The sequence below is a fragment of the Achroia grisella genome, unplaced genomic scaffold (genome assembly GCF_030625045.1).
Source record: "Achroia grisella isolate CSIRO2021 unplaced genomic scaffold, CSIRO_AGI_Agris_v1 utg1971, whole genome shotgun sequence".
Lineage (NCBI taxonomy): Eukaryota > Metazoa > Arthropoda > Insecta > Lepidoptera > Pyralidae > Achroia > Achroia grisella.
In genome coordinates, this window is record NW_026712700.1 from 5,973 (window position 1) to 78,061 (window position 72,089).

General features: G+C 32.7%; 7 protein-coding genes across 9 annotated transcripts; 2 read left to right on the top strand and 5 right to left on the bottom strand.

The window, feature by feature from the left end:
* Window positions 1-6,697: 6,697 nt before the first annotated feature.
* On the bottom strand, window positions 6,698-19,242 carry LOC131841864 (uncharacterized). Its single transcript, XM_059190226.1, has 3 exons — window positions 19,165-19,242; window positions 6,779-7,021; window positions 6,698-6,733 (listed from the first exon to the last, which is right to left on the bottom strand). Exons 2-3 carry the CDS (start codon window positions 7,004-7,006, stop codon window positions 6,698-6,700), a joined length of 264 nt encoding a protein of 87 aa, XP_059046209.1. The 5' UTR covers window positions 7,007-7,021; window positions 19,165-19,242.
* A 3,344-nt stretch (window positions 19,243-22,586) lies between these two features.
* LOC131841855 (general transcription factor 3C polypeptide 5-like) lies at window positions 22,587-33,463 on the bottom strand. The gene is given in 10 exon segments (XM_059190211.1): window positions 22,587-22,704; window positions 22,910-23,092; window positions 23,705-23,886; window positions 24,656-24,866; window positions 25,299-25,584; window positions 25,836-25,947; window positions 26,234-26,380; window positions 26,383-26,440; window positions 33,002-33,186; window positions 33,325-33,463. Coding segments are annotated over 9 exon segments (1,362 nt in total). The 5' UTR covers window positions 33,107-33,186; window positions 33,325-33,463; the 3' UTR covers window positions 22,587-22,626.
* A 478-nt stretch (window positions 33,464-33,941) lies between these two features.
* On the bottom strand, window positions 33,942-37,025 carry LOC131841846 (myb/SANT-like DNA-binding domain-containing protein 4). The gene is made up of 6 exons (XM_059190198.1): window positions 36,690-37,025; window positions 36,326-36,520; window positions 35,500-35,562; window positions 35,256-35,412; window positions 34,803-34,956; window positions 33,942-34,715 (listed from the first exon to the last, which is right to left on the bottom strand). Exons 1-6 carry the CDS (start codon window positions 36,891-36,893, stop codon window positions 34,679-34,681), a joined length of 810 nt encoding a protein of 269 aa, XP_059046181.1. The 5' UTR covers window positions 36,894-37,025; the 3' UTR covers window positions 33,942-34,678.
* Window positions 37,026-37,134: 109 nt separating this feature from the next.
* On the top strand, window positions 37,135-40,858 carry LOC131841845 (uncharacterized). Of its 2 annotated transcripts, XM_059190197.1 has the most exons (7): window positions 37,135-37,286; window positions 37,926-37,997; window positions 39,144-39,294; window positions 39,618-39,713; window positions 39,798-39,843; window positions 39,922-40,189; window positions 40,609-40,858. In XM_059190197.1, the coding sequence occupies exons 2-7, from the start codon at window positions 37,974-37,976 to the stop codon at window positions 40,759-40,761; spliced, it is 738 nt and encodes a 245-aa protein (XP_059046180.1). In that variant the 5' UTR covers window positions 37,135-37,286; window positions 37,926-37,973; the 3' UTR covers window positions 40,762-40,858. The 2 variants fall into 2 exon arrangements, with proteins under 2 accessions (XP_059046180.1, XP_059046179.1); XM_059190196.1 differs by lacking the exon at window positions 37,135-37,286 and having other exon boundaries at window positions 37,553-37,997.
* Window positions 40,771-42,382, bottom strand: LOC131841847 (proteasome subunit alpha type-7-1). The gene is made up of 3 exons (XM_059190199.1): window positions 42,163-42,382; window positions 41,619-42,089; window positions 40,771-41,049 (listed from the first exon to the last, which is right to left on the bottom strand). The coding sequence occupies exons 1-3, from the start codon at window positions 42,262-42,264 to the stop codon at window positions 40,873-40,875; spliced, it is 750 nt and encodes a 249-aa protein (XP_059046182.1). The 5' UTR covers window positions 42,265-42,382; the 3' UTR covers window positions 40,771-40,872.
* Window positions 42,383-42,580: 198 nt separating this feature from the next.
* On the top strand, window positions 42,581-45,612 carry LOC131841850 (coiled-coil domain-containing protein 43). The gene is made up of 5 exons (XM_059190205.1): window positions 42,581-42,770; window positions 42,844-43,011; window positions 43,091-43,144; window positions 44,558-44,703; window positions 45,306-45,612. The coding sequence occupies exons 1-5, from the start codon at window positions 42,609-42,611 to the stop codon at window positions 45,376-45,378; spliced, it is 603 nt and encodes a 200-aa protein (XP_059046188.1). The 5' UTR covers window positions 42,581-42,608; the 3' UTR covers window positions 45,379-45,612.
* Window positions 45,613-45,622: 10 nt separating this feature from the next.
* Window positions 45,623-53,683, bottom strand: LOC131841849 (secretion-regulating guanine nucleotide exchange factor). Of its 2 annotated transcripts, none has more exons than XM_059190203.1 (4): window positions 51,836-53,683; window positions 50,872-51,727; window positions 50,099-50,588; window positions 45,623-47,592 (listed from the first exon to the last, which is right to left on the bottom strand). In XM_059190203.1, exons 1-3 carry the CDS (start codon window positions 51,845-51,847, stop codon window positions 50,314-50,316), a joined length of 1,143 nt encoding a protein of 380 aa, XP_059046186.1. In that variant the 5' UTR covers window positions 51,848-53,683; the 3' UTR covers window positions 45,623-47,592; window positions 50,099-50,313. The 2 variants fall into 2 exon arrangements, with proteins under 2 accessions (XP_059046186.1, XP_059046187.1); XM_059190204.1 differs by having other exon boundaries at window positions 45,623-46,221; window positions 50,400-50,588; window positions 51,836-53,682.
* Window positions 53,684-72,089: the final 18,406 nt, after the last annotated feature.

Here is a 72,089-nt window from a genome sequence, read left to right on the forward strand (position 1 = left end):
TAACGACATCCGTTAATTGTTTTATACTTGTATGTGTAATAATTGTTTTCGAAACCGACAGATAGTATTTAGATAAAATACACTTGATCTTTGTTTTGAAATATTCGTTTTATTTAGCAAAATACACTAACACCCTAAAAATCATAATATTTATATTCAAATATTAAAATCTGGGTTTTAAATTTATCGGCTTTCATGCAAATAATTAAATATATTTATTATTATTAGCAGAAAAATGAACGTCAAGGACTTTCACTATCATCTTTTTATGTATGACACATCTCTTTGATCGTCTTACTATTTATAATTTAAAAATAGAAGTTATTAATTAATTAGGGATATTATTTTTAGTAATGTACTACCAATTTTATACTAAAATACTATATATTATTAGTATTATATTTTATTTTTTGTGAATAGTAACGAATCTAAATTTGTTTACCTGTATGTTTGACTATCCTATAATGTTATTCAATATGTTATTTGAAAAACTGCGTAGGGGGTTTCCATTTAATTATGATTAAAGATTTGTCACTAGATCCCGTTTTTCTATTATAGGTATATTGAATTTAAAATTATATGATTAAAGATAAATGTTATTTATATATTTTTATAATATTTATAATTAATTAAATTTAAACATAGAAGATTGTTATCATGTGCTTAATTATTCGTCAATATAAGGAGGAAGTGAATAGTAATAATAATCTAAATACATGTATATTTACCTGTACCAATAATTCTGTTAATCATTCCTATATAAAAGTAGTATAAAAATGAAGTCACTTTGTTTTTATTTTTTATAAAAAATATTATCATTATGTACCTATATTTAATTGTCTAACAATTTTGTATACGCGCACCCGATCATACTACGACATAATTTGTACTTGCTTAAAAACAATAATTGACAGTGACTTTGTAATATGTAGGCAGGTATATAGAACACCACAGTGTTTCCATAATAAACTACCTGTTTCCGCGACTTCGTCCGCGCAGAATTTAACTTTATTTTTCTAAAACAAAACATTTTTTATAAAATCAAAGTAGCCTCCTTATTACATAAGATACCTGCCAATAAAAGTTTCGTCAAAATCGGTCAGCCATTTCAGAGATTAGCCGGAACAAACAGACAGACAAAAATTGTAAAATTGTTGTGTGTACCGTATTTATATTGATATGCATGTAGTAAAAACGGTTATTTCAATATTACAAACAGACACTCCAATTTTATTTAGAAGTATTACTGTACCTGCGTCTTTGTCCGCGTGAAATTCTTTATTTTTCTAAAATAAAAGCAGCCTAAGTTACTTTTTATTACATCAGCTACCTGCCAAAAAAAGTCCCGTCAAAGTCGATCCATTTCAAAGACTAGCCGGAACAAAACCAGACACACGGACAGACAAAAAATTTTAATTATTAAAGTAAAAAATGTTATTTTAGTATATATACAGTATTTATATTCATATGCATGTAGTAAAAAACTGTTATTTCGATATTACATACAGACACTCGAATTTTATTTATAGATAATGCAAAAATATTATTATTTTTATTCATGTATTTATATTTATACACTCACAAATATCTAAGATTAGCATTTTCATTTTATTGAAACACATGTTGAGTAGATACCTTATCATTATCTGGTTAATGCCGTAATAAGATTCGTCATAGTATATTACAGTCGATACCATTTTTTAAGATAAAACATATTAATTTATAATAAGATAACATGTATAATTATTAATTAAATAATATACGGCGACAGTTAGTAACACTTACTGTTCAATTATTTCGTATCACCGCTCATCAATTCCACCGTTATCACAGTTTCTTTAGTAGGTTTATAGATATGCCACTTTTTTATATATTTTTTATTCAATTTTAGTAAGCATATTTAAATTCTATTTTTTTTTTATTTCTATCGGAAAATAACTTGAATACGACTTGCACACGACCTACATACATACAACAGTATAAAAAGTACGTACACTGTGTAAGAAATAAAAGGAACATATATGATATTATATTTCATAGCCTAGTAGTAACAGACTTTGTTCAAACTATTTAATTTAAACGATATCAATCTTCATTCCAAATTATTACCTACAAGACTAATAAATAACTCAAGAATACATAATATCTAATATCACCGCCTAAGGGGTGAATTGACTCGTTAACATTCAATAATAGACCCGTAAAATCGAGAAAGGATTATTAATAATGAAGAATATTGCCAGATATTCTCATGAATCTCTGTATAGTTCATGCATGCACCAAATAGACGAACATCAGGTAGACCTCTATGCGGTAACCTACCCCACCCACTCCTTCCCCTTCCTACTTTAAATATTTATAATATCATATATTGACATAACATTACATGTAATAGTGAATTCAATCCGTTAACACTACCAGCTAGGAGTTAAATTATATTATTGACTACAGAAATAAACGGTTGCATTGATTTCTAGTGTTGACGACAGCAAACTTTATATTTCAATTTTTACTTCTGTCTCTACAGTAGTGGAAAAAAAACGATAACAAACAAAAATACCTACATATTATTATGACCAATTATAATTATTACTTGCGTTGAATGATGTGAAGCTGAAAGTGCCACAGTACACGTTTAAAAGCAACAGAGCTGATAATTCTTATCTATATATTTCACGATAAAATGTGAACTTTGACATCGTGCACCATCTCTCTTATATCTATGGCTGGTATCTAAGCGTTCCTGTGATATTTAAAACAGTAGAAATGTTTAATGTCATTAGTAATAAACAAACAACTGATACCTCGACTTTATAATCGGATTTCAATCTAGTTTTATTCCATTAATTTAATAATATTATTATTTATTTACTATGAACCAACCCCGGCTTTTCACGGACCCAATATCTATCTATAAAAAAGGTTATAGTGAGTTAACCTTAAAAGTTAGACATATGTTGCCGCGCATTTTTTTAGAATTTTTAATGAAACATATGTTCATATTTTTTGAGTAACTTTAACCTAAACAAAGCAAAAGCAGCGAAAGCTCTGAAAATTAATATTTTGACATATAATGTTTTGCCACATTTTTCATTGCTGCTCCACTCCTACTAGCCGTAGCGTGATGTTATGTCTATAACACTCGGGGATAATATACCTTTATAAAAGAGAAAGATTTTAAAAATGGGATCACTAGAACTGGCGATTACCACGAACAAACATACAAACTATACCTCGTTATAATTTTATTATAGATAGGTATAGATATCTCCCCAGAAACATACACTTAATTTTTACACGACGAAGACTAAGGTGTTAGCCGCCTTACACTGTACTTTCATTTTCATTATTCAAAAGTAACTATTATATATACTACTAAAGATACGTCGTTTTGTTAACTACAAATAACATACCGAATATTGAATAGATTGGCTATGTAACAATTAGGTATGCGCATGGGCATGTAAGAGATATACGCTTAATAGAAACAATTTAATCATTTTTGAGTCATCTTATGTCAATATTCTATAATGAAAGCAAATACTCATAAGTTACCAATATAGATACTAGCCTAGTATGTATACTAATATAATATAATTAAATATGCTAAACTACATTGTGGTACATATTATTTTATCTGTTAGTCTGAGAACTCATAGGCTCAGGGCATGTAGATAAAAGGACAAAGTCTAACGGATATACCTAGGATAAGAATAATTTTATTGCACCACTTTATGATACAATAAATAGATTAAATTGTTATGTAACAATGCCATCTATCTAGCCAGTGTATGTACACTGGCTAGATCTGGACATATGGATGAAATGGAGATATATATAAAATATGTAATTAAAGCTAACTTGTATAAACGTAGGTAATATTTTTGTTATATTAATAAAAAAATATTTTTAACAAACTCATTATTAACCCTATAATTTTATATAACCCTATAAAAATATATAACAGCTATATTTCATTTCCATTGATAAGAAGGAAAATATGTGTTTTTATAGATCTACACTTTTTTTCTTAATAAATAGTGATTTACATTATATATTATCTTTATGGCACACCATTGAATCGGGTGTCGCGGTTTAAATACCTGGGTCACATTGTATCGGGGGACTTGAATGATGACTATGACATAGAGAGGGAACGAAGAGCGTTGTCGGTCCGATGTAATATGCTGGCCCGTAGGTTTGCACGGTGTAATAACGACGTGAAGACAACATTGTTTAAAGCGTATTGTCAGTCGTTTTACACGTGCGGCCTATGGTTTGGGTATACGCAGAGGGCATACAACGCTCTTCGTATACAGTATAATAATGGGTTTAGGATGTTGTTGGAGCTCTCTCGGTTCTGTAGCGCATCAGAGATGTTTGCAGCAGCGCGGGTAGATGGATTTGAAGCCATAATGCGTAAAAGAGCTGCATCACTGATGTCTAGAATTCGGGGGAGCTCAAACAGCATCCTAAAAACTGTTGCGAATATACCTGATTGTCCGCTCCAGAGGCACTGGATAACGTTGCATTGTGGACCCAGTGCTTCTGGACGTGGACACAGATATATGAATTAAATATATCTACGTATATGTATATTATAAGTTACGAACATAGTTTTATAAGTTTTTACTAACACAATATGGATGTAATCCGAATTAAAATCAAATAAATAAATAAAATAAATTATATGCAGTAAGAATAAGTAGGGATCGTTGTGTCAAAATTAATGGTTCTGAAACTCGAGTTCAATGAACACATAAGCCTGACAAAACTTCAAGCCCATTTGCGCCCTTGAAATAAACGACTAAGGGTCTAGGTCATTATACCAAATATGAATGAAATTCCTAATAACTACACCCTATTAATTCTTATTTGGAGTGTTGCAGAGACGGCGTATAGTTTCGTTACACTATAAAAAGTTGCGCAAATCTAGAACAGTATGCACAGTCACAATAGGAGGTCATTATAGATACGAGGCCGAGTAGCTATTATCGAGAACCCTACACCATTTCTGATACAATTAAACTGATACTGAAGATTTTACAATAATCGACGAAATTGTACTAGTTTTGGAATCCATTAAACTAAATGCACATACATGTAGCTCTATATAGCAAATTATGAACTTAATTATCACAGATGTACATTACAACTTTGCTTTTCCTCTTGTTTCCGGTAACTTCTAACAAATTAGTGGTTCGGTTATTTTTCTTAAACAATTACTTTATACCGTCATGGCCTAAATTAGATCCTTTAGCAGAACAGGTAGAATGGACCACAAAGTGCATTGTTTTGTAGAATGAGTAGAGCTATCTCTATAACTTAATAAAGAAATTGTCAAATTTTAAAAGTATAAAGATATTTTCAGCGTCATTACTTTTATTATACCACGTAGGTGGCAATCAAGATGTGTCATCATTATCAATCCAAACATTTTCAGTAGCAAAAGCAGTAGTATAGTAGAAATTTATATTGACCCTGCCATATAACCCTGGAACACATGCAATGAAAGAAATGCAATTCCAGACAAATTTTCTATGTGATTAATATAATCCTAAGTCAACGAACAGAAACAGAATAATGGAAATCAGTTGTCTTATTGTACATATCGTGAAACATTATAATACTTTCATATCTCAAAATTTTAGTGGTCTTTTTATTCATTTGGAGAATGAATTCAATACATTTACTTTTGTTTGTTAAATTTCTATATTTAATCAAATTTGTCAAAATCTTTGTCAAGATTTATCATAAACTAGTATAAAAGTAATATTATAACTGAACTGCAGAAATATTGATAAACTAAGCACTTACCGTACCGTAACGAAGTGGTTACAAAATACATTCAAGCATTTTAATATATAAACAACGGAATTCATTGACAATGAAGTATACTCGTATATTTCTTTGATACATTTCACTATAATATGTGTAAGAAACATATTCCAGTGAACTATTCAAGTCTTGTATGAAACCGTTTACGAAATCTTTTCGTGATCATGTCAATGGCAGTTATGTCATTGTTCTACGAGTTTCTTTATCTATGTGCTCGCTGTGACCCCATGTATCCCAATTATGAAATTATTTCCAAACAAAACACCGAACACTATCTAACAAGTAATTCTATTCTAGATTTATCAACGTACTTTACCTACCTTATAATAAGTAGGTATAGTTTAGCGTAAATATTTAAATTTTGCTACTTTAATGGTATCGATAGGAAGCTAAAGATTTCGCTTACCTAAATGTTATTGTGACAATTATACATTATGATCATAAATAGTATTTGATTATTAATACAGAGATCTCAGAAATAAGACATTAATTATATAGGACGTTTTAGAAATAACATAAAAATAATAAAAATTTTATGATTTCATCCTATTCACGCCTACATTTTAATGACAATCATGCTGTCTAATTCATGGTTGAAAACTATTAATTAACAAATAACACGTATATATTTTTAAGTTTTTTATATAAGCAATAATAAATGCGTGTCTTTATTATTGCTGCTTACACTTACGCCTAAATTAGACCCTAGTTAAGGTAGTAAAAATCAGCCGCCTCTCCACAGACGTCCCTGCGAAGCTAAAAAAATATAGGCGTGTCGCTGCCACTCAACTGTTGCAACTGCTACGAATATGCGAAGCTTGACCTCACCTCATCTAACCTCCTGAATGGAGGCTGTTTGTTACATATAGTGCGAACTACGATACCCAAATATCTCCTGTTAAAATTTTTATTTTCAGTAAATAATATATAAATTACTCACCAATGCTAATGCACTTTCGGGATACCATTTGCAAGGCCGCAGGAAAATAGTCAACATCTCGTCGTCATCGCTATAGTACAAGTCATCATTCTCCTTAAGAAGTTCTCGAAGGCGCTCTATGGCTTCTCTTACTCTCTCGGGTGTCTCTCTTAACTCCTCTTCAGCGATTTTCTTAGTTTCAGGCGACAACTCAACGTTGCGCTCTATCCTAAATTCGCTTGAACTCATCTTCGGCGGTCTGTTCTGAAAATAACAAAACATTGTTGATTATGTTATTTACTTTACTTATGTGCCTACTTTACTGAAATTATATTGTTTTATATGATAGAAAATAGTAACCAACGTCTATAAAGTATCATCAAAACATCCCGGCTCATCAACTGGAAAGCCAATGAAAGATAACTCAAGTCATAGGACCAGTGTAACTGGAGATATACACAAATATAAAATTATTATTAAAAAAAGAACAAACAGATCCTTATCATGAATTATAATGTTGTTTATTATCTTTGCTATGTATGAGAACAGTCTATATTTTTGCCACAAACAGCATATGTCGAATAGGTTTGCCTAAAGAGACATTTGGCATAATGTTGTATCTTTATACGGTGGAAAATGTTGACATAATTATTAATTATTTGCTGAATATAATGTAATTTACACAAATGATAATGTTATGTCCGTTGCATTATCCAATACATACAATACCCTATGAACTTCAAAGAGAATCAACAAAATTTGTTCAGAATTGTGATTAATTAACATATAATCTACTCGTACGTATAAGAAAATAACAGCACGGTCGAATATATTCTTCTTATTATATATATATATATATATATATATATATATATATAAATATCCCCTTGGGCACTTTGTGGCTCAGACGTGCCGTATAGGTAGTTTTTTGTTGATCCATTTTCACTTGTTGATCCGGAGGCCTTTTGTTGATCTAATGCCAGCTGACCATATATAAATGTTGATCCGTTTTGAGCCACAACTGTCACGACGAGTAATAATAATAATTAAGCGATTTATACACGATTTTATACAAATCCACCTTTTTGGCATACGAGCAGTTCTTGATCCAATTCAAACGGGCCAATCAGGGTGCAGCATTTGCCAAGGGCTTCCTCATTGGCACGTTTGGGCTACTACATTATGACTACAGTAACTTAATAATGTCTAGCTAGTATTTCAAGAATAATAGTCTATCTAATCTAAATATTTATAGAAATCAGTCTGGAGTAACGTGACTCCAGATCAAACCTCAATACTTGTTATTTTTTGGACGGGAATTTTTCCTTTTGTAACAACGTTACTGAGCGAATGAAGAAAAGACGTAACGGCGGATCCAGGGGGGAGCGTCATGGAGGTCTTGGGAGTCATGGGGGGTCATGACTCTCCCCCCCCCTTAGCCCAGGACTTAGGTAGACCACTAATTGAACTAAAAAATAATGAAACAGCTAAATTTCTTGCACGATCGGAGTGTTGGTGCAGTGGTATTAATTATAATTAAACATTGTTACTTAAAATATAACACTTAAAGTACTATAACACTAAAAGCAAAATAAGTATTTTCAAAATACTTTTTCAAAATAAATTACCCTTTGAGTTTTTGTCCAAACCTCAGATATTTTATTTATTTTAGGTATATCAATCATTACATAGTATAGCATAGTATAGTCTGTCTGTCTGTCTGTTTGTTCCGGCTAATCTCTGAAATAGCTGGACCGATTTTGACGGGACTTTTTTTGGCAAGTAGCTGATGTAATAAGGAGTAACTTACGCTACTGTTATTTTAGAAAAATAAAATAAAATTTTCACGCGGACGAAGTCGCTGGGGCCAGCAAGTCTATAGATATACCGAGATTTAATATTTAAGTTGCTATTATGTTGTTGACAAAATTTTACTGTAATGTTACTATTACGTTATCCTACACAATTTGTATTATTTTGGATGAATAAATAAATAAATAAATAATAATCTATACATATAAATAAAATTGGAGTGTCTGTTTGTAATATTGAAATAACCGTTTTTTACTACATGCATATGAAGATATATAAGGTACATATACCAAAATAACTATTTTTATAATTTTAGTCTGTCTGTCTGTCTGTCTGTTTGTTCCGGCTAATCTCTGAAATGGCTGGACCGATTTTGACGGTACTTTTTTTTGGCAGGTAGCTGATTTATAAGGAGTAACTTAGGTTACTTTTATTTTAGAAAAATAAAGTTAAATTCCACGCGGACGAAGTCGCGGGAACAGCTTGTTTTTAATAAAAACGGTTTATTTGATAGAAAAAACATCTTTTTTGTGGTACTTGAGAATGTTGAAGCCTGTTGTTTGTAATATTGAAATAACCGTTTTTTACTACTTGCAGATGAATATAAATACGGTACATACACCAAAATAACATATTTTACAATTTTTGTCCGTCTGTCTGTTTGTTCCGGCTAATCTCTGAAATGGCTGGACTGATTTTGACGGGACTTTTTTTGGCAGGTATCTGATGTAATAAGGAGTAACTTAGGCTACTTTTATTTTAGAAAAATAAAGTTAAAAACCACGTGGACGAAGTCGCGGGAACAGCTAGTGTATAATATATTAGAGATACCTATGTGTTTTTTATTGATGACTAGCTGTACACGCGATTTCGTCCGTGTTGAATTTAATATTATTTTTCTAAAATATAAGAAGTTAAATTCCACGCGGACGAAGTCGCGTGTACAGCTAGTTGTCGGTAGTCTAGCGATTTAGCTAGCACACTGCTTTGATTCCTGCTTGGTGGTCGAGGGTTCGATTCCTCGCACGCTGCAAACATTTGTATTCATGAGTATGATTGTTTGTAACGGTCTGGGTGTTTTCTATGTATAGATAATATATATGTATTTACGAAAAAAAATCTTTGTATTTATATCAGTACCCATAACATAATCTTCAGCTAGCTTAACTTGGGTCTAGATGAAGCTGTGTGAATTGTCCTGAGATTACTATTATTTCTATAATAAATCTTTTCAAATCAGCCGATGTTTATTTTTGCCATAATACGTGCTGTTACCATGTGATAACATTACGTACGTACTTATTACTGTTTTAAATGTGTCATTATTTATATTTCCTTTGAATTAAAGACAAATGTATATATATATATATATACACTTGCTCACTTAGTTGATCCAGCCACGATCCGTAGATATTGCTGATTCCACTATCTCTCTCTTTCTACCACTATAACGGTAGCGTGGCGGAACGGCAACATGTTGCCGTTCCGCGTTCTACCACTATCTTTGTATTCTAATATGCGATGTTGCCGTTCCGACCGAGACCATGCATTGTTGCCAAATGTATTCGTCGATAGTAGTAGATACCTATACTCGATATATATATTTTTTCAACAATTTACTGCAATAGTGAATCCGTATCGGCAAAATTTTTTAAATGCACAAAGATTTTTTGGCTCTGAATATATTTAAAAATCATTTACTTGTGTGTTGATGAATTTATATACTAGTACATGAAGTACCTAATACTTGTTTTGATTTGAATAGGTAGCGATATTATGAATTTATTATACGTAATCTAAAGATTTTGACGAAATAAAAGTAATTAGTTATCTGTTAACCTTGACTTCATGCTGGCACCAGTATTATCAGATGATGAACATACTCTTCGAAAACTTACAGCAGAAATATCGTGTTTGGACTCATTAGATAGGTCTCGATGAATAGAGTTTAAAAAACTTAAAATAAATGGTAAATTAGAAATAATGTATAAATACTCCTTACGTAAAATTCAACCACTTTAAACTTAATAATAATAATAATTAGGAAAAGAGAAAAGCTATACATGCACTGAAAGTAATTGATGCCTTCCACACAATATTTTCAGTATTAAACAACTCTGTTTGTTCAGTAAAAGTGTAAATACACTGGTAACCTTTAATCATATTTTATATGCAAACATTACATATGCAAACCCTAAAGTTTTATTTCAGAATAGCCAGTAGTTTTCAAGAAATAAGTCTTTGAAATTGTACGTGTAACTTATATATATACTAGTTTTTTCACCATAACAAACAACACCAATATGGCCTAGTTAGTAGTTTACCTGTGTACCAATTAATAATAATAGTAATCTCAGGACAATTCACACAGCTTCATCTAGACCCAAGTTAAGCTAGCTGAAGATTATGTTATGGGTACTAGACAACTGATATAAATACAAAGATTTTTTTCGTAAATACATATATATTATCTATACATAGAAAACACCCAGACCGTTACAAACAATTTAATAATAAGTTAATAGTTTAATAAGTACGTACGTAATATTATCACATGGTAACAGCACGTATTATGGCAAAAATAAACATCGGCTGATTTGAAAAGATTTATTATAGTAATAATAGTAATCTCAGGACAATTCACACAGCTTCATCTAGACCCAAGTTAAGCTAGCTGAAGATTATGTTATGGGTACTGATATAAATACAAAGATTTTTTTTCGTAAATACATATATATTATCTATACATAGAAAACACCCAGACCGTTACAAACAATCATACTCATGAATACAAATGTTTGCAGCGTGCGAGGAATCGAACCCTCGACCACCAAGCAGGAATCAAAGCAGTGTGCTAGCTAAATCGCTAGACTACCGACAACTAGCTGTACACGCGACTTCGTCCGCGTGGAATTTAACTTCTTATATTTTAGAAAAATAAAGTTAAATTCAACACGGACGAAATCGCGTGTACAGCTAGTCATCAATAAAAAAACACGTAGGTATCTCTAATATATTATACACTAGCTGTTCCCGCGACTTCGTCCACGTGGTTTTTAACTTTATTTTTCTAAAATAAAAGTAGCCTAAGTTACTCCTTATTACATCAGATACCAAAAAAAGTCCCGTCAAAATCAGTCCAGCCATTTCAGAGATTAGCCGGAACAAACAGACAGACGGACAAAAATTGTAAAATATGTTATTTTGGTGTATGTACCGTATTTATATTCATCTGCAAGTAGTAAAAAACGGTTATTTCAATATTACAAACAACAGGCTTCAACATTCTCAAGTACCACAAAAAAGATGTTTTTTCTATCAAATAAACCGTTTTTATTAAAAACAAGCTGTTCCCGCGACTTCGTCCGCGTGGAATTTAACTTTATTTTTCTAAAATAAAAGTAACCTAAGTTACTCCTTATAAATCAGCTACCTGCCAAAAAAAGTACCGTCAAAATCGGTCCAGCCATTTCAGAGATTAGCCGGAACAAACAGACCGACAGACAGACAGACAAAAATTATTTATTTATTCATCCAAAATAATACAAATTGTGTAGGATAACGTAATAGTAACATTACAGTAAAATTTTGTCAACAACATAATAGCAACTTAAATATTAAATCTCGGTATATCTATAGACTAGCTGGCCCCAGCGACTTCGTCCGCGTGAAATTTTATTTTATTTTTCTAAAATAACAATAGCGTAAGTTACTCCTTATTACATCAGCTACTTGCCAAAAAAAGTCCCGTCAAAATCGGTCCAGCTATTTCAGAGATTAGCCGGAACAAACAGACAGACAGACAAAACTTGTAAAATATGTTATTTTGGTGTATGTACCGTATTTATATTCATATGCAAGTAGTAAAAAACGGTTATTTCAATATTACAAACAGACACTCCAATTTTATTTACATGTATAGATGTATAGATTAAAAAAAAAGTAACAGTCACAAGGCTAGTCGTATGCCTAATATATATAATAATGTAATAAATTCATTTAAACAGAAATTGCGGGAACATTATTTAAATTTCTAACTTTTTTACTGTCCTTCTCCTTTTTTCACATCTTTCTGTTATATCCCTATAGTTCTCTCTATATTTTCTGTTTTTCTTACTTTCAATTTGAGACTGTACTTATAATTTGATTATCGGATCATTATGTATTTATTTATACATTTATGGGTTATATTTACATATATATTTATGTATGTATATTGTTATTTTTTTATAGAAATGTATATTTTGCTTATCTTTATTATCTTTATAAATCTTTTTTTGACATTTCTTATTTATATTAGTGCACCGCCAATAATCTTTCGCTGCACCACTCATGGTTGCCTGGTAAATAACGCGGCAAAATATTAAGTCCGCCACATGTACAAATTTTTTTGTGCATTAAAGTTAAAGAAATAAAAAAAATACAATACTGTTTAATGAAAATGCGTATTGTCTAGTGCTTTGAGATGTATCAAAATAAGGTCAACAAAAAAGTCCGTGATGGTATATGTCTATCTCTTAAGGATAACCAACAATAACCATTTTTTATCTTTTACATTTTACGGGAATTTTTTTTATCGTATGTTTCCCTTAAAATCATGTAAACTATGTTATTATGTCATAATCTAAAGAAATAATAATATTTTATAGTGAAATATCCACTATAAAATACCAAAAAGTAGCAATGTAATTCGTTACGCGCGAATCAGGTGTTATAAGGTCAAAGGTCGGTGCACCCCGCGTATTTGATAAATAGTGCTTCTCTGGATGTCTTTAAGAGAAAATGGCAGTATGTACGTGTATATGTCACACACAAGTCCTTAAGTGTTAAGTTTTTCAAATGTACAATAAAGAATAAATATTTTTAAGTACAGTACTTACGTACATTAATATAATACCTACTTTTTACTTGTATCTATTGTTATCAAAATTAAATTATAAGTTCTTAACTTGACCACGACTATGTGACCCTCTCTTGGCGCCAAAACGAGTGAAAAAATGAACAGCATACGACGACGACGCAGTACCTATAGAGTGGAGCAACTGCTTATTCAGTTTTATTCAACTATTTAGTCCCTCCACCGTTACAATGAATGGAGGCGGATATTACAATGTACGTAGCATTGCGAATATAAAATATCTAGATTAGGTATAATAAATTCATAATTGATAGGCCGTTACGGTATCAGAGCCAAAGTCTTCTTTCTTTGTTTATGTACTATTAGATGCGACAGCGACTTTGTTTTTATATTACTATGTAATGATTGATATACCTAAAATAAATAAAATATCTGAGGTTTGGACAAAAATTCAAAAGGTACTTTATTTTGAAAAAGTATTTTGAAAATACCTATTTTGCATTTAGTATTTGAAATACAAAACACAAAACTATTTTTGTTTTTAGAGTGACATTTCTATGAATTCACTGTCGATAGCGAGCGGTGCGATGGAAAAAGATAACCGTTTATAAAAATATAATAAATAGCCCTGGACAATTAACACAGACTGATACTGAACTGATATAAATAGATATTTTTATTTTGTAAATACATATATAATATACATAGAAAACACCCAGACCGATGAAAACAATCGATGACCGATGAGTACAATTGTTTGCACCGTGCGAGAAATCGAACCCGCGACCATCGGATGTAAAGCGGTGTGACCACCGAGGCAGTCGAAATATATAAATAATCTTATGAATTTAATTTATTCTAATTTGTTTGTGTGCGCGGGGTGAGGTGTACGGTGCTCCCCTGCCTCCACCGTTGCTGGAGCTTGCATGTATGGAGCATTGCGAATATAAAATATCTAGATTAGTAAATTCATAATTGATAGACCGTTACGGTATCTATATATATTCGGATTAAAATAAGTATCGCAGTAAGGACCAGTATATAAAGTGATCAACACAATTAATTGATTTTTGAAATATATATACAGAGCCAAAAAGTCTTTGTGTATTCAAAAAATATCTAATTTGTTTGTGTGCGCGGGGTGCGGTGTACGGTGCAGGGGGGACCCTGCCTCCACCGTTGCTGGAGCTTGCATGTATGGAGCATTGCGAATATAAAATATCTACATTAGTAAATTAATAAATTCATAATTGATAGACCGTTACGGTATCTATATATATTCGGATGAAAATAAGTATCGCAGTAAGGACGAGTATATAAAGTGATCAACATAATTAATTGATTTTTGGAATATATTCAGAGCCAAAAAGTCTTTGTGTATACCAAAAATTTAGCCGTTCGGAGCCATTCAGTCACGAATTATTAGTAAAAAAAGTGTCGAGTATATCGTACTATCGACGAATATATATGGCCGCATCGCAAAATAGAATGCGACGTTGCCATACCGCCTGAGATATACGCGATAGGAGTCAAGTTATTCAGTGCAAAAGGTGGAATCAGCAAGTGTTTAGGTTGTGGCGTGATCAACAAAGTGCCCAAAGAGGTGTTTATATATATATAATAAGAAGAACATAGAAATACATGCTATTTTCTCTTAGCGACTTATTTCAAAACGAAGATTAACGTTAGCAATAATTATAGTGTAGACTGTAGATGAATAGAGTGGTGGATAAATAATCCGAAGCATTTTCTTTTTTGTAATCTTTGTTATCATTTTCTCTGTTATCAATCCTCTAAAATAAGATGAAACTGATGAAATTATTCTTATCATACTTCTAGGATTAACCTCAATATTAATGAGTGTCGGTATCTTATCTGCTTATTAAATGAGATATTTACTCAAGATGTTAAGAATAATAATACATTAATTAATTAAATGAAGTGCTAAACCGACGCGGCGACGTATCGAAACCCTGTCCTAAGTCTTAATGCTTTATATGTCTGTGTATGAAAATTAGTTCAATAGTTATTTAAAATTATATGTAGTTACAAATATCTCACAATAGTAGGCAGTGTTGGGGTGTAACAGCTAATGATTCTATAAGTATTTAGGTACAATTTGATAACTCTTCTTATCAATGTCAATAGACAAATGTACGGACCTATACATTGTAATTAAAATATATACATTGTAACAGTTTAATACATATGTAATTCTAAATAAAGGGGAAGATCATCAAATTTCATATCAATCAATTGATTAGCACGTACTTTGATAAAATAATTAGCCAAGTCATTATCAAAACCTGGAATCTATATTAACCAACACTAAGACTATCCAGGTTAATCCTACTACCTAGTTGGTTTCACTTACAAGTTACCTAGCTTGTCAAGTAAAAACTTATGTAATTATATAATAATAATTAATAAAACCATTTGATCTTTAGGACGCTAAATAAACAAGCGAAAAGAAAGTCTAGGCAGATTAATATATTATAATTAGTAACAGTCTATTAGAGGCCAATAAATAGAGACGTTTTTCTATCGGTTATCTAATAGCGACATATATATTGAAATCTTTAAATTTCAATTAAAAATTATTTAGAGTAAATTATTAGATAACTTATCTACGTACAAAATATTGTGAATTCAGTTTCGACTATCTAGGTACTAAGTATATAAAAGTACATATACATATATATGTCATTTACACATAAATGCTTATTTATTGAGTGTTTATTGTCATGTATGACGAATGTCGTAGTTAAATAATTACTTACTTACGCATATTTTATACACGCAAAATAACTTAATGTCAATAACAATATTATATCATTATATCACTTTTTTTTTAATCTGAAGGTTTACTTTCACTGCGGATGGACTCAGTTTTTATTTATTGTTATAGATAAATTCTCATGGCACTGGCCACAAGGCAAGAGCTTATTGTGAATTCCACCCACATCACAGCACGTGCCTTTGACTTAATTGTTTAAAAACACATTTTTCTTGGTTACAGATCACTCAAGTTTATGAAAAACAAACTGTTCTTCTTTTTTATCAAAAAAAAGGACCAAGTAGAAGCAGAAAAAAAGCTTTACATGTATATAAAATACATACCCAGTTTAGTAAAATTTATATATTATTATTTATAGAATATTATTTATCTATGGCACTATATTTTGATGTCTCAAAATATATTTATAGCTAGTTGTTCCCGCGACTTCGTCCGCGTGGAATTTAACTTTATTTTACTAAAATAAAAGATATTTTCTAAATTAAAATTAGCCTAAGTTTCTCCTTATTACATCACCTACCTCCCAAAAAAGTCCCGTCTAAGTCGGTCCAGCCATTTCTGAGATTAGCCGGGACAAACAGACCGACCGACAGACAGACAAAAATTGTAAAAAATGTTATTTTATATTCATATGCTTGTAATAAAAAACGGTTATTTCAATATTACAAACAAACACTCCAATTTTATTTATATGTAGATATAGAAGTAGGTATATATATATATATATATATATATAAAATTTAATACCTAAATCTTTAACATGGATATTCAATTTTGATATTATAAAAATCCTTTTATTTTTATACAATAGTATGTTAAGGAACTGAACATTCATTGTTTTGTAGGTACTTTTGATAGGGTCAATGTTAAGGACGCATTTGACTACTTAACATTCAAGCTGACGATCTATCTCATGGAAAGTATTACCCGTCACGTTACTTATAGAACTACCACTACTGTTACAGAATACACTGAGCTTGTAGCTGATAGAATGAGTGGACTGTATGTGTGATGTAAATTAAACAATGGATAGAAAATGGTAAATACTTATAATGAAGATAGGTACGTGTACAAACGATTGTAGACAAAAAGTGATAATAAAAATATATGACAATTCTAAAAGAAAATACATTTAAAATTGGTAGAAAAAGAGTGCAAAGAGTTTGCAACAGAGCTGTATACCTAGACTACACATATTTGCTATTCTTATGAACGAGAACGAAGTACGAGTAGATGACCTACACAAAGTAAAAGTTTTACTCCTTATTCAAATTTTTCCTGTTATATACTAATACAACTGTTTATGATTGCAGAGTATTGAAATTCAAAATATATTTCATAACGCTTATATTTTTGCTTAATTATTACCAGTTATATTGCGTTATTGCTCAAGCTTACACTATACCTGCCTATAATATAATTAAACTATACTAAGATTGTAGTGTCATAAGATGCCTCTGATATTAAACCATTATACCGGAACCGTAAGAATAATAAATGACCCCGGAACGACTATGCTACTTGGCAATAAAATGACGCTCTCGGTCGGTCACAGTTTAGTACATTACCTTACTTTCCAATGGTCACAGGTTTGATTCCCGAACTACATAAACTTCTACTTGTGCATCTGTTTGAATAGGTCAAGGCATTTTCTACGTATTAAAAAAACTAAGCGTGACTATTACTTGCCTAGAGTTCTCTGTGTATAAAAATAAATGTGAGACAGGACTCATGCAGACAACTTTGTAAAGTCTTCTCTTCTTGAAAATATCCTCTGCTCTATTGCATATTTTACTTATTGAAAGAAAATCAGACATTTGTTATGTACATACATATCTACCGAACGAGTTGTATCCTTGAGAGTAGTTTTTTATATTAAAAGTAAGTATGTTTGTTTTCACCTCGTAAAATTGAATAAATTTAATGTAGACAATGTTGAAGGTAATATTTTTTCAGTTCTACGACCCATGTGTACTATATTATACATGTGGGTTACATTATAGATTTAACTATATAATAAATCAGTGTTACACTTTCTTCAGTGTTGCTAGCGACCATGTCCTACGGGTTTTGGAGGCGTCCGTAACTTTTTTTTTACCTGGAACATATACTTAGAGTCCTTCTGGCTTAGTGTCCTATGAGAACTGTCAGATTTATACCAGCTAAGCACCTATTACTATTCATCCATGACGAAGGGATGGGAATGTTTTCGCATTCGCCTGATATATCCCAAGCAAACCGCATTACGGCATTGAGATAAAATTCATTACCCATATTATAAAACATTCAAAACCTACAAATTCTTTATTTATTTATTAAAAAGAAGTATTGGAACATAAGTTATGATTTGATATTGATTATTATAGATAATCAATATCATTACAAGACTAAAAGATAGATATAGTTGAGATTACAGGTACCCAATTATAGGTAGTGTAATTAAAGACCTAAGTCAGCGCATGTAATAGGTACAATGTGGTCGATTTCTAGTTTCATCTGTTTCTATTAGTTATCTATAGTTCAGTCACCCTGCACAAGCCCATGTAATCATATTCTATTGCATTTGTTCCAAATAAAATGCTAAGTTGTAATTCACAATACCTATTACAAAAAAACCTAATAATTGTTATTGCAATGTACAAGATACTATACGTTTTTTGTGTTCATTAGGTAATCTATAATTACTTATTTATTTCGACTAAAATTTAATATAAGTATAATGTATTTTATATATATATTAGTAATAATATTTCTTACCAAAGGCCTTGTCAATTTAAAACAGATAATCACTATATTTTGTATTTCAATTGTTGTTCACATGCACAACCGAAACCTTCACAGCACGTTCACGGCACAAAGTATATCACAGAACTGATGAATACTCATATAACAAGCTACTACTTAATAAAAAATGTTATTGATAAATGTAAATACACTAACCTCACCCGCGTTGTGGAAACTCGCGCGCCGGCGAAAAGTGGCGGGAAATCGAACGTGTCTCGAGTGAGAGGTGCAGGCAAGTGTGCGCGCGCGCGTCATCCCGCCAGTTTTATAGATACGATAAGGTGCAGCCGCTTTGTTCTCCCGAGTTGACAAGCGCATGAAGGGTTGGAAGCCTAAGAGAAAATATCTACAGCACTGAGGATTGCGTAATATTTTTCAAGTAATGTTCATTCTTGGAAGTTATAACACATAGAATATAAAAACGACAGCCAATGATCAATGTCCTCTATATTACTGTTAAAACCATGCAGTGATAGTTCATATTTAGTTTCACTAATCTGTCATATACCTACCTAACAGAGGACTACAGCTTTTTATTTTTGTAAAGTAATATAGCTGTTTTTGCGACATCCTTTTGGCCTATGTTTTAATCCTGTGTGTATTCCTCAGGTTCTTTTTCTTTTCTTTTTCTTTTTTTTATATAATTTTTTGTAAATATTACACTTTTTTACTCTACTTATTATACATTACCTATAATACCCTAATTATACATTCTATAGAGGACTAGAGCTCAAACTTGCACTGTACTGACTGTGCTGTGATCACACCACTTAATGGGTTTTGATAATAAATAGAAAAATACGTAGATATACTTTATAAGGAATATTTAATTCGCTGAAATTCAAGTCCAGTTCAGGGGAAGGATATGTTTGTAATAGGGGCCGGAGCTTGCATCAGTTCATCAGTTCAATCTCTACGCGGTCTCTTCAGAATCACATTAAATTTCTATCTGAATTACTATAATAAACCATGATAATTTTCTTTCTCACTTAACTTAGATTCAGAACAAAGTACATGTGCAATATATATTCTTTATTCCAAATTATTTATGACTAACGGATGGATTAGGTTAGTTCAAAGTACATCGAGCATTTATCTATGTATGTATCATGTTTTTAACTACTATTTGTGAATCATTCATTATACTAAATATAATTATAGAGAAACAAAAGTATATATTATTTCAGTTTCTATAAGCAACAGCAAAGTAGCTGACCCATCACCCAACTGATAGCAAATAGCAACCGTCGCCTACAAACATAAACAGCACTACCATCACGTCTTAATCTGCCGCCTATATATGTAGGTATATTTTTTAGATAATATATGTATTTGCATGCATTATAATATGATTTTTATTAACTCGTAATATTTCGACAATTAGTTTATTAAGAAATTAAATACTTTTCAGCAAGAAATAGTGATGCGCGGTATTTCTTACCATGACCTTCGCCGTCCAGGAATTTACTTCTGCATGTTCCTGTTCATCGTACGAGCTACATTTCAAAATCTTTCACATTGCAGGCCATGAATGATTTGCCATAAAAACCAACGCTACCAAATTCATATATAAATCTAATTTACGCTAATATCTTTACCAAAACCAAATTAATACTTTATCGATTTTCAAAATTAAATACTTTTTTTCTTACCTACTCATCTGAATATTCACTGTTGATTTGTATTATATTTAAATGTATATGTATGTATGTATAGTTATATTTATAAATATTGTTTATATGTGTAATTATTTATTTAACGTTATGTATTATATAATTATTATGGACTCGTTTAATCAGAATCATAGATTTTTGTTCATTGTTATTTTTAATTTATATCTATATATAAAATGCAGCGCTAACATAAATCTCTGATTGCCCTATGGTTGACTAGGAGAAAATACCTAAAGCTGTTAAGTAGCCAGGTACAACTAGATATATCTATGTATTTGTGCATTAAAGTTTTAATAAACAAATTTCTCTCATCATTTCTTACTCAAAAGAAAACAATTCGTCGTCGAAAACCACAGTGGACTCATCATATCCGAGTCAATAAACTTTACTCTACCTAGACGTGTTCTAGAGTGAAGACCGCGTCAGCAAAAGTAGTCTAGGGCAACTTGTGATCGTGTGGAGTAATCATATAATAGGCACATATGGCACTGCACCGGATATATTAGTTTTCTATTTTTTTAAGTCGTGGTGTACTATTTCGCAATATTTTATTTATTGAATATTAAGCTCTTAATTATAATTATTACTGTTTATTACATAAAAAAGGAATTTATCATTTACAGACTGTCAGGTTAAGTTAGTCCAGAAATCGGTAATGTGTTAAGTACGTAATCAGTAATATGGTGGTCCACAAACTGGCAAAAATTCTTACAATTATTATTTTAGATTCTATTGGGTTAATAAAATCCTCCAATAGTTTTTCTCATATCTTATCTTTGACGATCTCGATGGTCTAGTAGTTTAGCACACCGCTGCACCGCTTTACTTTAGATGGTTGCGGGTTCGACTCCTCGCACGGCACAGACATTTATATTCATGAGAATAGTTGATTGTATGGGTCTGGGTGTTTTCTATGTATAATATGTATGTATTTTTATCAGTTATCATCAGTACATGTCTTACTACTATATCTTATGGTACTTAAAATGAAAACAAGCTAAACAGCACCGTTGCAATTACAAAAAACACTGACGCCTATCGAATATCTATATATAAGTGTCGTTGTCACTCTTATAGATACATCCGTATTCCCACCCAGTCCTATCATTAGCATTATCATCTAACCCTTTAAACCGGAAGACAAAATGCAAGCAGCCGACAGTAATATTGTAGAATGTTTAATTACAAGTTAACTAACTTATTTATCACAAATATAATTAGATACTTGTTTACTACTGATATTGTATCAATGTCGTGATTAATTAACCATTTTAACGTAATGTATCAACAAGCATAGATGCAATAATCACTAACTCTACTTAGTAGTAAGTACCTATTATTTAATGACAGTCTTGTATTCTTTTTAAATTAACTTAATTTGTCATTGAAATGGTTGACTTTGTAAAATGTCATCTGTTAGGTACCTCGGTCTCACGTATTTCAACTACTAAACAGCTTGCTTTATATGTTTTAGTTATAGCTACCCTCGAACGATAACTGCAAGTTCAAGATACGAGACATGACATCTTAGTACCTCTGGATTGACAACGCATGATACACACCACTCGATAACGTGATGTGCCAACAAATAAACAAACATCTATCCATTTTCTTCCACATTAGTCTACAACAGTCCAGAAAATACTAAGATTGTTGACTACATTTAATATTAAACAAAGAGATGTGATGGTGCTTTTAGCACGAACAGTCTAACAAAAAGTTTTAAAACTAAAATATTCGGAATTATTACTTGTTTTCCCGTTTTCCGTTTTATGCTACAAACACATTTATCATTAAGATGTGAGATCATATGATAATGTCTATTGTTTTGGATGAAATAACTGAAATAAACGAAAGTAAGTAAATACGATTTAAATATGACATGTTGCATTAAAAATAATCAGGGACGGTTATGAAATAATATTTTTATTCTTATGTTATATATTTATTGGCCTTCGTCAACTTCGGTTCCCGTGGCTCCGCTACCATCATCCTCCGAGTTCTCTTCATCGCTACTTCCATCCTGAACAAAAAATAAAAATGTCTTCAAAATCCAATACTGAGGTCATATGGGTTAGTATTGCATTAGAATATATACTCATAGAAATAAACTATATTTAAATAAACTCACACATGTTTGTTAATATTTAACAACCATTTGGTCTAGTACAAAGTGATCTTTGGTACAATATTACTATTATAAAAAACAAAACTTTCAAAATATTAACCTCAAATTTCATTTCAGCAGTATAATTCGATTTCACCATCTGTTTAAGGTATTCGAACATGTGGTCGCGACACGTCTCCTCGCCTTTGGGCGGCAGCCAGCCGCGCTTAGGATGACAGAGATATCCAGGTGATGGTTCTTTTGCCAATAACTCTTCAACTTCTGGTAATTTAATATCACATAACTGCAAAAATAAATTTACAAATGATAAGTTTCATGTATTGCAAGATGAGCCCGCGACTTCATATCCGTGCGCTGTCATAGTCATAATAACAATAGTTTATAACGTTTTTGTTTATTGACCTATTGGCATAAGACTAATAACTTAGTACATTAATGAAAATACACAAATCTGTTTAGCTCTGTCTAAGATTTGAGCTCAAAACGCACTGACAAAGAGACAAATATTCTTAAAATATTTCCTTTTGGATTGTTAAAAAATTGATAAATCAATCCATCATCAATCCATCAGTAATCGTTTTCCCATATATATCCCATGTACAGATAACAATCAGTTACATGTATAGTTGTATTGGGTACATGTTTTATTATTATGTGTATAAAAGAGGTATTTTGCCTGTATTGGGCAACATACAGGCAAAATACCTCTTACCTTACCTTCTTAGAAGGAAAGAACACAAAGGGAATGAAGATATAAGTAGAAAAATCATCCATCACCTACCATAGGATTACCAAGTTATCTTTAGCTTGCTAATCAAATAATCAGTTATAGTTCGGGTATCAAACGATCCCTATGATGTTGTTTTATATATTAATAATAATGCATTTATTTAACCTGATAATATACTTGACGCTGAGCTGGCGGTACCCCAGGTCGGAAATAAACAGCAGCTTCCGATATTTCCTCAGTCCCACTGTTGGGATCATTGACTCTTCGCCGTTTCTGGGCGTTACGTACGCGGTCTGCTCGTTTGTAATGTGCGTACTCACGTGTCATAACCACAGAGTGTACGCCCACTGGAAACATTAAATTCTACTTGAAGTAAAAACAAACAAATTGTATTTACATAATATATATAGAAAATACCCAGACCAATACAAACAATGATACTCATATAGTCAATACAAATGTTTGTAATGTGCAATGTCGTGGAATGGACACAGAAATCATCAGAAGTACGGCACATCGCTATACTTCCGATGGTTGCGATTTTACTATAAATCGATGCAACAGAGACCTCGTCGTATGATTGACGAATATAACATCATTATATAGTATAAAATGAAGCCGTTGTCGCTGTCTGTCCCTATGTATGCTTAAATCTTTAAAACTAAGCAACGGGTTTTAAAGCGGTTTATTTTAATAGACAAGAGTGGTTCTAGAGGAAGTTTATATAATGATATTTGGATTTTTTTAGAACCCTATTATAACGATCCCCGAGACCGGGACTGCACAATTTGAAATTATACACAGCATTACATCAATCCCCTACATAATTTAGGATACCTTAATCCATATGAAAAAAGATAGTAAACATCTACGAGTATAATGCCCAAATGCAAGCCAACTTTTATTAACAAAATTTGGCTTATAATCCACATTTCCTAGTACATTGTAGGCTACAAACAGCAATCTCACAGTTCCGAGTATATGTAGGCATTTAACACTACGTCTCCATTCTTAATTCAATATACACCTTTATAGAATCTAATCTGGTACCACACTTATGTTAAATCACATATAATAGAAATAGATTATTTATCATTAATTTAAAAGATCTTTTACCTGTATGCCGTACTCTAAAATCTAATGACTGGTACATCCGGGCAGCAGGGTCTTTGCGGGGATCGTATCCATACTTCACCCACAGCATTTTCCAAGGGCCAGATTTCATATAAAATGCCAAACACGGCAAAATTATTTTCAATGAAGGTGTCCTAACTTTGCTGTGGTATTTAATTAAATTCATTGACCAAATAGGTCTTTCCTCAAACATCTGAAAATGTAGTATATTTTATTGAAAATAGATCAATCTCAAGACAATTCACACAGCGGCATCTAGTCCCATAGTCATGTTATGGATACTAGACAAATTATATAAAAGCATAGAAAACTCCCAGATTAATAGGAACCAACATACTCCTGAATATAAATGTTTGTACCGTGCAAGGAATCGAACCTGTGACCATCTGAATTTAGGCAATGTGCTAGACCATTAGACTGCCAAGACCATATTATTAAGGTATATAGATATTTCAATAGATCAAATTATTATATAAAAATAACAAGTAAACTTTAGGTGGGGTATTATTTTGTTTAGATATATATTGTGCACCTGCCTGTGCTACCAGCATATGCTAACTAGGCATCAATTAGAGTTTACAGAAAAAGCAAAATATTGTGTTTCTAAAAAAATTTCCAAACATACCTTTTGAATAAGTTCATATTCATTTTGTATTAAAGGATAAACTAACATTCTTTCAATTTTCTGTTTTAAATAAAATTCTTGTGGGTCTGTAGGTAAATTGTCAATTAGATTGAAGGGTATACCAGCTGTGGGCATACCTCTCTCCAGTCTCAATCTATAATGAAGGTTATCTTCATTATCTGAATTTGACTTCTTTTCTTGATACCGTTTGTCTGTGTACATATAGCCTATTGGTTTATCAGATCTTGTAAAGTGTGATGGAACAATAAATAGTTCTGCAGGTTCTCTGCAAATAAAAAAAAAGCTGTTCATATTGTATAATATTACATAACTAATTACTTATTAGAATAAAATGCATTATAAATGGCAAGATAGAACAGAAGAAGTGAAGAAGCATTGGAAGTGCCAATAAAATTATCTTTAGAAATAAATAAGTCATAGTAATAAATAAGTTATTTTTTAATAAATATAATAAATAAATAGGCTATTTGTTTACTTTACACCATTGCATGATTAAAACAATGTGCAGATACTTACGACATGAAACTAATTTCATCTAAGCCTGTTGGTAGCAACTTTTCCAACAGGCATTGCCCTTGACTAGACCCCGGGTTTTCCTTAACAGGAAGATACTGGAAGTCACACATAGCTACAAATTTAGAACAGACATCTTTATTTTTACATTTAATACATATATTTCAATATAAAAAAATATATTGTCAGTTTTAAACATACTTTATTTTCTAGAATAAAATAATAAAGTGATTTTATTACATAACAGCATTGTAATTTGCTAAATATCAATTGTAAAGAAAGTAGCCTACATATAGTTGTGGAGAGTCAAATATTATTAATATTATAATTAAATATAATGACTTAACTATATGTTATTTATTAATTTGCAATACAAAAAATTAATATAAAGTATTACTAACATTCAAATTTGAAGATTTTGCTCACTCTTCCAACAATTGTAGCAGACACAAGTTCTTTCTTTATTTCATTGTTTTTATTAGTTGTTTTCACTTTAACTTTTATCACAACACCAGCTGTAGGCTTAGCATCTGCATATATTTTTTTACATAAGGATTGTCTGGCTGAAAGCACAAGCCTAGACGTTTCTTATTTGGATGTGAATAGACCTGAATACAATAACATAAATACATAATGTATATCTTAAGAAAAGCAACAAAACCTATTACTATTATAATATTGTTTTATATATACCATAAAATTATATGTGTTAAGATCCAGTTAACAATATAGACAATGTCTATTATAATATTAGTTTTATAACACAAAATAACATACTATCATCCAACTTCCCATAGTTTTACAAGTTCATGATGAGACGTTTGTATTTGAATTTTAACCAGTTACACAGGTATTCAATGACTTACTGCACCACAACAGTTTATACTGCATGTATTATATATTTAATATATATATTGGTATAATTTTAGTTTAGTTTCAGCTGTCATAATGTCAGGGTATGATCAAGCTTAAAAGTTGATAGCAAGTAAGTGCGAAACCTAGCCTGCTTTTCGGCTGGAGAGGACCACAAAATCCGCTCCTCCAAAGTTGCCGGTCCCAAGCCCGGATAAATAGCGAGGGTCTTTGTATACAGTATATGTATGTATATTATAAAATAACTTACAAGTAGTGTCATATTTATATTAATATATATTTCTTCTCTTTCAAACTATCATATTTATTTCAATCAGCTGCACCTAGTAGGTGAGTCTGCAGCACATATGTATATATATTGTATCAATAGTGTATTTATAAATAAAATGTGCCCGGGCAAGCACCAGAACTAATTATAGCCTACTTATATATATTTACCTATATACTATTAAATTTAAATAGCTTCCTGCACCTACCTGCGCTAAGGCCTGCGCAGTTGAGCGCCGTAAGCGGGGAAGACGGGATCCTGGGAGGTTGAGTCAATCGGAGGTCGGAGCAGTTACTTTCGGGCGACAACACGCCTCCTTTGGCCCATATTTCTGGCGAAACGGTCGCCTGAGCAGCCAGCCACTGCTCGGGAAATGGTCTAGTGCTTTACCGTCACAGGAGCACGGCGAGGAGTGGGAAGGTCTCTTCGGAGAAGGTAGTCGGCCATGCTGACGGGGTAAGGCACTGTGGAAGTTCTCTAGCCGCAGTTGTCCGAACTCCCGATGTCGCGCAAAGACGCCACCTTTCTGCTCCTAGATCCACTCGAGAAGATCCTGGTGCCATTGCGGCATCCCCATTTGCGGGCTCCGAGGAGGGTGGGACATCGAGTGGACGACTTTTAAATATTCTCATGACATTGAGAAACTGCTTGAAGGAAGTACCTTGGACGAAAATGAACGCCAAGAACTTTCATCCGATGACGGAAACTGTTTGGAGATGGTTGTTGAGCCTACAGGGACGGATGACCTAGGTCTAACGCCCAAAAAGGACTCAAAGCCAAAACCAAAACGAAGGAGGTTAACAGGAGCAGCGCGGAAACGCCTAAAACTGTTAATAGCCGCCAACATCAAGGCTGATGAAGCCTTAGAACTCTGCCGGAAGCCAATGCGAGACCAGCCCTCAGAGGTAAGATCCATCAAGCGCCCACGGTCAGAGGAGGTGTCCCCAAAGGAGCATACGCACAAAGCGCCTCGCGTGGCGCAGCCGTCGCCCACCGGGAAAGGTACCCAGGCAGCGGAGACTGCAAAGTCACCAGCGCCTACTGTACCTCAGACACCTAGAGTCACATACCAGGCACTTGCGACACCAGGTGGCTCTTCAAGCCCAATGGTGTTTGCACCAACAAGTGTCACTAGTAGCTCAACTAAGCGTTCTACGAATACGGCCCACCAGTTGCGAACGCCTGCACCCAAGCAGCGCGTAACGACTACAGGGACGGACGTAAACGCAAGGGAGGAAACTGCAACCTATAAGGACGCTCTCAAATCGTTCCGAGTGGGGATCCGACACACGGTCCCAATGACGGACGAAATGATGAGCATGGTGCGCTCCTCAGTTCTCCGGGAAGTTGGCAAGATCACGGAAGCTGGGAAGGGCCCTCGATTTGTAGGTTGCAGTTTCAAACCTGGTTGGCTGCTAATCACTTGCCAGAATGAGCCGACCAAAATATGGCTGGAGAGCATAACGCCCTCCCTAAAACCCTGGGCCGTCGCAGAACTCTCTGTGTTGGACGAGAGAGCGATGCCCAAACCAGCCATTGGAACGGCCTTCATCCCCAGTTCGGAGACAAGGTCGGTCGATGAGGCACTCAGAATGCTGAAGTCCCAAAATGACTGCCTAAATTCCGAACTGTGGAAAATACTCAACCGTAAGGCTGAAGAGAACGGTACAGTCCTGACCGTATCTCTGGACGAGCCTTCGGTTGACTTCCTCAAAACACAGGACTATAAAGTCAACCTTGGCTTTAAAAAGGTCCTGTTCCGGGTCAAGGGGATCTCCACGCCTACACAGCAGCCTACTTCGGACGGTAATGGAAGATCTGCCACAGAAATACCCACACCATCCGAAGCGGCGAAGGGCGTAGACACCAACGCCAAACCCGCCAGAGGCAGCTTTCCCCAGCCAAAGGGGACCTCGCAGACGAGGATCCCCAGTTTCAAGACGGGACGGAAAGATCGCGGCAGGAGCGCCACAGCTTCCAATCGCAACCCAAAGGGACGCCCACGTCCCACAGGGAAGGCGAAAGGAAGCTGCTAACACGCCCACACGCAAGAAATGTATCAGAGCCAACATTGTCCAGGTCAACTTACATCATGCTATGGCAGCAACAGCGGTCATAGAAAACCTCTTCCGCAAAAACGACCTGGACCTTGCTCTGATACAAGAGCCATGGCTCAACAAAGCCACGCCTTTAGGCCTCAATGCCTCAGGTAATATTCTTTTTAATACCACTGGCACTAAACCTAGAGCATGCATTCTTTTTAATAAGAAACTAGATTTTCTGACTGTTCCAGAACTATGTACAGATGACCTAGTGACAGCCTTCGTCAATTTCCCTGGATGCACAGGGTCAAAAGTACTGGTCTGCTCTGCATACCTACCTGGACATGATGAAAACAACAAAATCATCAAAGACCCGACAACCGGCCTACAGCCTGTGGTGGAATACGCCCGTAAGCACAAGGCCGAACTCCTCGTGGGCTGCGATGCAAACGCCCATCACACAAACTGGGGAAGCACTGACATCAACACCAGAGGTAAATCACTTGATGATTTTATACTAACCAACTGTCTTCAAATCCTAAATACAGGGTGCACACCGACGTTCGTCACTGCCACAAGACAAGAGGTACTAGATATAACACTCGCGACCGACAAACTGGCCGAATATATCACTCATTGGCATGTTAGCAATGAGAACTCCATGTCTGATTACAAGCACATCAGATTCACAATTGAGGCTGCAACAGACTCAAACCCCATACTCTACAGAAACCCAAAGGCTACAGATTGGCCTAAATACAGAGACAGTCTTACAAGCCTAATTGCGGACCTTCCGAAGAGTATCAAATCTCCTCTAGAACTAGAACTCGCTGTGGACATACTTCTAAGTGGCATAATAAGTGCCCACCAGAACAACTGTCCCATCAAAACCAAAACCGCCAAATGTAAAACCACCCTGGTGGAATAAGAGTCTAGAAAAGCTGAGGAAGAAAACTCGCAAATTATCCAACAGGGCTAAAAAGGGACCTTTCGAATGGGCCCAATATAGTAAAGCCCAAACGGAATACTACTGCGAAATTAGGAAAGCCAAAAGAGCATCATGGCGTGCTTTCTGCGAGGAGATAACTCAGACTCCCCAAGGATCCAGATTACACAAAATGCTTGCCAAGGCGCCAAATAACCAAATTGGACTTATGAAAAGGCCCAATGGTACCTATACGACATCAGAGGAAGAAACTCTACAGCTGCTATCTACAACCCACTTCCCTGATTCGGTTCATATCTCAAGAGATAAGGAGAACCCTCCAAGCTCACATCTACAAAAGCCCAACCATGAGGCGTGGAACAGAGCTGCGAGGATTTTTCGACCAAAACAATTATATGGGCTATAAAATCTTTCAAGCCATATAAATCATCGGGAGAAGATGGAATTTTCCCGGCCCTGTTACAACAAGGGCTTGACATCCTATCTCCCTATCTGGTAAGAATATTTAGAGCCAGCTTTGCCTGGGGTTTTATACCAGAACCATTAACGAAGGTCAAAGTTACCTACGTACCGAAAACCGGTCGAAGAGACTACTCGCAGCCAAAGTCTCACAGACCTATAAGCCTAACCTCTTTCATAATAAAAACCATGGAAAAGGTTCTGGACCAACACATTAGAGCTACAATCCTCGAAAATGCTCCCCTGCACAGGAATCAACATGCCTACCGCAAGGGACATTCCACAGAGACCGCCTTGCTCGAACTCACCGACAAGGTCGAGAAGGCCTTTGAGGACAAACAAATAGCTCTATGTGCATTTCTCGATATTGAGGGTGCTTTTGATAACACGCCCATAGAGACCATCTCACAGGGACTCATCCGCAAGAAAGTGGATGAAACCACCACTCAATGGATCAAAGCAATGCTCTCAAATCAAACCATTAAAACTACTCTTCACAACAGTACGTTAGAAATCCGACCTACCAAAGGATGCCCTCAAGGAGGCGTTTTATCGCCACTGCTGTGGCTACTAACGGTAGACCAGCTCTTAGATGTTATGACCAAAAACCAATTTGAGGTACAAGGCTACGCAGACGATTTAGTAGTCATGGTCAGAGGGTTCTGTGCAACAACAATATCAGACCGCATCCAAAGAGCACTAAACATCATAGTTAAATGGTGTAAGGAAAATGAATTATCAGTAAATCCTGATAAAACAGTAATTGTTCCGTTTACAAAAAGGAAGAAACTTGACAAACTTGTCATGCCTAAAGTAAATGGAAGAATATTAGAGTGCTCCAAAGAAGTCAAGTACCTGGGCGTAACCTTCGACCAAAAACTGACATGGAACACACACATAGACAACATAACTCAAAAGGCGAAAACATCCCTAGGTATAAGCCGACGGGTAGCGGGGCCCAGATGGGGAATCAACCCCAAAATTGCCCTATGGCTTTACACAGCAGTGGTGAGACCGCTTACCACCTATGCCTGCGCAATCTGGTGGAGGAAAACCCTCCAATCCACAGCTGCCACCAAGCTAAACAGCCTACAGAGAATTGCTTGTCTGATTATTACAGGAGCCATGAGCACCACGCCGGGAGCAGCTCTAGACGCATTATTGGACTTGACGCCCCTTCCTTTATTTATACAGGAAAAGGCGAAAGCCAATTTGCTCAGAATAAGTTCCCAAAGGAGGATATCTTGGCATTCCCTGGCCATAAAAACTATACAAGACTCGATTATGAGTGATCCTATTCTGGGAATGCCTGAAGACAACATGGCACCAGAGTGTAACTTTGTACAATATTACAAAATCGAAATATCTGGAAGAGACGAATGGCAAAATAACCATACACCGTCTCACTCAGAGCATGACCTAGTCTGGTTTACAGACGGGTCCAAAATAGGAGATGATGTAGGATGTGGAATATGTGGTGTAAAACCCAAAATCTGCAACTATATAGGCTTAGGAAAATACGCCTCAATCTTTCAGGCAGAGACTTACGCCTTAATTAGATGTCTGGAAGTAATCCTAAGCCTCAACTACATCAATCAGAACATATACATTTATTCGGACAGTCAAGCTGCTCTACTAGCACTTAACTCGTACGAAATCCGTTCTAAACTTATTAGAAACTGTATCCTGCTACTAAATGAAGTAGGAAGCAGAAATAATATTATACTGAGATGGGTCCCCGGGCATTCAAATATTGAAGGCAATGAGAATGCCGACCATCTGGCAAAGTTAGGGGCAAAAACCGTCCAACTGGGCCCCGAACCCTTCTGTGGTGTGCCTCGTTGCCTAAAACTGGGACATCTCAAATTAATAACCAAACGAGAAGCACTGAATCACTGGCAAGAAATGCCAGGATTAATACATTCAAAAGACCTAATATCGGGCTTCTCGACCAAATACTCCAATAGATTACTGCTATTGAGTAAAAACAACATATGCATGATGACTAGGGCCCTCACAGGACACTGCAAATTGAACAAGCATATGGCTAAGCTAGGCCTATGCACGACAAGTATCTGCAGATTCTGCCAAACTGAAGAGGAAACGCCGCTTCACATCCTATGTGGTTGTAGCCCACTCATGCATAAACGAAATATCTCCTTTGGAAAGTTTACACTCTTTCCCGAGGAGATAAAAACGATCGCTCCTAAGAATATCCTTCAATTCTTGTCCCTGACAGGTCTAGGTAGCGAACTCTGAAAAGGGCGAGCACAATAGATCTATGTAGGTCGCAGTGCTACAGGTGCTACACATCTGACAATAGCCCAAACAACCAAAAAAAAAAAAAAAAAAAAGTGCGAAATAGCTTTCCGAATAAGCGCTCCATTAAAAAAGATAACTGTGACTATTTAAAAGTGCTTAAATTTAGACAATAATAATACCTAAAATTAAATATATTATTTTGTAAACAGTCTTTAAATATATATACTTTTCATAAAGAATTTATATTATTGTGGTGCCTTATTTACATTACCATTACATTGTAGTTCTATGAAAGATTGTCTAAAACAATAATACAAACCTGCGATATATTTTTGATTCCACCCAAACATTCCAGGGCCTTTTCATCATTTTTGACAATCCCAGGAAACTGTATGCACACCAATTGTCTATTATTGTTTTCCATAATCCCGTAACTTCAATGGTAAAGTTAATGAGCAGGATTTATTTAAAATTGTAACTCATTCATAATATAAACAAGTGTTTCTGAAATGAACGAACGATGTTTGTACAAATAATAACCGGTTAATTAGAGAAGAAAACGAGAAAGATTATAAAAAATATACAATCAAAGAGGAATATTTAATGAAAATATAATATATATTTAATTGAAACTTACCTAACCTATTAATATTGTTGTAGTGGTTATAAAATTCGTCCAATTTAGACAGGCATAACCTATTAATATATACAAAATAAACAAAGTATGGCCTGTACGTTCACATTATCGTGACACGCGCAACGATTGATACTGTTGGTAACAGACCGTTCTGTGTTGCCAATTTTCTCAGATTACACATTTTATGAAACAAAACAAAATACTACAATAAATATTTCGTTTTATACCATAAAATTTGTAATTGTTTACATGCTCTTTTAATTTTAGTTAAATACCACAAAATATCTAAAATATTACTCTAAATCTAATAAAACAGTTTACGTATTTAATTTCATCTCATATCCCTTATATTCAGTGATTATAGAGGTATCATAAATATATATTTCAATTCATGTTAACTAGCAACACTGAATTTTTAAGTGCAACTAATGTGAAGTGACTATAATTTAGTAAACATTTCTTACCCACATTAGAGCAAGTAATCACTATATTTTATAACTAACTATTTTTGAAGTAGTCAAAAATATTGTGTGATAGAGAATTAAACAAAGTTTGGCGTTTCCTTTAGAATTGTTAATTTATTCTAATATATTCGCGGTGTACATTTTTTATGGTTCTTCTTCTACATATACATTCTAGTTAAAAAGTTCTGTGGGCACAACTTTGGCGATAACTGTATCTTAATACTTAATTAAGTAAGCTCTGATATTAAGTTTATTTTATTGTATAAGTACATCAGACCAGTTGTACAAATACCTATTCTAATAACAATTAACAAATTTATAAAATAAACATTCAATGGGGCAGGCGATATTCAAATAATAATGTATTCATAAAACGATCTTACTTTATTATGAAAATACAACATAAAACATATTGCAATGATTTGATGTCCACATTATACTATTATTTGTAACATTATTCTACTTGTATGAATGTGAATAAAAAAAAATACTTACATCTATCAGTCATTTATTACTCATGAGACCATTTCTGCTTACTTAAAATTATATGGCGCTGGGAAACATGTAGAGGACAATTTATTATTACAACAGACATAGAGATGTCTGTTGTATGTTGTAACATAACAGTATGTCTGCATACAGAGCCAACAATATTAGGAGCCTTGGTACAGCAGGCAAAATTAGATGTTTGGGATTGAGTACTTATCCACAATATATTTTGTTTCCCACATATGTCACGTAAGATGTTGGCAAATTATACATGTTTATACTGAATACTTCAACAATAAAGATCCCAAAAAATATTCAGTGCACAAACCCAGTCTTCCTGACTATATTTGTCTCTCCTGTGTCATATAACACATACATATATTCCTAACTAGGCTAATGTACTAGACTATCGGTGCACCACTGCTTCAACTGCAACCAACAACCTGAAAATATATATAATTACATTAAATTACAATCTAGAGATGATTATATAATAATGTAGTTGATTATTAATATAAATAATTTGTTACTTTTCTAACAAAAGATTCCGTTGCCTTTCAATCTCAAGTCTGTCCTTTTCCATTTTTAGTCTAATATTGTTGCACCTTTTCTTTTCTAATAGTTTTTGCTTTTCAATTCTTATTCTCTCTTCTTCTAAATTTAAGAGTCGATCATGAACTAATCCTGAAAAAGAAAAATGACAGATTAGCTACATTGAAACCTATGTTTATTATTTATATGGATATATATAAAGCTATATATTGCTGATAAAATGCAAAAGGGCCACAACGCAAAAATAATTGTTCAGTTTTTTTGCATTGTGGCCCTTTGGCATTTAATCAGCGATATATAGCTTTAGTAATATTATATTATTCCATATATGGGCCACATGTTTGATTACTACCTTGCGTAGCATAAAAAACAAATGTCGTAAAATTATATTACTATTATGTTCATGCCATAATCATAGTAGATACACTCACTGACAGGTCTCCCTCTCTTCCACAAAGGTTTTCCATTGGTAGGTACTGATGAGATCTCATTAGAACTCATACCAATATCTGGATCTGCACTAATGCCATCTTCAAGACTTATTCCAATATCTGCTTGGGTGTAATGCTGTGCATCTGTAGACCATTTCTAAAATAAAATAATTAGGATTGTATATATATTTACATGTAATAGTGGTTTAAAGTCAAGTATAGCAAATATAAAATAGCTACCAACCATTGTACTTGTAGATGGGTCTTGATTACATATATCATTATTTAAATTAGGCTGTGTAACAGTCTGAAAAGAAACACAGTATTTCTATAACATATAGAAATTTAGGTATTAATTATTAAATGAAATAGATAATTTTAGCAACATTTTTTTTTATAAAGTATGTTAGATCTAAACCTTTAAGTTACTAACTTTACACAGTATTATATTGTATTTAGGGAGTATATACACTATAGATATTAGCAAATAATTTGTGAAATGAATTAGTTGATTTTACTAATGTTTTGCTTAAAATATGAAAAATTCTAATTTTGAAACTAACATTCCCAAATTTACAAAGTATTTTAGACTACAATTGAAATACTATGCATTATAAATACTAGCAAATAGCTTGTGCATTATTTGATATCATGTGATATACATCAATGCTATTTCTGATAATGTTTAATACAATTGTACTATACTTTGTAAGTTGTATATTTATCTTTTTTAACTTGTTAAACAAGTTGTTTACCACTATTGCATACATTATTATTCATGCATAATGTTTACTAATATTGTTAAATGTATTGTCTTTACATACCATTTTATTTATGTTAAAACAAAGGAATTATATTACTAGATTATGAAAATGAAAGCTAAATCAAAGACAATTCTTTCCTTGTTTAAAAAAATAAAGACATGAAAAGTAATATACATATAACATAAAAAGATTAGTAATAGCCCATGAACACATTAATGAATTAAATTAGTAAAACTGGACATCTGTTAGGCATCTGCATAAGCTAAGTCTCATTGTTCTACAGTATATAAATCTGTTTGTAATTACCACAGAGTTAATACCAACGGCAGATGTTTCAGGCACACCAGCCAATCCAAATACTGAAATATTAGTACAAATTAACCTCAGAATCTTCTCTTCTGCCTCTGTTAATTGGGTATTAGCATTACAGCCGGGTGTAAAACGATTTTTCCTTATTCTAAATGCTTTCTTCTTTACATTCGATTTCCAATCCCTCCAAGTCTAAAAGATATAAAAATTTACAGTTAAAAATTAAACTTTTAATTTATTAAAAATCTAGGCTGATTGGATCATACTGTAGTCTATACAAAGTTATCTGTATGGGTTGTCAGCATAAAATCAAATTTATATTTGGCAGTTTGTACGGGGGGTGATGATTATCTTACAATACCTGTTGCCATTTATCAGGAGTTTTTATTGCACCCGAGCCGAAACCTGAGTTAGCATTCAGTTTTTCTGTAATTTTAATCCATGCATTTGTTTGACGAATTCTGCCTTCAAGACCTGTAAATTTTCCAATGGCTAGTTCCTTATCCTCCTCTAAAAAATGTAAAAGCATATTCAACTGCTCTGGACTGGCTTTGCGTCTTTCCATTCTTCACGAAGCATAAAATTCACGAATATTTATGTCAGAATAAGCTAAAAAGCATAATAAACAAAACAACAGAAAAAACTGACGTAAATTTGACATTTTTGAAATATATTGATATCTGTCGTTTATGACTTTGACAGTAACTAGTCTTCAATCAATTGTTCAGTCTACTGAAAACACAGATCGAACCTTGACAAGAAAAACAAAATTTCAATTTCAATGCAGCCACAACATTAAAAAAATTGTTCAGACTTCATTCTCAAGAATTATAAACAGACAGGGTTGTAAAACGTAAGAGAATCCTCGTACAAGAGGTTTTACTGATCTCGGTATGAGGATATCTTCGATCCTATACAAAAATCAGCGAGATTTTAAGCTACACAAATCGATCAAAATGTGTACAATGTACGTGTTCTAATAGCCAATACACCTACGATATTTCTACTTCTCCTAAATGTATTAAAACCCATAAGACTGGATCCATCATAAGAACAATAATAGTTATTGTCTTATTTTATTGTTCTTAGCAGTCAACCATAATTGCGAATGACACTGGATAGGGTACTTTTTCGTGCTTATTGAATTCCTTAGCCTGATTAACAATTAGTTTTCAAAAAAATTAAACAGACTAAATTAAATTTATTTGCAAATGGGCGAATGGCGCCAGTTTTTGAGTTTTGATTAACCTAATTTGTACAAGCACTTGTCAATTAACCGATATTGCCTGGAAATAAAATGCAAGAAGATAAAAATGCAATTTTTCAAATGCGATTTCCACAAAAATTGTGGCATTTACTAAATATGCACACAGATGCATTACTATGGGGTGGAACAGGGCGGACGATATTATTAAATTATCGAATTCTTCATAGTTATCTCCAGTGCAACGATTCCATTTTTAAAACAACAAATATATCTAGTTTTGTACGGCAATTGAATTTATACGGATTTCGTAAAGTTACCTCACATTTGCAAGACCCTTTATGTAATTCTAGTAACCCTTATATGCATGAATATGTACATGATTATTTTCAGTATGGAAGGCCTGAATTGTTGAATAAAATTACTAGAAAAGCTTTAGCGATGAAAAAGAACTTCAAACCAAAGGTATTTAAAATTTTTATACTTCTAAGACATACATACCTGAATTTTCTTATAGATGATTATCAAATGGTATATGGTATATACACCTGTGTTAATACCAAAAACTGTATTGAGGATGAAGTCGGTTACTAGTCGTGGTGACTTCAACAGGAATCACTCAAGATGGATATATATCAGGAAAATACCCCGTAGAGATTTATTTTGATAACGAGCGTAAATAGGTGTGAAGGAAATTATCTCTGAACTTCGCACTTTAACAGAGATAACTAATGGTGTACAAATAAATAACGTAAAACAACAGATAAACAAAAGTATATCCCTGAACAAATTATATAAAAACTTATTTATTATTATAATATAGCTAAAAGGGATATTTTAAATGAAGACAGACAAGTATTCTGCCATACCAGTCAGTCTGATCATCGATTGCAAACGTCTGTTGCTTGTTACAAGTCCCCATTACCTGCTAGCAAATAATTTAACTACGACGGACCTATATCCTGTGGGTAGTTTAGATATTCAGTACTGTTATAAGTTAGTAAGAACGTGTGCTCTGTCTTCTTTCTATCCTATACCTACATATACCGTTAATATTTTCAGTGATTAATCAATTACCATCTTTATAGAAGCTGAAATCATTTCAGTTTTTAAACCTTATAATCTAAATTGATTTAGATGAACCTTGTAGAAAAGAGCATACATAAACTGGGTACATTATTTATATTTTAAACAAGTTGGGACACACGACTCGATTTATTATCGCGATAATAGTAGCACATACCGAAACTATCTCTATACCAAAATACATCAAAATTGGATCCTGAACTTTCCCATTTGACGGGCTCGGTAGTCTAGCAGTTTAGCACACACGCTATACATCCTATGTACGTAGGTTCGATTCCTCGCACGGCACAAACATTTGTATTCATGAGTATGATAGTTTTTATCGGTTTGGGTGTTTTCTATGCACATTGTACGTATTTAAAAAAAAAATTATCTCAGTGTTTATGTCGGTTATCTAGTACCCATAAAACAAACTCTGCTTCTCTTGGGACTAGATGAATGTGGCGCTATGTGAATTATCTTGAGATATTATTATTATTTACATACATACATACCTACCTAGTAAAAAGAAATATCGTTTTATAGATTTTATATGAAGAAACAGAACAAACTCTTTATTTCACACCTCTTCAAAAAGCGCGACAAGCCTTGCGGGATGCGTTGAAAAATGCAGCCCAAGAAATGTTTACGCAGAATTTACCTAGGCAGTTTTGTAGTATCAGGTTTGAACCTGAAGGTAAGACAACAATTATAATGATGAAGACTTTTACGATGGTAGTTACTAGATAAACTATAACTGATTTATCTGCAATATCTTGGTCATTTAAAATTTTGAATGCGTAGGCTAACCGATGGTAAAACACAGTAAGATTATTTTTATGAACGAACAGAGAAAGGAGATCCCTAAATAATTTGATAGGTGCACCACCAAAGAATGAAAGCACAAAGAAATCAGGTCATATAGTTCATATTGATGAAATCTATCGGGAATTCCATTGTGACGTGTTCCAATAATTCTAAAACCTTATATATAAAATATTAACAATTTTATATTTTCAGATGGCCAAGACGACTATTGTGAAGATGAAGACAATATAGAATTTGATTGGTTTACAAATAATGAACATAAAAATACGGAAGAATTTCCACAAAGAGGTTACTCCTCAATACTCTCTTTCTCCTACTCACTTTATTTTGACCTTACCTTTATAATTATCCTTTTATCCTTCCTTCCTATAGCGACTGACGAAAACACTGTTAATTTGGTCAACAATGAAACTTTTGAGTAAGTAATACTTTAAGTTAATTAGGAGTATGAAGATATGTGTGTTATTTATGTGAACATCATAATTTGTGATCACAGGAATTCGTCACAAGATAATTTGATGGACTTCAATGATGAAACCAGCCAACAAAACAATGATAATTTCTCAGTTCAATTTTTGAGTATGCCAGAATTAGACCCTGAACCTGAGGCAAATAGACACATAGAATTACTAGCAGGATTTGATATAGAAAACAACACTCATCAGAATACAATAACAAAAATTGTGAAAGAGAATGAACATCATTCTTTGAACTGTGTGCTTCCATCTATAAGTAATGATGCAACCATAAGTTCTCAGATGGAGGTAATTGTACACATTTTCAGTAAAATTGTAACAATTATAAATATATCAACATACCTTGTTGATGTATTTTTATACATTGATTAATATTCATTTATTTATTGTAATATGTAAGAATGTGCTAATTCTCTAGAAAATCTCATTATCTTGTATATGAATATGATTTTTTTTCATTAAAATTCATGATAAGATTTCTGCCTACCATAACATTACATTCTTTCATGTTTTATTTATTTTTTATTTAATAAGTAGTTCTGTTGCATATAACAGGTCATAGGTAATGTTAAGTGTGGTTTTGTGTTTGCTATATTATATTATAAGCTTAGTAAAAATCAATAATAGTAAGAGTTTTATTTTATTTTGAAATATAAAATTAAATACTTGGCCATCACCTCTGTCATACTATCCGAATTTTATTTCAGAAAATAAATGACGATTCAAATCATTATCATGGTGAATGGGATCAGATGTTCAGTGATATGATTACTTACAAAAGCCCCAACCAAGAATGTGGCTCTGACTTGAAAGAATTATATTCACAGATTTCAAAAACAATAGATTTGCTTAATTCCTAGTTTAATAGACTTATTAACTTCATATCTAACAATAAAACATTTTTGTTATTTGAAGTGTATTCCTTATTAACTGTGTAAAAATGAGAACTGAAGTACAATACATAATTAATATTATTTCTTTTGTTTCTTCTTCTCTGCTTCCTCTTCTTTCTCTTTCTCAATAACAGACACATAAGAGTTAATAGTGTCAGAGTCTAGCATTTGCATAGGCTGTCCACGTCTCATAACTGCTATCTCCAAGTTTTTCTGTCCGGATTGAACCACTTCAAGAAGAGCCCGAATTGCAAGCTGTAAGATAAATTTAAATATTTAGATGAACAATGTTATATCACAAAAATTATGACAAAATTAATGGTGTACCTTACATTATTAGACTATATAATAAAAAAATCATGATTAGAAAAAATCATCATTTGTAAAGAGTTTTGTTTAATCATGAAATTTAGCATTAACCAAACCTAAGAAACCTATTGGTGAGTTGGGATGACCAGTATTTAAATGACTTACTGAATGAGAATTACAGCTGTCCATTAATCTAATTTTGTACAATATAATAGGAATTATGACATAATAGGTATCAAATAATAATAAAGGTATAAAATATTCGCTTCAGATTATTTATTAATTTTGTATAATTATTGTGACTATAATGGACTAATAAAAAGTTGCATAAATATATCATACTTTCAATGGATAGTAACCAGGATAATCTGACATGGTATATATGTAAGATTATAACCAGTAGGAAATTAGTTTCAAATTGATTTAAAATAATAAAAATAATTTTCTATTGTTTTTAGAATTAATATGAAAATTGGCATGTTTCATATTTGTTAACAACATAAGAAAGAAGTTACCTTCACGGCACCTTTTTCAGTAGCTACTTCCTCTGCAGTATAGTTCTTTTCCAAAAACTCTCGTACCGTTTTAGCTGATCGACCTGTAGCATTAGCCTTCCATTCATAATATATGCCTGATGGCTCTGTTTGAAACAAATGGGGTAATCCATCATAATCAAATCCACCAATCAAACACGAAATACCGAAAGGCCGGCGTCCATTGCTTTGAGTATATCTCTGCTTCAGGCCCGCAATGTATCTTGTTATGTATTCTAAAGTCACGGGATCTTCGACAGTAAGTTTGTGGGACTGACATTCTATTTGTGCTCTATTAATAAGGATCCGGGCATCCGCTGTTAGACCAGCAAAAGCCATCACAACATGATCATCTAGAAGACATATTTTACGAACAGTCCGCTCTTCTTGTAGCTTTGCCACTGATTTCTTTTCAACACCCAACACAACGACGTCAGCTCCTCTTACACCAACCTTTTTAAGACAGTAAAAAAAATTATGCTTCGTAATGACACCAAAACTAACCAAATTTTTTATCTATACTCACAGCGGTAGACCCTTTACGAACAGCTTCTTGTGCATATTCTACTTGTAACAAATGGCCGTCCGGCGAAAATACTGTAATAGCTCTATCATACCGAGCCGACATAATGTGTTTTTATTAATTTATTTAAGTTTAAATAAAGGAAAATCTCAATTAATGCAAAACTCTTGCAAACACTCAGTTGAAACTTGATTTGCGTTTTTAAAAGTCATAGCACAGAGCACTTTCATAAATTTTAATTTGTCATGCCTGATGGTTTTTTTTCTCTTCTTATGGATCCGGCATGCCGGTTTTAGACAGTGACTATGACGTCTTGTTAAACTATTTATACAGTCTGAAACAATGGCGCCATCTATATGGAATATCGTGAGTTTATGTTCCCAGTTTTGACGTCGGTAGCAAATCCGCTGGTGTTAAAATTAAAAAATTGTATATGTCACTTGAGAAATATGGCGGATTCTCTCGATTTCGAGCCATGGTTGATTAATAAATTGAAATCATTAAAAACAGATGAGAATGTATTTGGATCATATATCTCAGGTATTTTAGACAGTGAGGATTCTGTGGATGATAAGAAAGATGCGTTGGAAGGTATACTAGCAGAAATTGTGGTAAGTGTAATTGGCTTTAAAATGCAAGTTCTACGAATGTCACAAATTATAATAAATGTTCTTAATTTAACAGGAAAGTGATATTTCGGTTCATGTAAATGAGATAATAGAAAAATGGGAATCCTCTAGGCCTAAAGAGGAAGCCCCTAAACCATCTACAGATGTGGACTTACAGCTAGCAAAATTACTTGAATCTCAGGCTCTTGCTACCACAACGCGGCGCGAATACACAGACGAGGAAAAAAAATGAAGCATTATTCCAAATTTTGGAAATGGGTGTGGTGCGACTATATACTTTTTTAAGTATTCTATAGAACAGGAAAAAAATACGTGAAGCTATTCTATCACAATATAGTCAATTATCTGATAATGAGGTAATTACATTACTGTGTATTTTATTTTGACTTAGGGTTAATTGTTATCAGAATTACGAGGTTTAGTCCGTCCAGATATAACTTCTCTTCTCTGACAGGTATACATACACTTGTGCACTTTTTGAAATGTATTTCTACTTGCCACTGACAAGTTATTTTAACCATAAAAACAACTCTTCTGTGGGGTAAACATTCAAAACAGTGCAATAACCATTTTATTTAAGATTGTGACTAAAAGCAACTAATCTGATTACTACAGATACAACGAAATAATTTCTTATATTCAGAATGTTCATAATAATGAATCAATGAGCCATATTTGTTTTAAACCACAATATGTAAAGTTAGCTCATGGAAATAGATTACCATTGCAGTGACAACTAATCTGATTATTTCCGCTACTGAGCATTCAGCGTTCTTAAAATAGCGATATGACCATACCTTAAACATTTAAGACACTGCTTTACAGGAGGAATATATCACCACAAAGCGCCTGTAGGCCTCATGAATCTGCGTACACTCTATTTTTTGAGCTGGTTATATTAGAGTATATTTGTTCGTTCGATAGATGTAGGAACATGCTGAACTACTCCAGTTACTTTGGCTGAAGCTGGTATACTTGCCTTTAATTTAAATCCGTCTAGAAATTTTTTATTAACTAAGGCTGCATAAATGTCAAAAAGTTTTTGAGTCATAGTAGCTAAGTGAATTGCCTAATTGAGGAAATGATTTCTCTCTAACAATATCAGCATAACATTGCGGGCGTTCATTTAAGAACTGCTTTACAGGAGGAAATGAGCCGCCAGCTATTCATCAACGGTGTTAAATTTAATCCACACGCCTCATGAATCTGTACACAAACAATATTTTTGAGCTGGTTATATTAGAGTTATTTGCTCAGGGGATGCGTAGGAAATGCTGAACCTCCAGTTTTGAAATATGAGAACAATATTTCTGGTCCTCTCAACACCCCAAAACCCCAACCCAATCTCTGAGTTTAGTTGATATTATAAACAAAGCAGTCATGTATCATGGTAAAAAAAGTGATAGCAAATGTTATGGTAAGTAGATTCTTTATTGAAATCGCTTTTATGCTTTGAAGTGATATAGGTGTATTGTAGGAAGGTTTAATTTATTATTCAAGTAATTATACAGTTTGAGATATGTTTTGTGTTGGTTTACAACAATGCAATCATTCCACACATACTCCAATGAGAATATCTGATTCCTGAGAGCCATTGAGCTCTTTACTGAACTAGCAGAACTGCTGCAGTTGAGGCTTGGTTGATTATGTAACTGTCTTGTTTCATTTCAAGAAACATACCATATGTGATCTTTACAAAGTTTTATTTCGATTAAATAATTCCTTCCCCATTTTCATGCATTCATTTGTATAAAACAAATATTTTTTAGGAAAATGGAGAAAAGGAAGAAGAGCCAGAAACTCTTGATCTCGTTAGGAATACAAATGCAGCAGATGTTGCCGCAGCTGCGCGTGACCGCCGAGAGCAGGCTCGCCAGGAAGCTCAGCGTAAGAAGGAAAAAGATAAAGAAGACAGGTTTGCTAACTTTTCACATCCAAATGATAGATTCTGTATATGACAAATGAATTGTTCTCTTCTTGACAAGGAATTCATGGTCATATCACAAATAGTGTAATTACAGAGGGTATACCTTCATCACACTAGTTATTAAATGAACTACCTGCTGTGATTTCCTGTAGGGAGACAACAAGATCAGAGTACATTCATTTTTATAATGGTCGGGAAAACGCATGAAACCTTGGTGTTTCCATAGATTATCTGTTTATCATCAGGTGGCTCACATGATTGATTGCCACCACTGTGGTGTAAAAAAAGGAAATAATTGTTGTTCAATATGTGTCATGCATGAGATTTGGGTCCAAATATTTGGAATTATATTCCTTGTTAGACATATTTTTAAGCAGGCAGGTTAATATTAATTTTCATTGTATAAACTAACTAAGGACAGATACTAAAACAATAAGTATTTATTTCTCCCTAGTAGATTTTTGAAGAATGATACATTAAAATTTCTGCATTTTATTGGTTGTAATTGTTTGTTAATTAGTTCCAGTGTTGCTATTAACATTACTAATTCTGTGCCGTCAACATAATTATAGTTTTTTCTTTAATTATAGAGAGAAACAAAAGCAGCTAAAAGAAGAGAAAAAAGAAAAGCGTAAAACACAAAAAGGTGAACGGAAAAGGTAGCATGTATAAATATAACATGTGAATGGCAAAGCTGTTCAAACTGTATTATAATAGAATATTACTCTCATATCCTAGTATTAACATATGGGTAGGTAACACATGACACTATTTATAATTTTATAATATCCAAAGACATGATGGCACATTAAGAAAAAGGTATATTTATAAAATCAATACAGTGGACCCCCAGTAATCCGACAAATTGCAGATCCAATGATAAGATTCTATATGTTATATATGAAGTACAAATTATACGTCATTATGTATGTCAACTACTAAAAGATTCGTTACGATTTAGGCGGTCTATAATATGACGGTTCTCTTTAATTATCAGTGTTTCGTGGTTTCGCTGATACATAATACACAATGAATAAACAGTAAACAATGAACACATGCTATACCGCAACGCTATCGTCATCACATGTTACTTACATTCAAATTCAAACTAAGCAATCATAATCAAAACAATACCCTACGTTACCCGCGTTTAAAAACATATTCAATAATAAATAATAGACCATGTCGGATTACAAGGGAGGCCGGATTACCGGGAATCCACTGTACACAGTTTTCGTATACTCGTAAATGTAAAACGAATATGATATAGCTTTCATCTATACATGTGTTAGACATAGTCAACTATTCAGCTTCTATGCTTTCTACACGGAAAATCTTCTCTTCATTACTCTCTTAATCTTTTCTTCATTACTAATAGTCCCTAAAGCCTACTTTAGGGACTATTAGTAATGAAGAAAAGAAAAATGTTCAAACATACTACGCACCTTATGTACATCTTCCCGCGCTCTAATTTCCCGTATGCTTGCAGAAGCCATTAAATGCATCCTAAAAAAACATTCTAGGATATTAGAGTAAAATAACAAATTGAAGTGGATAATCAAAAGTATTAGATAATTTGATTCTATTTACTTCAATATTGTTATGCAAAAGCTTTTGTATATTATATGCATCCTACTAATTTAAGGTATGAGCAATGGATGTAGCAGCGTATTAGATTAAAATATTTTATATTGTGATAAATGAATGTGCTGTAAACAATAACGTATAATGAGTGTTTTCTTTAAGTTACTTGAGTCATTGTGTTAAAAATCATTTTATTAGATTGTAAAAATGATGTAGTCTTAATGAACATGATGATTTTTTAATAAGAATTAATATTGTATTGAATTTATTTGATAGATATTAATATCAATTAAGAAATACAATTTCTACATTTTAATATTGCCATTATATTAATTCGCACCAAGTTAAGTAACAACTGGTTTTCAAACAAATATATGTACAAGTATATAATAAAAAACAAACTCAATTGTTTTTAAATGTAAACTTCAATAGCAATTGCATTATTAATTTAAATTACAGAACCACCAAATATCTATTATAATTATCATTGTTATGGATACATTTAATTGTGTTTGTTAAATTTGGTTTTTTTTCCTAAAATATTAATTAACATTGTTGAAAATTTATTGTAAGTACATCTGTACATGTTCTTATGACTTTTTTAGGTTTTTAAAAGAGTGAACATATAAATTATACAAGCTGTATGAACAATCCAATGGAAATAAATGAATATAAAACAATGTAACAAATATATGTTTCTTTTTCCTAAATAAGTTATCACAGTGTTGATATTATTTAATCATAATCAGTTATTATTGAGTTATTAACATTATATATAGATATCTACATATTATTTGTTAAATGACAACCTAAAATACACAAATTATCACAGTGTGTTCCATATTGGATGGTACATTAAATGGACCTTTATATGTTATTGTCAACATCTTAAGTTCTAATAACTAGAAAGTTATAACAATATTGTTTATTTAAATGAACTAAAAAATGAAATCTTATTTATTTATGTTAAGTAGGAATATGACAAGTTCCTTTAGAAGTAGTTCAAGGGAATGATTTAGCAATTTTTCAGTTACTATTATTTTCACATTGTGAAAAAGTTAATGATTCATTGTAAATTAACTACTGATTATGCTACAGATTAATCAGGTTTTGTGCACTGCAAAATTTTGATCTAGAAAACTCAGATCAAGTTCATTTTCAAACTATTATGCATGAAGTATGAAGTCTGAGAATATACAAATATCAAAATAACAGGAAAAGTAAATACTTCAGAATATCACACTCTTGAAATCTTTTGATATAATAACAACTAAATAGTAATAACAGTTAACCCTTAAATGCATAAAGTAGTAAAACTGCAACATACCATTCAAACGACCATAAAATTATTAGTATGAGTTCAATGCATGCTGTTGCAGGATTATTACTATCATGGTGATATATTTAATCGAGTGGCAACACACTTTTTTTCTTCACGACTGTCAAATTTAAATTGACATTGACAAATCAAAGCCGATCGTAATTTTGGAGCGGATGAAAATTGTGTATTTGCTTTGCAGTGTAATTATTTGGTTTTCGAAGGTACGTTCAAACAAAATTAGTTATTTTACGTAATAATTCATCTTCTTTTCAGTACAATTTATAAGTTATAAAAAAAACTTTTGGTGTGTTCGGAAATTTTGTTTATTTTGTTGTTGTAAATCTGCAACAATATGCATTTACTAGAAAATGTCCCTGTTTAGTTACTAACTATCACTTTTATTTGTTTTCAGATGCCATACTTGAATCAAAAGCAAATAGAAGAGTATTTAGCTCTAATAAATGATGGAGAGGTTTCGGAAGATGATCTTGAGGACTCGGATACAGAAGGTAATGAGAATTTTTATGAAAATGGAGACGATTTGCTTCACGATCTTGAGAGTCCATTAGAAGAGGAAAATGATGACCCCGATAATGATCCATTCATGGCAGGAGACCCGCCATTGATAAATGAAGCTACAGCAAATGATCAAGTGCCACAGGTTCCATTCCCCTCAACAAGTCAAGCTAGTCGCCGAGCAACTATGAGAGGACTCGTATGGAAGGTAAAAAAAATTGTTTTGAATTCTGACCAGACAGCTTTTCATGGAGACACTACATACCCACCTGAACTGAAGGATGAGGCTACTACTGGTACTCCCTATAGTATTTTTTCACATTTTATTACATCAGAAATAGTTCAAAGGATTGTGGAAGAGTCTAATTTGTATTCCGTTCAAAAAAATGTGACTAAACCATTAAATTTATCTGAAACTGAGCTAAGAAAGTTTATGGCGATACTGATATACATGTCTGTTATAAAATATCCCAATGTACGGCTATACTGGTCAAATACTGTAGGTTTTCAACCAATCAAGGACATAATGACTGTCAACCGATTTGAGACTATTCGTAGATTTCTACATTTCAACAATAACGAGAAACATTTACCCAAGGAACACCCACAACATGATAGGCTCCATAAGATAAGGCCTATAATTAGCCATCTAAATGAGAAATTTGCTTTAGTTCCTATGGAACAAAAACTCTCAATTGATGAACAGATGTGTGCCACAAAAGTGGCACACTTCATGAAGCAGTATTTACCTAATAAGCCCCATAAGTGGGGGTTTAAATTATATGTGATGTGCAGCGTGAAAGGTTATGCTCATAAATTTGAAATATATACTGGCCAAGAGAATGAACGGCTTCCAGATGAACCAGATTTTGGGCCAGTGGGAAATGTTGTAGTCCGGCTTGCTAGAGGTGTCCCAAGGCATATAAATCATATAATTTATTTTGATAATTTTTACACCTCTGTACCTTTAGTTACCTATCTTGCCAAACAAGGAATCTATAGCCTAGGTACTGTGCAATCTAACAGGCTAGTGAACTGCAAACTGCCGGACAAAAAAACAATGATGAAGAAATCTGTTCCTCGTGGAACTTATGAAGAGCAGATGACTGAATTTGACGGTATTGATTTGACAGCAGTTACTTGGAAGGACAATAAAGTTGTAACTTTTCTATCTTCATATGTTGGAGCTGAGCCTGTGGGCCAAGTAGAAAGATTTGACAAGGCAAATAAGACTAGAATTAAAATTTCATGCCCACATATAATAAAGGAATATAATGCCCATATGGGCGGAGTGGACCTAATGGATAGCTTTATTGGGAGGTACCGAATTGCAATGAGAAGCCGAAAGTGGTATCTTCGTATCTTTTACCACTTATTGGACATGACAGTAATAAATTCTTGGCTTGTGTATAAAAATTTAAAAACAACTGAAGCCAATTCATCAGTTCTAAACCTATGTAACTATAGACTGGAACTAGCTGAGGTATTAGCCAAAGTAAATAACTCATTTGAACTCTGCAACAAAAGAGGAAGGCCAAGTACCAGCAAGTGTTGAAATGGAAATACAAGCAAAAAAAAGGAGAGGACCAGCTCAACATATTCCTCCTAAGGACATAAGGACTGATAATGTTGGTCACTGGCCTGGTAATTGTGTTCGCAGCAGATGCAAAATGCCTGGATGCAAGGGATACACGCAAAACAGGTGTGAGAAGTGTGGAGTAGCTCTTTGTCTTACCACAACCAAAAATTGTTTTAAAAATTTTCATATGTAGTTATTGTCTAGTGAGTGCATAGTGTTGTAGTTCTGCAACAAATGGTTTTTAATAAAAATAGCTATGAAAATAAAAAAAACTATTTTTTTTATTATTTTTCCATAAATCAGCATATTCATGGCTCCAAAATATATTTTTTCTCCATCTAAAAATAAAATCATGCATAAAATCATGCATTTAAGGGTTAAACATAATGTAAAAAATAAACAGATTATATATTGCAAATGCAAAAGATGATGAAAATAATTGACTTGAGACACTAACACTTGAGAATTTGATTTACAGTTTTGAAAAAAAGAATTGTTTAGCTTTTATGCTAAATATTTAATAATTATAGGTATATGTAAAATAATATATAATTCTCACAGTATATAACAATAATACAAAAATAACATATAGTAACAATTAATCAATTGATTCAGTGCTGTTATTATTTTCATTTTCATTACTATTCAAGTTAATGTCTAAAGTAACAAAATTATGTGCTCCACCTGCAAATATTCTCACTATTCTGTTATTGGTTGTATCTATGGGTACCATAGTTGGTATGAATACATTGCTTTTTGTCTTAGTTCCTGTATTGGCATGTTCATTCCAACCCCAAGCCCATAGAGTGTTGTCAGTAGCTAAACATATAGTATGCTCAGAGCCAAGAGCAACATCTATCACTTGTCTATCATCTGAAAAATATAATGTATTTAATTGCAACAAAAATTATAACATTACCAATACTATATTATAATATCTAATAAGTTTGACGAAGCACATTTAGAATGTGTAACTACAAGGATGCTGATAGGGCCACAACTGTTTATAACCAGATTATAAATCAGTATGCTGTTTGATTGAGGAGGGGAGATTTACCAAATCTAGAACTGGTGAGGTGAGTTATGAAAGTGAATAAAGCAAGTCCCTGTGTTATAAGTTCTCTATGTTAAAATAATAACCAAAAGTTATGCCAACCTGGTAATTTGACATAAATTATTTTTCCTACAAAAGAATCTTCTGTCCCTAATTGTCCATAGTTATTTCTTCCCCAAGTACACAGTGTTCCATTGTCAAGCCATAACAAAACATTTGTCCATCCACTTAGTAATTTTTTGACTGTTTGTTTTACACCAATATCAATTTTTTGTGGTGTGAAGATTTTTTTATACTTATCAATACTCAATAGTAACTGTCCATGTTTATTGTCACCCCACACATATAAGGCTTTTTCTTCTGAACACCAAGTCACAGTATAGTTCTGCCCACATGCAATATGTGTTATGGCCCCAAGTCTTGGCACTTGTTCAAATCTGTCTGTTGATAATCTGTCATTCCCCAAACCTAGTTGGCCATGCCTTCCACATCCTGTTATCCACACTTCACCTTTAGAGTTAACAACAGCTGTGTGCCTTAGACCCATAGCCACAGAACATGCATTGATTGGTAAGCGAAATGGTTTCATTATATCTGGGAAATGGTCTTTTGGCAAACCTAATTGTCCATTTTTGTTAGAACCCCAAACAAAGAGGAAGTTGCTATCTGTAACAGCACAACTGAAATCCCAGCCGCATGCAATGTTTGTGAATGTTATACCACTCAATTCCCATATTCGTACAAAATTGTGGGTTTCTGTATTACTTCCACATTGATGTTTGTAATTCCATCCACAAGTAAATATTTTACCCTCATCATCAATCAGAACTGTGTGGCCTCCACCGCAAGATATTTGTTTAACTTTATTAACATAAAATGGATCTGTCGTTACCTTCGTAGGATTTTCAACTTGTTCGCAAACTATACCTTGGGCTAATTGGCCGTGAGAATTAGCACCCTTGAAAAAAATAAAAATATTTACACTGTATCATTATTTACTAGTTTAATTTAATTTTAAGTAGATTAATTTAATTTCAAAAATAGAAACGAAATAAGTTATTCATACCCAAGACAACATTTTATGGCTAAAAATATAATTTCATGAACAACTAGGGTATTATTACAATTGAGCTGAACTTCAAATTATCAATTTATATATAAAAAGATTATTATCATACGACTTAGAAACGCTCATGACAATTTTGAGGATGAGACCTTTTGTTTTTGTAATTATATTAGTAATTACTGAAAATAAACACTGAAAAGCAATACATTTCAAGATTACAATTAGATTCATTTCACGTTCTAATGAGAACTGAATCACTGACGTATATGAAGAGTAAACTGACGTTAGTGGCTGCTGTCATCGTTTCTTTTACTAATTTATTTATGGGCATGGATACAAGTCCTTCATACTGAATAATAAACAACATTTATTTACATTATTGTGTTGTCAATTCCAAACGTTCAAATTATTTTATTTCCACATTCTATAATGTTGACTATATTGTACTCAAAATTAGAAAGGATTATTGTTCTAATAGTAAATTATAGGCTTTAGATATTTAAAAATAAATATACCATACTACCCTAGATACTACCCTAGTAAGAAGAATTGTCAATTGTCGATGGCGTGGTGAATCAACATTTAACAGAGCTTGTTAATTCATTCCTTTATCCAACGTGGTTGGAAGCAAATGCGCTATTTCACGGATTATTTTTGGCCTGTTATCGGTGTCCACTGCGTCAAACAGTTACTCAAAAATATAAATTAATACTTAATTTTTTTGGTATAGGTCAGGTTTCCACTATTGATTGTATGTAATATGGGGTAGTAAACTTCAAGGTCATGACAGCATCACTCCTCAGTAGATCTCTTTGGGGCTGGTTTTATAAATTTATATTATGTATTTGTTTTGTTTGTAATATATTTTATTACGGGTAGTTCAAATATTAAAAGTAGCTTATACCTATTTGTATACAGATGTAGGTACAGATAAAACTTTGTGCTTCTAATTGATATCATAGTATTTAGGCCTACTTTTTACTAACTTAAGTGAGTACTTTTAGTTAATTTAGTATTTGTTTATTATAGCACGAGTTTATTATTGAAAAAGTTTTAATCAATCCTGAACTATCACATTATTATTATTTATGTTTATTTTATATACCAACGAATATAGTAGACGAAACCGCGGGCCTAAAATGTATGACCTAATAATGCTTATGTATGAAATCGTTAAATGTGTTACCAAAGTGATTAATCACGTCTCGTCCACATCTGCTGAGTTGCGAAACTTTGCGCTTGTTTGTGGGATTCCCGAGACCGAAACTTAGGAAGTTTATTTCGTAATTTCGACAAGTAGCTACTTAGTACAATTGCTTTAACACATGTAGGATAAGATGAAAATGTTTTGGTCTATGGTTATGACTAAACGGAAAAAGGAAAAATATAATAAAGAACATAAGCAAACAAATATTGTCAATAATATATAAATTACATCTGTTTAATAACTAAAAACAGATATTTAATAATTTAAAAATTTGAATATTTTCGTGGAGTGAAGAAACTACGAGCGACGAGAGAAAGGCAGCATAGATATAGTATGACACCTTTTGGTACGTTGTAGGTACCTAGGTAAATCCTCAAGGGTATCAGTTGTTGTTATCGTAAGATTAAGATGGATATATTCTGTCTGTTATTCATTATTTATACTTGTATATGTCTTTACTAGCATTTAAGAGTAGATATATACTTACCGGATACGTAAGCTTGTGTAGATTGGTATAGAACAAAGAGTTGAACTTTCACAAAGTTACCTCAAGTTGTGCGACGTGCGATTTTGTTTATTCTTTCGGGATAACAAGTTACCATTGTTTGTGATCCCATAGCTTTGTGTTAGGTAAGAAAAAATTCAAATAAACAATAGCTTATGTGAAAACTTAGTTAGGCTTAATATGTGAAAATATTGTAGTATACCATTAAATATTAAATTATGAAAATTCTTTTCTTTCTTTCTCATTTCCTTATATAACCTATTTAATATAATTTATATATTTATGCAATTACAATAAAAAATAGCCGCAATTTACCCAAAGACATAGAAAATTATTACTTTAAAAAGTTATTTATAAATTGAGAAATATATCGCGTACCTACTTGTTAGTTTCATAAAAAATTAGAACCTATATACTTATGTACCTAAGTGTAATTTTTTTATTATACACAGAGATTTATAAGTTTTAATACTGTATATTAAATTATTTTTTGTGGGTATATAAAAACAAAGTAAGTTCTTTTTATCATCTGTGGATAATCAAATAGAGTCTATTATTTAACTATTTTATTATCACAATCAATCTTCAAATGCTACCTATATACGTTGAAGAAATCAAGGGTACCTAATTCATATAACTAATAAAATTATTTATATTTAATAATAATTTGTTTCGATGTTTCAAATATTTTTTCTTTTGTTTTCCTCTTCCAAGTCTCAGGTAAGATAATGTATATATGTATATGGATCTAGTAAAGCGGTACAGAACCCATTTTATAATACTCTCATGGGTATTTCAAAAAGCCCTTTCTACTTTCTTAGTGGATGCTACAAATATCACTCAGAAACTTTTGTCCTTTTAAGTTAATAAAATTACGATGATGTTACCAAAAAGATGATTTAGGTGCTTTAGGGATACAGGGGACTTTTAAATTAGGCATTCTTAGTTTGAAGAGTTAGTAGGGCGTAAGGTATATTAGTATTCTTTTAGGTACGTATATCTCTATGTATATTTATTTAGGTAAAATTTCATGCACCTACACTCAGTTTTAACGGAAAAGTCTCTGTATGTATATACCTAACCTATGTTCGTAGTACACGTAATTCTCGCTTCGATAAATAGTTATCCCTAGCGTTTAATTCAGTTAAGCTTATATCGTTGCCCAATAATTCGCATGATTGACTTTAGTTAAATTTAGTCTGTCCCTTACTGTTGGTACAGTCAGCTTGATATACGATTATAGTGTCTAGAGTATTGACTTTACAATAGAGATTAAATTCTATGTGATGTTAAGCTATCTGGATAGCTGTACGTAATATCCATCCAAAGACAATATCTTTGCAAAATAAATTACAATTAAGATCCTATCATTATTTTTGCTCTTTATGTAGACAATCGGTATTTTTGTACGGAAAACAATCGTATTTTATTTCGTAGATTTACTAATACATTTTTTAGTAACAGTACTTGCTATAATAATCTGATAACTATAGATTCTAAAGGTAATAAAACTTTACTGGTATCGTTATTGACCACATTGCTACATTTGTGAAGGTTTTTAAGCATCCATATTATTGTGTATCTACTTGTTTAAGAGGCTCTTGACAGTCAGTAAAATTTACTAAAAATGAAAAGAAATTTATTAACGACCTACATAAAATTGCTATAAAACACTACACATCCTCATATTAAGTAAGGCGGTATACTAAACCACAAGATAACCAATGGGGTCGAAAATTTACGAATTTAACTAACCACAACTATTGAGTGTTACGCTTACTATTTTTATTTATGTGTTTAAGTTGAAGTAGCACTATTCATGTTGCAATGTGTAAGTTTTTGAAAGGTGCTTCATACTTTTTATCCGTACATTTTCTCTTTATGGTATATTTGTATCTGTCATTCACGGTTTATACTCTTGCCATAAAAGTCAGATGGCAGCCACAAAAAACGCTGTTTTATCATTCGCTTTACACCCTTTAGCCGATTTGTAGCGACGCGTTCTGATATTTATTTATTACTTTTTTTTTACACAGTCTCTTGGTTTATCGCTGGTTTTATTATCATTTAGCAAAATATTTACTTATTTAGACTTTAATCTATAAAATATATTTATATCTGATGTCGAATATAATAATAAAAGGCACACTCTACCAATAGGTAATGTGTCATGAGTAATTTAGGCATTGTATCAATCAAAGGGTAATTAGAATATACTTTAAATAAAGAAATCAACTTAACAATTCAAGAGTCCACATATTCCATGTATAATTACTGCTTTTTAAAATCTTTCAGATTCGTCAAACGTAGGTATATCTAATTATTACAACTTAACAGAAAAAAGGAGATTATCACAAAATACAAAGTAACGTACATATTTAAATAGTGGTAGTACTTATCTTTTATGCAAACCATAAATTTCATTAGAACCGTCGAATTTTGAATTCCGCCGACGGACTCAACGGCATGAAAATAAAATCAAGTGTGAACTTTGCATTCAGGAGAGCCCCAAATTTACATTTTACGTAGGCTACTCTTTATTTAAACTACGTGGAAAATAATGTAAATCACATTTTACGAAATCCCATTGGTTCTACATGGAAAAACCAAGTGGTTGGATTTACACATATTAAGATTTCGTTTATTTACAATTCTGTATTTTATTGTTTATACACAGATTTTTTATTGCTTTAGCTATTACTAATATTTCCACTCAGGTTTCAGTATCGTGTGTGATACAAAATATTCTCAAGAGTGATGCAATTATTAAAAAACTGGTCTGAGACCATAGATGTCGCATAGGTACATACGATATGGCCATAGGGCGACCAATCCGCGTGAAAAATTCACTTCGGTCGGTAGTCATGTTTTATTAAAGCTCGGCGCAGTGCGGCTCGTTCAAATATTTAGTAACGACCATTGAGACAGCGTTACCTTCGCACATAGGTACCTACTATGACTCGTCCGATGATATTTTCTTCTGTGACATCCGGGTGTATAAAATTATGATTTCCATTCTACATAGAAGCACTTGCGAGATTGAGACCCTGGTATAGAATTGTAATTTACCTTATTTTTTCTTAATTTTCTCTAGTTCAGTATCATTAAGGCTATGTATGTATACCATTTCGAGAAATAGACGAGCCAATGTGATGATTATAAAGTGCTTGTTGTCTCTGGCAGGGTTGTTGTTAATTCGGGTAAAATTATTCTATAGAGACGTAGTATAATAAAGAACTGATGGCTATACAAAATAAATGATAAATACAATACAAACGCCGTATAATATTAAGATTATCTGATAATAGATATTGTATTTGAACAATTCTTTGGTGATTTTACTTCTATATAAGACATGTATATTCAAATGTCTGTGTATAGGTACTAACGGCGTTATTAAAAAATATTAATTTTATACAAGTATTAATTTATTTCATTAGTTACTAACAGGGTATAATGAATTAATAACAAATGTTCGATTTATTATCTATTATTATTTTGTCAAATACAAATATGCTAGTATGTCTTCATTTGTTGGAATATATATTACTTTCTTGTATATTTTGTGGGTACAATTTCAAATACAAAGTCACGTATTCGCTTTGGGTAGTTGGCAAGGCCCCAGTATTGGAGAGTAGAAGGAAGCTCAATTTCAGCTCACACTGGGAGGGACCTCGAGTGGCAATATATTTGCAAAAGAGAGTGCTCTTGCAAAAAAAAATAAACCTATCCGTTTCAACCTGACTACTTCGAACTTACTTAATTATAAGGTAAAGTAAAGTCTCGGATTACAAAACGAGCGATTTTGTAATAATAATGTCCGCTTGTTTGTATATTGTCCGCCTATTGTCTTTTTTTTTTAGAAATAATGTTTCTACCAATAAGCAAAATACAAAGATCTAGAGATAATCGTCGAGTATAAATGTAGTTACATTTATCAATAATATCAGATATTTTATGATTAATTTTATTTACCGACAAAGAAATGGTGCTTAACGAAAAAAAAATTGGACGAAGTCAGGTCACTTAGCCCGTCGTCGTTAGTAGTGAATTTATAAGGAACTTTGCTTTGTTTGGATGATATGACACAGTGTTAATAATAAAGTTCATATTCCTATTACTAGCAACACTTATGATCATAAGATTGCAGCACACTGCTATTTACATAAAAAGAAATGAGGTGACGACATTTGTCTAGCCTATATCAATTAAAATATAATCTCTGTACGGAAATTTCGGTGTCCAGATTAGAATTTATTATTAAGGAGAATAAGACGCGGTAGTAAACCACTATACCACAATGTTACTGACATAACATTTCTCATTAATCAATATATAGGATTAAATGATTAATTTGAAATTAATTGAGTGTAAATCAATACCTCTAAATAATCACATCCGCAATAATTGGAATCTCGGTACATAGAGCGACTGACAACAAGCTCCCGAGTATCCAATTAAAATCTGATTTACAGTATATAAATTAAGTTGTTTTAAAGGTATTGATCTGAAGTATTTAGACACATCCGCTATATGTATTCGTGGATATGGTTATTCATAAACTTACATAATTAAAAAGTGACTTTCAAAGTCACCTTTTATGTAGGAGTAATTTGGTAACAAACATGTTTAGAATAATTATTTATAGACACTTACATACATACACACTACATTTACTTGGTTTCGGTCCGTAAGTGTGCAAAAAACCAGCAAAAGCTGAGAGAGTGAGACGAGAAGAAAAACACCTGAACAATTAACACAGCGCTAATTCTACGGTAAGCTTGTATTATTGATATATGTAATGCCGATAATAACGGCTGATATAAATACAATGCCGGAATACATCAATGCACGGTTTTGATGTTTCCTATACAGGCGAGTCACACAAAATGCTACCACCAGTAAAATTAAATGTTACCTTTGTTGATTTCAGACTTTCAGTTGTGATTTATCGATTACGGTTGATCGGACTATTGTAAGCTGTAATAGGATTTATTATTGTTATCGCGTTATACGTACTGGCTCACTACATATTACATTTATGTACGTAAAATACCATGTCAGGGTTCTGTTACTTTTCTCTGGTATCCTCTCTATTGTTACATACTATATTTGCGAAAAGTAACTTTTACAGAAATAATTATAAGCTTTTTTATGAACCGGACGAGCATTATGGAGTTACAAGTAAGTTTTTAGATATTACAGTTGATTCACAGTCAAACTCTTATACCCTATCTTTACATAGTATAAAAAAAAAGTCGCCGCTGTCTGTGTGCATGTGTCTTGTAATTTAATTACACAACGAATTTTAATTCGGTTTTCAGCAATAGATAGATTGATTCAAGAGGATGCTTTATATGTTCATACATATAAAGCATCCTCTTGAATCATGCGTGTTAAAGTACAGAACAATTAGAGAAATTCAACGATTTGTAATGTATAATTACGTATAATTGATGATCTTATTTTTAATTGGAAGGGTTTCGTTTTTGTTTTATTTTAATGTGTGAAAAATATTTTTATTGTTTAGTTTCTTAGTCTGTAATTCATTGTACCACAGCTCTAATTTGTAGTTTCGGTGCAATAGGAAAGCCGAAAGTAAGAAATTGTTTTCTGTTGCCACGTCATTCCACGACATGGGAAATATTGTATACGTAGGTACATGCCAGTATTATACGACAATGTCTTAATTGATAATTATCAATAAGATCGTATACTCATATATATAGACGTACTTGGTAATCTAGCGCACTGCCTTATATCTGATGGTTGCGGGTTTGATTCCTTGCACGGTGCAAATATTAATGAGTATGTTTGTTTGTATCAGTCTGGGTATTTTCTATGTATATTATGTATGTATTTACAAAAAAAAATATCTAAATTTTTATCTTAGTTATTTAGTACCCACAACACAAACTCTGTTTAGTTTGGGATAGGATAACGTTGTTGAATTGTCCTGAGTTGTGTTATATTATTATTATCATATACTCTTTTTAAATCCACATTAATAGATATTATAAAGAACTTATTAATTTTTCACTACTAAATGGTTGAACTCTATGAAATTTGACATGATAATTCCATCATGATTGTATCATAAATGTAAAAGTACACGATAACAGACGGCACGTCCTGAGATACAGCTTATAAATGGATATGTACATTTTTACTTAAGAGCAACCAGTACAAGAATTTTTAAATAACCAAGCGGAGGAATTCAGTTATCCAACATTATTTAATAAACTCATTCCTGAAATTCCTGACGTCACATTCCTTTTTCTTGTGTTTTTATAGGTAGTGATGCAATATTAGTTTCCAATAACGTATCTTCCCTATAATTTTTTCTATATTTTTAGCGATGGAACAGTCAATAGGTATTTTACACGTCCATATATATAGATATATTTTAGACAATCGCCTTATCCGTATACGGCAATTCGATAAATTTTATGAAATATCTTAAATTAGCAAAGAATTGTTATAGAACTATTCAATATACATATTTATATATAAGTAGCTGTTAATCGCGACTTCATCTGATTTTTTGTGATAAAAGATAACCTATGTCTGTATTTTTTTTGTGAAATTTAATTAAGATGCGTTCAACCGTTTACAGGTAAGGTAACATAGACAAACAAACAGACACATGTAATTATCATGTTTTTGTACTCAGTTGTTTATTCTAAATTTAAATATTTATTACACGCTTGTGTTAAATATTATGTTGATGGTAATTACATAATACACCGCTTTTAATGAATTTCTTTAGCTTGAATGATTTTGGGCTAAAATCTCTAGGGTGGTGTAATCTCTACTTACAGAGTAATTAGATAAATGTAACCAATTATATGCGGATCTTTAGGGAAACGATGAAGCTAGTACATGAAATATTTGCACATAAAAAATATATGGGCATTTCATCTGCGTTGTTAATGCATAGGTTAGACGACCTCGGTAGTCTAGTGATTAAGCACACTGCCTTATTTCTGATGGTATAGCTTTTGATTTTTCGCAAGATTCAAATATATATATATATATATATATATATATATATATATATATACCTACCTAAATATTTTTAACAGTAATTTGTACCCATAATATCTCGCTAATATTGGGACTAGATGGCACTGTGTAAATTATCCAGTGTTACTATTATTATTATAGGTACATCGAGCATAAAAAAAAATAGATAACCGATTATCTTGTGACAACAAAGGTTGCTATAGTTGTATGTCCACAAATTGGAAACACAGAGAGCATAGAACACACATACAATAATTAAAATAAATATCCTCAGGCCTCTAATTTCAGTTGAGGTAGTCAAAGGCATTGTCGACTATCAACATTGTAGTGTACACAACACTTGACAGGCTCCTAATTCGCTGAGAATAATTTAATCCAGCATTGTAGAGGTGAACCTACTGCTATCTATTAGTTTATATCAGCGTTTCCGTCGGTGCAGAGTTAATACAAGTTGACATATAAAATACTTTATACTACGGCAGGTACGAAATCAAAATCTTTGGAACTTATATGTCGGGATAGTAAATACACGATGACGGTACAAGTAGGTATATGGTAGATAATTAAATAAACAGGCTCTTGGCTTTCAGCAAGATATGGGCTTAACTTTAATAATTATGAAACGTTAATTTGCTTATCCATAGAGCCAGAATGTTCTCATAATCTTGTATAAACCTCTTACCGAAGAGTAATACCTAGACTTCATTTTTAGCCACATTACCTGTTATAGTTGCTTATGTTTCTATTCTTGAGTATTCTACTTATGTTGTTAGAACTAAACTAAAACTAAGAACTAAACAAAATCTTTCCCAAGATTCAATAATGAATATTTTGTTAATAATATTATAATCTTTATTTTTTTCTTCATTGAATACAGACATTACTTAATGTATATTTTTAGTCAGTCAATATAAAGGCGAGATGCTTATCTAAATGTTGTTAGAATTAGTAGTTTTCTTTGTGGAACAAATATTCATCTCTTCCTTTTCTTGGTCTGTGTTCTAATGTTAACAAAATTAATGTGTATGGCATATGTTTAAAGAATTATAATACACTTAATTTCTACTGTGTCTCAAAAAGTTATTACTTTTTCGTTGTATTATCAACGTAATGCATTCCATAGTATTCTTACTATTGAAGTACATAAGTAGAGAGAATCCTTCATTCTTCTCTGTATGACTGGGTGCTGAATAATAATGCTGATGCTAACTTAAATAAAAGTGGATCCGATGGAAAAGCTGACTGAAAAACTTTTAATATATTCCTCCTTTCCTGCCATAGCGAAAGTAATTTCTCGCGCACTAAGCTCGTTCGATTAATCTATCGATTTTATGACAATCGCACATTCTAAGGAAGTCTGGAGCCATAATATTCCATCATAAATATAGCTTAATTATGCATATTAGAAAAGACAACCCCGACGACTGACAGTAATATATTTACAAAATTTTGACTGACAGTAATAATTGACTTTGTCTCGTCTACAAGCAGTTCGTTTTGGTAGATGTGTTTGTTTAAAGGTTGAGTTAAGGCATAGAAATAATAGGGTACAGAGGTATAGGTGACGTTTACCACTTATCTGGTAGTATACCAACTGCAGTTATAAAAAAAATGTTCTGTAAGTCCATCATTTCATCACAGACTTTGCAGCATTAAAAAGGAAGAAATCATTATTAATAGTCGATAAGAGATTATTCTAATTCATTATATAGCATTAAACCATTTGGTTCCAGAGCCACTGTTGGTGAGTTGTGCAAATTATGACGGCATTTGTGTACAAAGTAAGGCTTGTCCGTCGAACAAGATAATTCAAGATAAAGGAGAGATCTGCGCGCAGCAGAACATGAACCACTTATGCTGTCAAATAGCCAGGGTCCGGATGCCAGTGGATATATTCAGTGCATATGATGATAATCAGTTTTTGTAATACCCGAATAAAATGGTTTTCATACATATATTTCGTTTGGTGACAATTGAAAAGCGAAAAGGTTTCGTTTCACTAATTTTAAAACTCTTCGAATTCGGTTCTAGTTCGTTCAAAAGTAAGTTCGTAAAAAAGAAGAAAGAAGAAAATAAAAAACATTGTATATCAATTTTAATTGATATACAATGTTTTTTTATTTTAATATTTAATAATCTACTAAACCTTACCTTTAGGTATGGTTTTCTTACCTTTAGGTAAGGTTTAGTAGATTATTACTTAAAGTAGGATGGAAATTTCATTATTCTTATTTCTTTAATTGCAAAAAACAATTACTAGTTTCATTATGTACGACATTTGTATATTTACCGTTAAGCTTGAAAAGGCAAATAACAACCGGCCAAAGTCATTGAAGACTTTCTAGTTCTATTCATTATTGATAGGATTGAAGTAAGTTTTCTTAGGATAAACTTATTATATATGCGATTGTGTATTTGTTTGTTTATTATTTCTAATAGTACTTAACTAACATTAACGACATATATTTCACACGGGCTGTATAATATAGACAAGTACGAAGGTAACTGAGGACTTTTCGTTCTGTCATTGATGAAAATTACCCATTTTAATGATTAACTGATAAAGTTGCAAGGAACAATGATATAAATCAAATATTAAATAAATGATTAAACAACTTTACTGTATTATATACGGTACGGTAAATCTAAGTATATTTTGTGGATTCATAACTGAGTACCTACTAACATTGGGAACGAGTCTGGGTATAATGAAATTATAGATTCGCTTTGTCGATAGTTTGCAGATATTATACCGTGACTAGTGAATCTCTGGAGATTAATTTCTCAAAGTTTACAAATTAATTGCATGAGTCGTATTATTATGCAAAGTGTTTAATATAATAATCTTATGTTATGTATATATATATATATAGCCATATATGAAAGCTACTAAAGTAGAAGTAGACTTTGCAACAAGTGTCCTTCATGCTGTAAAAAAAACCATGCTTGCAAAATGATTTTAGCCGCCAAGTAGCTTGTTTTGTGGATTAATTTTAAGTTCAAGTTTTGAGGAAATGGACGTCATTGATTAACCTTATTATTAAATATTCGGTACCATAGTTCTTCATGAATTTATATTTGGTTGTAGTCTGGGTATTGTTTGTAAGTATTATTATAGTTTTTTTTTTATTTAATTGATTTCGTATTACAAGAAAAACTGTCTTTAAAATTTTATCATAATAATTAATACGAATCTAATACGGGTGTAAATAAAAATAAATACAAAACGAATGATTAGATTTGAATAGAAATAACAAAGATGTAAGCGAAGTAATAAGTAAGAAAAGTAAAAACATCTTGTTTGTAGTATACATATTATTATGTTTGTTATTTCACGTTAGTGTACATTATTATATCATCGTGTTACTTAACTAAATAATCCAACATCGTTGCACTGTTATCCGAACATGACTAACGAAGTTTAGTTACCCCGGGCTGATGCGATCCAATCTCTGCCAGGTCTAATACCGTACACGTGGATCATTTATTCATTCTAGATATACCGTTTTATAGGCGATTTAAAACTACGAGTAGGTATGTACATGTCTTCGCTTACTCTATTTGACCAAGAGAAGGTTTTAAGATATGATCTTCAAGGATAATTCTAAAATAATATTTTAGTCACCCTGTAAAGTATTTTTGAATATTTTGAAAACTTTAGTGTTATGTCAGGCTCTGTCATTTATCGATTATGCCTATGTCTAATAGGCGTAATCGGGGACCCGTGGGTTTGACCCGGTTGGCCTCTGGAAACCTGACCTCGAGCTCATGCTTATTATCATTTATTTGGTTCTACGCCAGCATAAACAATTAACGTAGATGGGTGCACCATTCCAATATCAACTATTGAAAAAAAAATGCATAATCGATAAATGACAGTCCCTGACTACCCCGTCTGAAATTACAGTCGTATAGTAGAGTCCCTATCACTCAAATTAAGTAATATTTTCTTTGCTTAAATAATTTGATGATCTTATCTAGCAATTAATTTATGTCGATGTATAATTTAGTCGCTTGGGATATTGCAATTTCCATCTAACACACGCTCGCCGTGTCTACCTTCTATTTCATTTCATATCAACTGAATTTACATCAAGTGGCATATGCCAATTTCCTTAGGAATGCCAGTAAGAATGTTAACTACTTACACGTTAACTGGTGTTTTATATGAATCTTAATTTGATATTTAATTGGCTGCAACTGTTTATTGTTTTTTGGTTTAATAGGCACCTATTGTTTATGTTATATTTTCCCAAATGTAAAAATACTTTTATATTTGGGAAGCAACTTCATCAGTGCCGTAACATATGTAGGTAATATTCCGGGCAGGAATCAGTACTTTTAATATAATAAACTATTAATATTTGTAATCGACGAGCTTGTAAATATGAATATTAATGATAGTGGAATAAGAGAATAGGCATTTGGCGTTTAATTGTTTCCTACTCCAAAGAGGGAAAGATACAATCTGTGATAATTTATGCATAGACGATTTTATCAATAGAAACATTAATTAATAATGTATTAAAATTGAAATATAATTATGATTATGATTGCTAACAAACGTAAAATTACCAACATCTTAAGCCAGATTTTTTTAAATATATATTTATCAGTATTGTGATCATTTTAATGTTTCTAACTAGACAAACTTGTATCTACATACCCAAAATATTGTAGCAATGTATAAGTTACCTATGAACTTATACATTACGGTATAGTTTGTTCGTTGGCATATGTTATCCCAAAATAAATATAGTACATTCTTTATATAATTGCGAATATTTTATAAAATAAAAAGGAAGTTGATAAAGAAATTGACTCTGATTCCGTGAAGGTTCATGCTATTACGCCAAAAGTACGTTGCTATTTACATAAAAAATCTCCGGTGTTTATTAACGTGGACTACACAAAACATTTCTCTTTGGTAAACAAATAACGTTTTCTATGAAAACAAGCAGCCTGTTATATTTTTAATTTTATTCACAATTTTCGTATTGTTCTGGCATGGAAAGGTCGCCACGGGCCTCGGCCACATTACTGGTACCGACCGCAGGCCACGATATTTTATTTAATATTACAAAGGCTCCAATATTCACCACCTAGCTCCAAGCCGTTCACCCTTGAATAAAATATACGATTTTCGACGCAATATTAATGAACGCGTCACCGGTAAGGTGGATAAAATCATTTTTCGGAGATGAATATATTGGCAGATTAAAGACTAAATAAAATATGGATTTTGATATTATCAAATCCTAATAAAAAGAACAAATAAATGTTTTTTGTATGTACCTAAAATGGCTGACAGCTCTGTACAATACAGTATCTGACGGTAAATGGTAAACTGGTACCACACATGCATTGCCATTTCAAAGGAGTAAGACCTAACCTCCGTACTTTGTAATTTCACTGACTTATTTTATCAATACTAGTAGCTACAGTATTGATAAAATAAGTCGTAATAGTAGCTACAGCTCCTTTGACAAATGTTTAAGAAAATCGAACGGATATATTTAATAACATAAATTGTATATCAGGGTATCATTTTCCTTATATATTAATAATCTATGATTGTATATATTTCAATTATAATAAGTAAGTGATACTAGGATACTTTTTATAAAACATTGCACGAACGCCTTCTTTGCGAGCAACATATATTAAGATGATTTAGTGTTAGCGCTATCTTGGATGCTAAGTTACAAAGTTACAGGTAAAAAAATCATCCAAGTGCAAACCCAACTCGTATATTCAGGGTTATGTATCATATCTATATCATATGTCTCAATACCGGCTATTATTTACATTTGAGCTCTTGTTAAAATCAGGATAAAAGTTGCATAAATTAATATTGTATTATAATTATGGATTAGAAAAATGTAGGTACTAAACAAATAATTCGTTTGGATTGGATGTCATGGGGAATATATATTGATTTGTACATTAATAACTTTATACAGAGATTTCCGGTTTGAGTAACATTTTAGAATCCTGCCACAATTGTATTGGCATTCATATTATTAAAATAAAAGAATGTTTCCTTTGAGTAACATTTTCTGTCTTCTTCAATATTTAATGTACGTTCCATCAGATTCAGCTTTTTTCCCTAACTTGTATAATATCATACAACACTGACACTAACCTACAAACTCTTGGGAATACAAAGTGTCCAACGGTGTATTAAGGTAGAAAGTAAAAAATCATTTCGTCAAGTGAAACAATCAAGTTAAAAAATAGAAATATTTTTGAAATAGCTTGAGCTTATGGTATATGCTGGTATGGTACCAGTGAAATATAACAGTATAAGATAATAGAATAAGGATTACATTGAGCCAATCAGTACATCGCGACAAATCAACTAGGAATAAATAATAAACCACGATGATTTCCAGGGAGGACCGCATTACATTTACCTTTGTCACACAAAGGTAGATACATTGTATCAATGGAGCCGGAACAGTAACCCCATTACTAACAATTACCTTCTTCTTCTGCTATCTACTTTAAAGTCTCTATCTACAACATACATAAACACAATATTGTTTTTAGTGTGTGATTGGTAACGCACATATACGAAAAGTATAAAGACATTTAGAGGTTTGTCTTATATGTATATGTTGTTAAACATACACGCATATGAAAATATTTCAGAATAACAATGAAAATATGAAAATGTTTCCTAACGCAAATTAAAAACAAATATGTATATTTTAAAGGAATCAAAGCCAAAGAAGGGTGGCATTGTAATGAATTATGCAAATATAAGAGAGTTTCTGAATGTTTCCTATATCTACATATCATTATGATTGTATGATAATGTGTAATAGAATTGTAGAATCGTAAAATAAAATTGTTTTAAGTGGTCAGTTAAAATGTAATCCAAAGCAATTACCTATCTTTTTATTAATTTTTCTCTTTCTGTTTTTTGATCTAGGCAACGTTGATGTTGAATAAGAGGGTTGTACTTTATTACAAATAATTAATTAATTTATTCTTTTGCACACAAAAATGTATACATGGCGGACTTAATGCCTTATGGCATTCTCTACCAGTCAACCGTCGCGTTGATCAGAGATAATAAGGCGGTGCACTTTAATGATTAATTGAAAGAAAAAAAGAAAAACAAAAATTATAACAAATAGATACAGAAAAATAGTACATATATATACAGATGCAAATATATAAAAATACTAATATACCAATATAAAATATATAAGTTTATGGATTACATATAAATAAAATATAAATTTAAACTACATATAATAAATATTCATATAATCTCATGGAGTTTATATAATATCATATCTTGAATACTATTAAAGAAATTTGGAATAATGTTCACGCAAGGACCTCTTCAAGGTAAATTTGGTTTGACATCTTCTAAGGCCAACAGGAAGTGCATTCCAAAGGTTAATGGCAGAAATAGTGAAAGATTGAGATGAGAAATTAGAGCGATGAGAAGGAGTATAAAGCAGGAGATTAGATGAAGAGCGAAGATCACGAGAATGTGATGAACTTAGAAATTGAAATCTTTCTTTGAGGTACTGAGGAGCTAGTGGATCGTATAGAACAGAAAAGAGTTGACAGAGAATTCTAACACTCCTGCGCTGGCGAATAGGAAGCCATTTCAGCTCAGCGCGGAAGTGTGAGATATGGTCATATTTACGTAGACCGAATATGAAACGTATGCAATTGTTGAGTAAACGATCCATTTTATTAAGGAGGTCTTGGTTAAGATTTGAATAACACACATCTCCATAATCAATTATAGGTAATACCAAAGACTGCACTAAAAGACGTTTAGTACCAACCGGAAGAAAGTTTTTAAACCTGTATAAGGACCGTAAGGCAGCTATGACTTTTCTACTGACCTCATTCACCTGTCGATTCCAATTAAGGTTGTTGTCCATGTAAAGGCCAAGATTTTTAACATGGCTGGTATATGGTATAACTGTGGTGTCAAATACTAATGTCCGTAAGTTGGTACTATCAATCCTATCTAACTGCCGCGAACTACCTAGTAAAATTGCTTGACACTTAGTAGGATTGACCATTAACCCAAATCTATGCGACCACGCACAAATGACCCGGAGATCAGAGTTCAACTTATCGATGGCGTCATTAATGTCGCACACATTACTTTGTGCATAAAGCTGCAGGTCATCAGCATACAAGTGGTAAGGGCATTGAAGAAGGATTGAAATCATGTTAATAAAAATGGAGAACAACAGGGGAGAAAGGATACCCCCTTGGGGCACGCCAGCAGTGAGGTTAGACCAGAGAGATGTGCCTTGATCAGTACGTACCGCCTGCTGGCGACCACAAAGGTAAGAACAGAACCATTTGTTAACTGCTGAGGAAACACCAAGGTGACTCAGGACGGACAGGAGAATCTCATGGTCTACAGTGGTAAAAGCATTAGAAAAATCTATTAAAAGAAGTACAGTTACATGAGAATTCTCCATACCATCCCTAATGTCATCAATAACTTTTATAAGTGCCGAAGTTGTACTGTGTCCAGGTCGAAACCCAGACTGAAAGTTACTGAGAAAATTATTTGAATAAACAAAACTTGAAAGTTGCTTGTGAACGACACCCTCTAAGACTTTCGACAGAAATGGTAAAATGGATATAGGACGTACTTGAGAAGGAGACTTGGGATTCGGAATTTTGGGAAGAGGAAGTACGAATGCTTTACGCCAAATATCGGGAAATTCAGAGGACTGTAAGGAAAAATTTAAAATATGAGTTAGAACAGGAAGGATATTGTGTAGAATAGGAAGGATCATGGCTCTGCTAATTTCGTCATAACCAACTGCCTTAGATTTGATAGAAGACACTATCCTTTTTGTCTCCTCAACAGTTATTGGTGTAAAATCAAAAGGGGACAGTGATAGAATAGGCAAGGAAGACAAGTAATGTAATGTGTCAGCTTTAACAGCTGCATCAATGGTGATAGTTGATGAGAAATGAGAGTTTAAAGTATCGAGTGGAAGAGTACAGGAATGGAGACTAATGGTGGGTTTACCGCATTCCAAGGAGTTAAGAAATTTCCATATATCGGCCGAAGAAGACGCGAGGATATTGCTGTGAATGTAACGCCGTTTGGCAGCCCTTACCACTTGGTTGCACCGATTACGAGCAGCCTTAAAGAGGTGCCAGTTTTCCTCACACCGATCCCCTCTATGCCTCCTGAAAGCTCGATCACGTCGGGCCATGGCTAGCCGAACCTCTGGAGTGATCCAAGGGGCAGGAGGCCGCTTCGCTCTCACACGACGGAGCATGGGCATCATACAGTTTCAGCAAAGCAGTGTAAAAAATAGAGATTTTATGATTCACTGTTGATGCCGAGAGCAAGTGTGACCAGTCAATCGCCGCAGCATCTTCATTAAGTTTTTCGATGTTTATCTTAGAAAAGTTGCGAAGGAGTAAGATTTGCACCTTCTTTCTCGGAGGATTGATGACTAATGAGGCATAGATGAGATCATGATGTGAGAAACCAGGCGCATTGATCTGACCGTGTTTATTAATGGCAGCACCCGGGGTAGTCAGGATTATATCTAACCATTGCGTTGGGTTTAAAGGTAGTATAGTTAGGTTAACAGACTCCACCAGAGATCGAAGTTTGCGTGATTCAGGAGTATCTTTAAGGAGATCAGTATTGATATCACCCATAATGACATGATGAGTGAATTCTGAGGTGACGGTTTCCAAGACAGACTCCAGTTTAGAGAAGTAGTTGATAGTAGGAGGACAATAGACTACGCCAAGAAGAACTTTGATGCCACTAACGTTGACCTCAAGAAAGAGGTACTCAGGAGAAGAGGAGTAAGATGGAGGAGAGGTTTCGAGGACTTTATATTCAATTCCAGAGCGGAGGAAAATCGCCACGCCTCCACCGCCCTTATCGACACGGTCATTTCGAATAAGGATGTATCCAGGGATACTATAGGAACAGGAATTCAAATTGGGTTTAAGGAAAGTTTCAGAAACGAGGATTGCGTGAACATAATCCAAAGAAAACGTATTCAGAAGCTCAGTGTGATGTGATGGGATACTTTGAGCATTTATATGGCATACATTGAAACATTTATTTTGTAGCCGTAATTCAGCATTCAGATAATCGCGGAGCGTGGTGGGTTCATTCTCAGAATCAGTGCAGGAGTAGTATGAAGAGTTTATGTCATGAGAAGAAACAAAAGAATCATCTTCAGACAAAGCCATGAGAATTAATATAATAAGCGTAAATATATAAAAAAAATTAAATATATATATATAATAATAAATAAATTATGATAAAAGAATATTATAATAACTAATGCAAAGACAGTGCTTTACTACTGAATATTCTGCACAACCTGCCGGTTGACTTTCACACATACTGTTGAAAAGCAGACTAAGATAATAACAGTTAAACTATTTACATTAATGAGAACAAAATAAAATGTAAAACTTTAAAATACAATACTTAAAAGTTATAGGAAAGACATTAAAATAAAAAAGAAGTGAAGAAAACTGGAAAATACAACCATTAATGAAATTTTAAATTAAAACAGTGAACAAAAATAGTTCAATTGACATAGTGACAACAAGACTATAATTGACATTTGACGTTCACAAAGTTTCTGATTTGATATGACAGTTGACAGCACATTACTGATTATGACATTCGAACAATTTATTAAATGTTTTGATTTGTGGTTAGTTTTAAAATTATTAAATAAATTAAACAAAATAGTGGGTGAATGAAAAATTAGAATAAAAATTACTTGTGGGTTAACATTTGACAAAAATAAAAAGAGTCAACCATCGTAAAATTGTGGTATTAAGGTATCACTGTTGAAAAGGAGTCATTTATAGGAACTATGAATACAAACTTGTTATGTACTACTTAAGACGAACTCCGCGCTTTGCTCTGACTGCTTTATTACTATCGGCCTGGCTCGTCGACACAGGAGTGTCCTTCGAAGCACCCCGAGTAGACGCTGCGCTGCCATATTCAGCGACCAAGTTTTCCAACTCATTTAATATTCTAATTAAAGTTGTTTTGTTGAATAAAATAAATATTTGTACGCCATATCCATTACCTTATTTAAGATACATTTAAAATTATCACAGCTAAAATGGCTTTTAGAGTAAAATGGTTATTTGCTGAGCAAAGGGAGACAGCGGTGGCGGCGCCTTCGACGGCACGTGACCGCACTCTTTAAGATCCGATCTTTCCAGAAAAATAAAAACTAGAGAGAGTTAAATGCGTTTATATAAACTAAGTATTCTTTGTGGTAATATTCCCGTTGAAATTTCGCTCGTATTTGACCGTCTTTATAGAAGTTTTAGTAGTTGAATAGAACTGGTTGCACAAAATATTCTGTATTACATTTTTGACAAGTTGCGCGGTTTTGATAAATAAAACCACAGATAACATAATATTACATAATAAAACGTAGCGTAACGCGATTGTAAATTATATTGGTACAATAACTACTTCGCAACTTCTAAGTTGAATTGCGTTA

Excerpts from the sequence above, each read along its gene's own strand:
- LOC131841864 (XM_059190226.1), bottom strand. The coding sequence starts at position 7,006 with ATGAGTTCAAGCGAATTTAGGATAGAGCGCAACGTTGAGTTGTCGCCT. Across the intron at positions 6,734-6,778 it reads CCGAAAGTGCATTAGCATTG|GAGATATTTGGGTATCGTAG; the intron begins GTGAGTAATTTA and ends AAATTTTAACAG.
- LOC131841846 (XM_059190198.1), bottom strand. The coding sequence starts at position 36,893 with ATGGAAAGACGCAAAGCCAGTCCAGAGCAGTTGAATATGCTTTTACAT. Across the intron at positions 34,957-35,255 it reads GAAGAGAGGGAGACCTGTCA|GATTAGTTCATGATCGACTC; the intron begins GTGAGTGTATCT and ends TTTCTTTTTCAG. Across the intron at positions 34,716-34,802 it reads CGGAATCTTTTGTTAGAAAA|GTTGTTGGTTGCAGTTGAAG; the intron begins GTAACAAATTAT and ends ATATATTTTCAG.
- LOC131841845 (XM_059190196.1), top strand. The coding sequence starts at position 37,626 with ATGCAAGAAGATAAAAATGCAATTTTTCAAATGCGATTTCCACAAAAA. Across the intron at positions 39,844-39,921 it reads GTCAACAATGAAACTTTTGA|GAATTCGTCACAAGATAATT; the intron begins GTAAGTAATACT and ends TTGTGATCACAG. Across the intron at positions 40,190-40,608 it reads CCATAAGTTCTCAGATGGAG|AAAATAAATGACGATTCAAA; the intron begins GTAATTGTACAC and ends ATTTTATTTCAG.
- LOC131841847 (XM_059190199.1), bottom strand. The coding sequence starts at position 42,264 with ATGTCGGCTCGGTATGATAGAGCTATTACAGTATTTTCGCCGGACGGC. Across the intron at positions 42,090-42,162 it reads TTCGTAAAGGGTCTACCGCT|GTTGGTGTAAGAGGAGCTGA; the intron begins GTGAGTATAGAT and ends TGTCTTAAAAAG. Across the intron at positions 41,050-41,618 it reads CTGAAAAAGGTGCCGTGAAG|CTTGCAATTCGGGCTCTTCT; the intron begins GTAACTTCTTTC and ends TTTATCTTACAG.
- LOC131841850 (XM_059190205.1), top strand. The coding sequence starts at position 42,609 with ATGGCGGATTCTCTCGATTTCGAGCCATGGTTGATTAATAAATTGAAA. Across the intron at positions 42,771-42,843 it reads GTATACTAGCAGAAATTGTG|GAAAGTGATATTTCGGTTCA; the intron begins GTAAGTGTAATT and ends TTAATTTAACAG. Across the intron at positions 44,704-45,305 it reads GAAAAAGATAAAGAAGACAG|AGAGAAACAAAAGCAGCTAA; the intron begins GTTTGCTAACTT and ends CTTTAATTATAG.
- LOC131841849 (XM_059190203.1), bottom strand. Across the intron at positions 50,589-50,871 it reads AATTTATGTCAAATTACCAG|ATGATAGACAAGTGATAGAT; the intron begins GTTGGCATAACT and ends TATATTTTTCAG.